The sequence below is a fragment of the Gymnoscopelus microlampas genome (assembly GCF_963454915.1).
Source record: "Gymnoscopelus microlampas genome assembly, chromosome: 8".
NCBI classification, from domain to species: domain Eukaryota; kingdom Metazoa; phylum Chordata; class Actinopteri; order Myctophiformes; family Myctophidae; genus Gymnoscopelus; species Gymnoscopelus microlampas.
Genome location: NC_139945.1, coordinates 20801427 through 20857015, shown reverse-complemented (window position 1 = coordinate 20857015; position 55589 = coordinate 20801427). Strand labels below are relative to the sequence as shown.

The 55589-nt window shown below is 40.4% G+C and overlaps 5 protein-coding genes across 6 annotated transcripts in view; 3 read left to right on the top strand and 2 right to left on the bottom strand.

The window, feature by feature from the left end:
- Nucleotides 1-6088, top strand: part of LOC311050511 (uncharacterized protein) — a gene marked incomplete at its 5' end in the record, with an annotated part of 16854 nt that extends 10766 nt beyond the window's left edge. Inside the window, 3 exons of the mRNA XM_084064596.1 lie at nt 271-398; nt 4963-5077; nt 5816-6088. Coding sequence (XP_083920722.1) covers nt 271-398; nt 4963-5077; nt 5816-5947 — 375 coding nt within the window. The 3' untranslated portion in view covers nt 5948-6088. The remainder of the gene's footprint in view (nt 1-270; nt 399-4962; nt 5078-5815) is intronic.
- Nucleotides 6089-14060: 7972 nt separating this feature from the next.
- kcnk6 (potassium channel, subfamily K, member 6) lies at nt 14061-35748 on the top strand. Its single transcript, XM_084063932.1, has 3 exons — nt 14061-14477; nt 27730-28122; nt 34094-35748. Exons 1-3 carry the CDS (start codon nt 14162-14164, stop codon nt 34345-34347), a joined length of 963 nt encoding a protein of 320 aa, XP_083920058.1. The 5' UTR covers nt 14061-14161; the 3' UTR covers nt 34348-35748.
- A 460-nt stretch (nt 35749-36208) lies between these two features.
- sertad3 (SERTA domain containing 3) lies at nt 36209-42613 on the bottom strand. 2 transcript variants are annotated; one of them, XM_084064275.1, is made up of 2 exons: nt 42436-42613; nt 36209-39449 (listed from the first exon to the last, which is right to left on the bottom strand). In XM_084064275.1, exon 2 carries the CDS (start codon nt 39440-39442, stop codon nt 38267-38269), a length of 1176 nt encoding a protein of 391 aa, XP_083920401.1. In that variant the 5' UTR covers nt 39443-39449; nt 42436-42613; the 3' UTR covers nt 36209-38266. The 2 variants fall into 2 exon arrangements, with proteins under 2 accessions (XP_083920401.1, XP_083920402.1); XM_084064276.1 differs by lacking the exon at nt 42436-42613 and adding an exon at nt 40522-40702.
- A 243-nt stretch (nt 42614-42856) lies between these two features.
- blvrb (biliverdin reductase B) lies at nt 42857-49723 on the bottom strand. The gene is made up of 5 exons (XM_084064351.1): nt 49536-49723; nt 46814-46975; nt 45043-45132; nt 44067-44198; nt 42857-43431 (listed from the first exon to the last, which is right to left on the bottom strand). The coding sequence occupies exons 1-5, from the start codon at nt 49618-49620 to the stop codon at nt 43277-43279; spliced, it is 624 nt and encodes a 207-aa protein (XP_083920477.1). The 5' UTR covers nt 49621-49723; the 3' UTR covers nt 42857-43276.
- Nucleotides 49724-52305: 2582 nt separating this feature from the next.
- The window catches only part of sptbn4b (spectrin, beta, non-erythrocytic 4b), a 166315-nt gene continuing 163031 nt past the window's right edge, over nt 52306-55589 (top strand). Inside the window, exon 1 of the mRNA XM_084065331.1 lies at nt 52306-52557. The gene's annotated coding sequence lies outside the window, so the exon portion shown is untranslated. The remainder of the gene's footprint in view (nt 52558-55589) is intronic.

Genomic DNA, 55589 nt, shown 5'->3' with positions numbered 1-55589 from the left:
GCTATATTTTGTTTTTGAGATTCTTTCATACAAACAGTTGGGACAAAGGAGCATGCCAGTGTGGTTGAAAAAAGTGGCCCTTTAATTACTCCGTTTGACTGCATTTGTGCCCATGTAATGATGTCCAGGTTCAATTCCGTGTTGTCCCAAAAATGAATATTTTCTTAGTGGCAGGTTGCGAAACATATACCACATGCAGAAACATACAGGCCACATCAAATGGATAATGAATCATGATAAGTAGCGAAAATCTCCTCTTCTCTTCTTTAGAGTGCTGTGTTTGCTGCGGCCTTCCCCTCCCTGCCTGTACCACACTCCTGTGACCCAGATGCTGTCCCCACACTGACCCAGCTCCTCAGGGGTGAACCAGACAGTACCGGGGCCACCCAGGACCAAGGGTAAGTATTTTAGTATAATTATATATTTGTAAGACATTTGGGACACTCTCGATGGCATCAATCTACTAGACTGGAGACAATTGCATCATGTAAACACAGTTTTACCATTAAGTTTTGAAATTACTCAAAAACAATGTTGCTTACACTAGGTCAGTGAGGAGCCAGGGCTGGAGAGCACACACAGCATGGGATTTCCAGCACCTGGTACAAAATAGTAGCAAGAAATGGCTTCAGTCATACGTCAAAATCACAAAAAAAATGAGAACATTTAATGATGAACGTCTGTAAAAGTTTAATGATGAATGTCTGTCAAAGTGTAAACCATTGCCTCAATAAGAGGAGCAGTTATAAACCGTAAGACCACCACCTAGTGGTTGATATTGAGAACTGCAAGTGAGAGCTACAAAGCCTCCCTTGTGCTAGTAGCTAGAGGGAAAGCACAGAAGACCATATGATTATTAGTTCAGCAAATGCAAAGGCCAGTAAAGAAGCCACAAGAGATGAGATGGAACCTTACTAGTTACTGTGTCCACAATCATATTGCATTAAATGCAATATTTTATATTAAACTCTTTATTTTCAGGTTTCAAAATTTTGTTAGACATGACATACAATTAAATAGTACAAAAAAAATCTGCAAGAAAAATAGCAGTAAAAATAAAACATACAGATAATCATACAAACAAACAAAAAGCAAAAACAAATAAAAAGAGGTCATGGGACATTCGGTACCAGTAATAGAAGCAAAAACATGTTTTTTCACCCAGCTCCTTTTGGAGCCTCAAAGAATAGGTCATCTGCTCTAGGAGATGCAATTGTCTCACAATACTGACAAATAGCCCCATAGTATGGCAATTTTTCTGCAACCAGTTCTTTGTGATAGATTTTTTGCTTGCTGCAAGTAGGATCTTAAGTAAATAAGAGTCATCCTGACTCAGTCCATCCGGGGTTTGTCCAAGAGATACAAATATTCAAATGTAGTATTGATACTGAAACCCAGAATTTTTTAGATAAGTGTTGCTACCTCCTTCCAGAAAGGTTGAATTGCAGGACAAGACCAAAAGACTTGTGCATGATCGACCATAGTATCTCCACATTCTCTCCAGCAGTCCAGCTGGTTCCCAGTTTGTTTAGACTTCTGTTTGGGAGTGATGAAGAAGCGGATTTGATTTTTTACAGCAAAAGTCTCTCCAGGTCAGGGAGTTAGTAGTCGTTGATTGTGTTTCCCATGAATCCGATCACACTTCATCACTTATGTCAATGTCAAGTTCTTTTTCCCATCGTTGTTTCACATATATTGTAGAATCCTTATTCAATGACATAATACCATTGTATAGCTTACTTATAAGACCTCTATTACTCCCTGAGTTATAAGCATCAACAAATACAGTAATTATAGTTGCTGTGATCCCCGGATTAGACCTTTTTATATTTTTCCCGAAAAAGTCCCTTAACTGCAGATATCTAAAAAAGTCCTGCCTAGCCAACCCATAAGTCTGACTCAAGTTTTCAAAACTGTCAATATCCCCTTTTTTAATCATTGTACGTATGGAGGTGGCACCAAGACGAATAGCCAGCTTAAGAGCTTAGCCTCCCTCTGGAGTTGGAAACGTTTAACCACTTCTAACCATATTTTAAATGTAAAATGTACCCATTGGCTCACTGTCTGAAATATTCCTTTCTCTCCCTCAGTGCAACCTAATAATGACTGTATTGGTTTATCCATTAAGGAGAGCTCTATGTTTTTCCATAGCAATTGTGTGTTTATCTGCCCGATCCGGTTGGGAGTATACTGTTTTAAAATATGTTTCAAATGCCTTCTGTATGCCATCCATATTGCTAGTGATCTTGTGTTTTCAGCTTGTTGCTTTTTGAGCCTCCAGGCTAGCAGTCTTGCTGCTTTGGGACCAGCCTCATAATACCTTTGTTTCATAAACCTTCACATTTTTTCCACTTCTTCACTAAGTATTTTGTCTATTTCCTGTTTAACATTTCTGATTTGGTTAACTATAGAAGGTTCCTTGTTCTTAACATGTGTTTGTTTCAACTCCCTCAGTTTTTCCTGTAGGTTTGACCATTTTTGGGCTTTTTTATCCTGGCTGTTTGGGCAATAATCTTCCCGTGAAGAACTGTCTCGCTGCATCCCATAAAATACCTGGATTTACATCTCCTCTATCATTGTCCTGTAAATATATAGTTAAATCTGACTCTATTGTTTCTCTAAATGCCGTGTCGTTCAAAAGGCTGGTATTCATTCTCCAAAGTGTTTTTTTTCTTCTACCATCTAAATGAAAGGTCAAATACACCCCTGAGCAGTGGTGGAAAGTAGTACTAAGTATGTTTTCTCAAGTACTGTACTTTTTTGTACAATTTTGAGGTATTTGTACTTTACTTGAGTATTTCCAATTTCCAATACTTTTACTTCTACTCCACTACATCTCAGAGGCAAAAATTTTACTTTTACTCCACTACAATTATTTGAAAACTTTAGTTACTAGTTACTTTTCAGATATAAATTAGGATATTATGAAACATACATTAACCACTTTAGCCCTATTTTATACCTAGGCTATCTGAAAATAGCCGATCTACAAGCTGTGAGCTTGTAGATCTGCTATTTTCAAACATTTAGTACTTTTACTTTTGGTACTTTAAGTACATTTTGATACCAATACTTTTGTACTTTTACTCAAGTACATTTTTAATTCCGGACTTTTACTTGTAACAGAGTACTTCTACATTGCAGTATTGATACTTTTACTTAAGTAAAACATTTGAGTACTTTTTCCACCACTGCCCCTGAGTGATCAGAAAGATCTCTCTGGCCCACCTTACACTCCCTTCATCTGTGCAGGTCTCCATTATATATAAATATGTAATCCAGTCTAGTGTGTACAGAGTGCACTGAGTGCACAGAGTGTCTTGCACTGAAGATGGTATATCCTGGGGTCGATCCATGCACAGCTCGCCATACATCGATCAGCCCCAGGTCCGCTAGTGCCTTATTTATTTATGTTTTTCTATAAAAGTATTTTCTTATTTGTTGACCTATGAAGTAGTAGCATTTATATCACCCGCAAAAATGAGACTACCATATGACTCTGATGCAATCAGATTCAATATTTTCCTGAAGAAAGACATAGTACTACCAGGGGGAGCATAAACATTAAACAGTGTGACCTCTTTTTGGTCTATTTTCCCCTTTACTAGAACATATCTACCCTCCTTATCAATCATTTCGGATATGAGTTCAAATCGGATTGAGTTAGAAATCAATATAGCAACCCCTCTCTTTTTACCATTTTTGTATGAGAAGGTATTTCTAAAGCCCTTTTTTTTTTTTTTTTTTTTTCATGTCCTGCACCAGATAGGTGTTTCCTGCCAAAAGGCAATATTAACCTTTTCCTTTTTTATTTTTGCTATCATTTTACTCCTCTTAATAGGAGTAAAATGTAACCCATTTAAAGATAGTAGCCTAGATTATAATCATATTGCATTTTGATCATTATAGAATGAACTTTATTGTCACATCACGTGATTAGGTGTAAAAGAGTGGGCAAAATTCTCTCAACATTCCAGTCACATGAAGTATTATATTAGGTAAGAGAAAATGGAGAAGAAGGCAACACAGCACACAGAATTAGTCAAATAACAGGAAGTGTCAGTCAGATAAAATATACAAAGTCCAATATGGTGCATGATTAAATATTAGCAATGATAGTTGGCACTACGCAAGGCATTGATGCTTCTTGTGCAGGTTGAAAACATTATCCAGCATATCAAATAGCAGCAGGTATCACAGTTTCATGTGCATGGTCAAAGTGACATGGTTAAAGAAATGAAAAGCATCAGGTATGAAATCACATCAAATCGCAGCAGATATGAAATCACCCTCCTAGACACCTAAAGAGGCTGAACTTGGACATTATAGAAGTTGCGGTGAATGTCTTTCTACTCTGAATGAAACTGTGTCTATGGCTAACCTCTACAGTCACACTGAAATTTCACACTGTTGAATGACATGTCGACATATCAGCAGGTCATGTGCATCACTTTGGTGTATATTGCGCGTATGTGTTTGTGTGTGTTTGTGTTTCCGTTAGCTTTGGTCAACTACATTCTTAACAGGCCGTTAAATATAAACAATGCCAGCCATCTTGAAACGGGGAGGAATAAATCCATCTATATATGCACAAAATCTGTGTGTGTGTGTGTCACGCATAACTTTTTGGCAAATGACACCCTTGTGTGACGGAGCATAAATGATGCTTTAGGAAACTATGATAATATGGCATAAACTCACGAACAGCGCAGTGCGTCTATGATTAAGTGGTTGAAAGAAGCGCTACAGGAATGACGTGTAGTGATCAGAGTATCCGCACGTGACGTCCATTAATTACACTATGGCCGGTAAATGTAACAATCGGCCGGTAAATTAGAATCTTATCAACCACGTTGCTCTGCCACAACAAAAAACGAACTAACGGAAAACCCGATCCATCTACTGTCTCTATTCATCCATCTCCCTTATCCAGTCATTCTCATGTTGTGTTTAACCTTGCAGGCTGTTAGACAGTTTCCATGACTTGAACAAAATGATTGACCAGAGATACAAGAGAGCCAGTGGGGTGTCTCGTGACCTTCTGCTGCAATGTCTTCATCAGGGCAACAGTTACACCGTGAGTAAAGATGATCGTGTCTCCTTGTAACAAAAAAGTTACATAAGAACACCCAACATGAGGTGACCAGACTACATTACTGAGTAATCACTTAGATCATTGGTTCTCAAAGTGGGGTCCGGGGACCCCCAGGGGTCCTTGGGGAGGTTTCAGAGGGTCCCCACATCACAATCATTTTAACCGCTATGCATTTACACGTTGGCTATTCAAAAATAGCAGATCTACAAGCTTGTACATCTGCTATTTTTGGGCGGTGCAACCGTCCCTATATGTGAGGTTTGGACATCGATCCAAATTGCACCCCCCCAACCCTGCGCTGTGATTGGCCACCAGTGTACCCCCCTAACCCTGCACCGTGATTGGCCACCATGACTATTCAGGACTGTGATTGGCACACATGACACATGTGCATAGCCCTATAAATAGGACTATGCAGTGATTCCTATAAATAGGAATCACTTCCATCACTGTGATGACCACTGTGACCACACCGCCCACTTCACACTGGGTGTGATTTTTGAAGAATCTTGAACATTTTAACACAAATCTTCTTTTCTGGGGTTCCCTGGCACAAAACATTTTCAGATGGGGGTCTGCAGCCAAATACATACTCAATTTGGGGGTCCAAAAAGTTTGAGAACCAGTGACTTAGATAACATTATAGATCGCAGTGTTTAGTAATCTGTCATTAGTTTTCTGTTGACCTATACCTGTGTTTTGTTTCTTTTGTCCTCCCAGGAAGATGTGACTAGTCCTTTGAAAGCCAATCATCGCCTCTCCCCTGGCCTCCCTTCAACCAATCAGCATGCTCAGACCACTTCTGCTAAGCGCCGGCTGTCATATGATCACAACAGAAACGTCATGGAGTAACTGAGGAATGCCTACCAGATGGACCGCTGCTTGTTGTTCAGAATCAGAGGATGGATGAATGCAGTCTTTTTTGACCCAGAAGGACAGAATGACAGTAAAAGCCTAATTTATAATTTGGTTGGCGTGTCAGTGTTGCGCACCAAAAAATAGCAGATCTTAAAGGAGTAGTTCACCCAAAAAATGACTTATTTCACTCAATTACACACCCCATGAAGCCTTGACAATACAAAAACAAATCCATGAATTCAAGGCTTCATGGGGTGTGCAATTCATAGAAAATAAGTCATTTTTTGGGTGAACTACTCCTTTAAGTTTGACTCATTCACTGATAAAGGACATAATAACCCCTGGAAAAGCTTGGGGCAACTCTTGCTAAGTAATATTCCAAACTGTCTCTCAACTTACAACTCCTGTTGGCATATCATGGTGAAATGCTTGTGCTTTCACATGTGCAACATTGCTCACATTTTCTTGGTTTTCATTTCTCCACTCCCTTAAAGATATTCTGTAGGAAGAGAGGCAGAGCAAGGCTTTGCCCTGTCTCTCTTTTTTTGCTTGGATGTGTGGTCAACTAGGTAATACTTTACTTCACAGTTTTTTATTCAATTGCATTCTACCTGTATATTCAGTTCAGACTCTGGAAAAGTATTTTAAGCACACAAAATAACAAAGGGTAAATAAATAACTCTTTAATGCATAATTTACAGTGCAAAATTATTTGAAAGGTAAAGACACTAATAGTCTGTAATTGTGTATCAACACTATTATTGTGTACTTACTATAATTTTCCATGAAGTATTACATCATCGCAGTCCATTCTGGCAAAACGTAGTATTATATATCCCCAACATTAGAATGATCATGACATGGACAGATCCCCCTGCTTTTAAGAACGTATTTGGAGGACATACCTGGAACTCACTTAAATAAGTCTTAAAATTATAACTAGAGTGTTCTCAAGCATAGCACTACATTAATTGTGGTTATGCTATTGACTTGACTTTGGTCTTAGTCTTCTTGACTAGGACCTGATTACTGGGATGGCACTTGCACAGGCCAGGCTTGAACTGTGCTTTCCAGCTCATGAGACCAGGAGAGATAAATCTCTTTCATCCTTTCCGCTACTGTACCTGAGAAGGATCCAGTTGGTAAACTGAGGGTGTTTCATCTTCAAGTCAGTGAATGTTTTTACACCAAAGTTGAGCCCAACCCATGCCAGATGTTTAGGTCCAAATGCTGATCCTGATGTTGGAGAGTCCTAGACGATTACTGATGTTTTCACCGATATTTGATCAACTAGCAAACAAGTAAATGTAAAATACACACATAAGCTGAACTTTATTTTATTTAACCCCTTAAGCCCTATTCAAAATGTAATTTAACTTCGGGACGCGAGACTGAAAGTGGTTAACAATTGGGACACATTGGTAATATATAAATTTGTCTCTACACACCAAAGGGGTTTCCATGCAATATCAGCCTTGTTGCAGAGGCTAAGTTCTGGTCTTGACTCTGACCAGAACTTAGGAAATGTGTTGATAAATGTGGATTACTGTATCACTGGGTCAGACCATAACCACAGATACTGTCCTCACAACAGACCACAGCGCCCTGTTTATGTTTCCCCCAGTAGAATTTATATTAATGGTGGCAAAGCATCATGAATGAACCTACCAATTCTGTTTCGTTCAAACGCAGAAAGTTTGTCTTCCAATGGATGCCAATAGGAACACCGATAAAAGTGCCAATTTTTACAAGCCTGTGTACGGTCAGTCAGTGACACAGACAGGCATTCGTGAGGAAATGTGTTGCTCTTGTCTCTCTCTCTCTCTCTCTCTCTCTCTCTCTCTCTCTCTCTCTCTCTCTCTCTCTCTCTCTCTCTCTCTCTCTCTCTCTCTCTCTCTCTCTCTCTCTCTCTCTCTCTCTCTCTCTCTCTCTCTCTCTCTCTCTCTCTCTCTCTCTCCCTCCCCCCCCCCCTCCTGTAATTTCTGTGATTCTGTCTGTCTGTCACTCCCTATGAATACACTGATTGAAATCACCAGTAACACCTCCCACTTTGTTGAGTCCAGCTGATGGCCAAAACTGTTATCTAGCTGTTGATCAGAACAATATTTTTTTGTGAGAATCATATCATTTCAGAGATAGCACTGTCATTGCACTGTACTTGTTGGCTTTAGCCCACGTTTGTATAATCTGCTGAAAATGTTTGTTTTGCTCCCCTTTGTTTCTTTTTTCAAGCCAATCATTCGTGATGAAATTGGAAAACAAGTATCTGCCATTTGTACAAACTACAGTTTCCTGCAGAAAAAAAAGATGAATATTTTCTGATCTGTTCAAACAAGGAAAAGGCATCATTTATTTGTTAATTGACATAATAAAATGTGACAGAGCTGCCAAACATTTAAGTGTATAGGATCAATTATGGTCATATAGATTTAAACTCCAGGGTTTGGCTATCAATTTAACTGAGTAGCATGATTAAGCAGTGTGCAGAAGAGGACAAAAAGTGCGGAGATGGTTGACCATTAGTCTCCTGGAAATGTGTTGTAGCCCTTTTGTTTATGTATTTTTTTTGCATTTGCAAAATCATGGACATACACAGTGAGGCAGAGAAAGAAAGAAGTGTATATGAAAAAAACTTTAAAAAAACATTTGTCGTTGTTCACAGACCAGATCAAATCACAGCATTTCTCCATAACTGTGAAATCTTCATGAAATGAACTGACACATTTGGGAACTTGGAGCTACAGTCATCATATCATACAGACTGTAATAGTAATGATATACATTTTACTTTGCATATCCTTCTGTGACAAATGTAGTTCATGTCCATATTTCATCATGGGTCTGAGGAAGATTCTAATGGTGATTCTATGAGGGACTAACTGGAAAAGAGGAATCCCATCAGCACTATCAGGGCTGTGACAGCAAGGGGATATATAAACACAAAAACCTCAGCAAAATGTAATTTATTTAAAACTCAATTGAGTAAATGGCAGAATTTAAGGTTATTGTGTATGGAAGTCAGTAAAGTCAGTGAAATGCACGACAGTGTGAACAGTATTATGTGGTGCAATATTGTCAAGTGTCAAAACCCAAACCAAACGGTCTGTTTGGAGGACATAGGGAGAAAGAGACTGATTAGTCAGAGGATTACTCAACATCGCAGGTATTCCCAGTTTAGTTCCTATACCTGCCTGCTCCAGCCAACACACAGGGAGACACTCTGGCAAAACAATGGGTGTGTGACACAGTGGCATAGAATGTGAAACTAATTATGCTAGGATAACTGGTGAGACATTTGAATGGTGTTAACCCATAGAGTTATAATATATAAACCTCGTTCCCAGTTGTAGCGCCATCTCAGGAGGAGATAAAGCCTGGGGGTGAGTACTGTTGTCCAGCCTAGACTCACTGGTATTCACTATTGGAAAGACAACACATAATGAAGCCTGTGTGTGTGTGTGTGTGTGTGTGTGTGTGTGTGTGTGTGTGTGTGTGTGTGTGTGTGTGTGTGTGTGTGTGTGTGTGTGTGTGTGTGTGTGGGTGGGTGGGTGGGTGGGTGGGTGGGTGTGGGCATGTGTGCGTGTTACAGTGCATTCAGTTTTATTATGCATACATGTTTATGTGGTGCAGTGAGTGCACATCTGCCTTTGTGATTTGCATGGAGATGACACAACTTAAGTGAAAAATATACTGACAAAATACAGCACTATTCGCAATGATATCGCATTGGAACGTTAATGAAACAGTTCAGCAGTCCCGGCTATTGCCAATACATTTGCTGAGTCAGAGCCGCTGCCTGTGTGCTGCTGCACCATGATAACGGAGCTTTGTACTGTGCAGTAAAAAATAGACACCCAGCCAGCCTGGTCTGGCCTCAGGCAGCACACCAGTCAGCCAGCAGTTTTCGTAAACTCACCAAAAGTCAAGTTTAATTGTAATTTCCATGTAGGCCTACCCCATTTTACAAGGACGCAACTACACCTTTGCTTGGATGTCAGCAGATAATTGGGAATCAGAATCCTGCCTGGTTATTGGGAATTATGAAATTCTTTAGAAAATTGATATTAGACTCAAATTTAGCTCATTCGCCAGGTACAGTTACATGAACTTGATGGGTTTCTGTAACATGACATAATACAGGCTTAACCAACATGATGCACATAGTAAGAAATACATATACGTAAATAGTTTAGACTAAAGTAGCCAAACATGTTGTTATAATATCAATGGGTTAATGGAATTAAGAGAAATGATCAGCCTACAGGCAGTGAAGCAGGCTTTTGTGTGGAGCCCACACTTTGGATGGGCAAAGAGAATGAACTCCTTTCATTCAGATAAATTACAGTCAAAGAGCAGGGTTTGTTTTTGCTTTCTTTTTATTTAGATTTGTCCATTATTTTATTTCCACTGCAAAATATACAGCTCATATGTCTCCCCATATGTCTTCATTTATGTTTAATTCCAATTCTCATTTTTACAGAACCCCAGTAGTTCTGATGGAGCTGTTCAATGGCCAACAGTACAAATTGTGGTTGTACTGGGCTTTTCACAGCTGGAATGACATTGAGTAACTGTGAATATAGTAGGGGCGGGGCCAAACAAAAAGAAAACATGCTCTGAAATATAGGTAGGCTACAGTGGTGGATGAAGTACTCAGATTTTGGACTTGAGTAAAAGTAGCAATATTGCATGTAAAAATACTTTGTTACAAGTCAAAGTACAAAAATATAGCATCAAAACAATAAAATGTCTTTGTTCAACAGCAGTTCTCTGTTCTACAGGTTAGAAAGTGCAAAGTGATCAAATCTATTCTCAGTTATAGCATGTGATTCTATCCCTCTTGTGATCACATGTTCTATATGCCCATACATGGTCAGATGTTCTGCGTGGTCAGAGTTCTGAAAGGGAAGATAAAGGTTCCCTTTTCAATTTCACACAGGAAACCTGTGTGTGAAACTGATCAGATTTCTGTAGAATCAACCAATAGCCCGGAGAGAGAGAGATGTGAAAACAAGACAGGGGTTGGTTTCAAACCCGCATCACAAAGGCTCCCAAAGGCTATACAGTTTGTGCACCAACTGACTGAGTCACCACCACACACCCCTTCACAAGGTCGTTTATCAGTGGAATTAATAGATATTTAAAGTTTAATGGGCTCTTGGGGGTGTTTGAAATGTGAACATAATGAAAACGAGAACCACCACAATGCAGATACCAACCACTGATCTGATGTAGGGTTGACAAGAGTCAGAAGAGCCAAAGGGCATTCTAATGGAAAATACGCTCTGCATCGAGAAGTTTGCTTTCATCAAATGAAAGTTACAAAAAAGGATGAGTGGGAGTGTATAAACCCGGTTTGATATTTAGTCATACGACTGTGTGGTGCGCCAGAAACCTACAAGCTCACAACCATGACTGACAAGGAGGAACAAGATCAGAAATTACTACATTAGAGCAGGATCTCAAACTGTTTTGGCTCCAGTACACCCTTTCTATCATTTCTAAAGCCAAGCACTCCCTTTACCGACCACATTTTCCTCAGAAAAACTGCAAGAGAAAATCATAGTATGATGGTTGAAAAAATGATAGCCCACCTTTTGAAGAATATGTAGTATAATAAGAAATTGAGTGAAAGAGTTGCGATTTATTTTAAACCGTGGCCATAAAATTCCAGTTAAGTACAGTTTTGATGATTCATTGTTTTTTCAACATAACAGTAAAATAAATGTTTGCCACTTTCTCTTACCTACCTGGCCTCCCTGTAGTACCTCTTCGAACCCCTAGGAGTACAGGTAGGCTACCCCCAATTGAGGAACACTGCATTAGAGCAGGGGTCTTCATGGTTTTCCAGGCCTTGAAGACTAGCTGAGAGAGCGATGAAGGAGGGACCCCCACAGCTGTATGTTTATACAACATATTGTATAAAATTACGTTAAAGATTTTTTTTATGATTTCATAGATATCTTCATGGACTTGTTTGACAGCACTATCATCAGTGTTGTTGTTTTTTTTTAATGTATGTTGGATTCATATCATGTGTATTACTATTTTCATTTAGTCACTTAAACCCTCAATACTTAGTGAACATGACCTTTCACTCTGTACTTGGTCTGCTCTTTTTTCCCTCTACTCACATACATACATCTTTGCCAAGGGTTATGGCTCATTCCACATACAGTAAGAGCATTTACATTTGGCAATTTTGGCACTGTAGTAGGCAGGCCTGGAATTTCATCTTTTTAGGGGCAAGGCCACTTGGCCTTTGGCCTTGTAAATGATTTGATGGCACAAAGGCCAAATACAAGGACACCAAGGCTATCAAATAAAACAGATATTAAGTCCACTGAAATAATATATTGTATTTAAGGGTTAAGAAAGAATTTGTATGAATTAAATATGAAGTATAACTATCAGTGAAATAAATACATTTTTGTACCAACTCCTGAAAAGGAGTTCAGAAGTTCATAGAGTCACTGGACTGGTTTGAAGATGGGGATGAGAACTGAGGAGGAGTTAAGAATTCAGAATCTTGACAGTGAAATAGAAATCCTGTACTCTGTCTGATGTCCTTACAGTATGTCCTGTAACTGTTGGCTCAAACAGCGTGTGTATTATTAGTGCATGTGAGTTTATGTTCTGCGTCTCAGAAGTCACGTATAGACTGTCTGAGTTTTCTTTGCAGCTGGCAGAGGACCTTGATGTAACATCTTTTTTGTCACCTTTTTTGGCAATCTACACTCTTGCAAGGGCCTAGTTCAGTTGCATATATCCTTCTCTGACCACAAACGCTCCATGTCCTGAACGGTTCATGTCTGTGAAGACTACTGTCTGGAAGGAAAGAGACAGAGGAGAAAACTGTTCAATCAGCTGGGGGACAGTGTGGATGGGGAATCAAGGCCACTGTGGCCTCAGGGCAGATCATTTTTTGAAGGGCAGCAGGCCAAACTGTGAGGCAATCGCGGCCATGGCCTTCATAGCCTCCCTGAAATTCCTGCCCTGGTAGTAGGCCTATATATAGGATATTGTTTTTTTAATACAGGCCTTACCCTAATTGTAATTTGTAACATTGTATTTCTACATTGTGACATTGCTACTTTAACTTGAGTAAAATCAGTTGTGGAAAAAGTGCTCGAATGTTTTACTTAAGTAAAAGTATCAATACTGCATTGCAAAAATACTCTGTTACAAGTAAAAGTCCGGTATTCAAAATTGACTTTGGCAACCAAAAGTAAATTATGCAGAATATCCCATTTCAAGTGTTCAAAATGAATACACATCTTTGGAAAATTGTAGCTCTACAGTGAGCTTGTAGATTGGCTATTTTCAAAAAGCTGAAGTACAGGGATAAAGTGTTTAATGCATGTTTTGTAATAATAATAAAAATCTACAAAGGAACTAGTAACTAAAGTGTTCAAATAATTGTAGTGGGGTAAAAGTATAATATTTGCCTCTGAGATGTGGTGGAGTAGAAGAAATAAGAAAATTGTAAATATTCCAGTAAAGTAAAAAATTACTAAAAAGTACAGTACTTGAGTATATATTCTTAGTCACTTTACACCACTGTTTTTACACAAGTACAATTTTGAATACAGGCCTTTTTTTTTACCCTATTGTAACAGAGCACTTCTACATTGTGACATTGCTACTTCTACTTGAGTAAAACATCCAATACAACCGCATCCATCCACCAGGGGCCAGTTGCACCACCTCACACTAAGTTCAAATTTAGCCTAGTTTAATCCCGGGACACATCTCTGTCATTTTAGATTTCTTTAGCTATTAAAAAATAGCAGATCTACAAGCTCATAGCGCGGCACCGAGTGCCACGCTATGAGCTTGTAGATCTGCTATTTTTCGAAAAATCGTGAAAATGTGTGCAAATCTTTGGACACATATATATATATTTAAATATATATATTTAAAGATTTGCACAAATGTTCACATTTTTTAAAAAAATAGCACCGGCCCCAGAAGTATAAATGGAGCATGGTGAGGCAGTCCACACCCCCTTTTGGCAGCCATCCAGCGGTGGGAGGAGGGAGGATGGAGGCCACTGAGGCCAGGAGGAACAGTTCCACCCCAAAAAAGTTCAGAGAGAAGACAACGGGAGTGGTGGTAGTAATAGAAGAGGAGGACGAGCGGGCCGCGGTAGTAAAGGCGATCGGTTGTCTGCCTGCTGATGTTATTTGCTCGCGTACAAAACAAGCCATGTCTTCCGTGAGCAAATCGTGGCTCTTGCTGACGGGTTTCGTGCTTTTCTACGTGATCTACTTGCTGCTGGGAGCGCTGGTGTTCTCCAGCATCGAGCGTCCGGTGGAGGACAAGCTGAGGAGCGAGCTGCAAGCCCTGAAGCAGGAGTTCCTCAACCAGAGCTGCGTCAACGAGACCCAGCTGGAGCTGTTCCTGATCAGAGCCTTGACAGCCAACAAGTACGGAGTGTCGGTCCTGTGGAACCACTCGGTCCACTCCAACTGGGACCTGGCGTCCTCGATGTTCTTCGCCAACACTCTGGTCACCACCGTGGGTGAGTTTGAGCGGTGATGGGAAAAAGTGCTGTAATGGTTTTACTTAAGTAAAAGTATCAATACTGCAAGAGTAGAACCAAAAAAAAAGTGCAAGTACTCTGTTACAAGTAAAAGTCCCGAATTCTAAATTTACTTGAGTAAAAGTACAAAAGTATTGGTATCAAAAATGTACTTGCAGTAACTAGTAACTAAAGTTTTCAAATAAGTGTAGTGGAGTAAAAGTACAATATTTGCCTCTGAGATGTAGTGGAGTAGAAGTAAAAGTATTGGAAATACTAAATGAAAGTACAAATACCTCCAAATGTTACTTAAGTACAGTTACTTTCCACCACTGGTGAGTTGAGAACAACGGAACTCCTCCTGTTTCTATCAGCGGTGGTGGAAATGTGGGGATGCTCTGTGTTACAAGTAAAAGTCCGGAATTCTAAATGCACTTGAGTAAAAGTACAAAAGTATTGGTATCGAAATGTACTTAAAGTACCAAAAGGACAAAGTAGGCTACTCATCATGCAGACTGTCTCTTTTTTCAGAAGTTTTCAAATGTATAAGAATCTTTTGAAAATAGCAGATCTATGCGCATTGTGAGCTTGTGGATTGGCTATTTTCAAATGGTTGAAATATAGGGATATAGTGGTTAATGTAGGTTTTGTAATATTACTCAAAATCTACAAAGTAACTAGTAACTGAAGTTGTCAAGTAAAGGTAGTGGAGTAAAAGCACAGTTTGTGTCTCAGATGTAGTGGAGTAGGTCGTGCAAGTACTGAAAAAAAAGTAAAGTAAAAATACCTCAAAATTGTACTTGGGTAAATGTACTTAGTTACTTGTCTTTACACCACTGGTTCCTATCAGTGTGGTTCCGTGTTTTTATCACTGGATTCGGATTACATTATCAAAAGACACAGCATTATGTTGCTATAACACTTGCCCCGTATTGTTTACAAGCAGGACTTTTCATTGAATTTGCCACGTGTCAACAAGTGATGACGCAGCTGTGTGGTATTTCCCCTTTTTAAATGTGGGTTTGGCTGCTTTGAAAAGATCAGTCAGATAAAATGTCATCTATCTTTGAGGAAGGAGGTTGATTGGGGCCAGGCAGACCTGTTTAGGGCATGTAAGGTGAAGTGACCAAAAAAAGATCTCAAATGCAGTGGTGGAAAAAGTACTGACATCTTTTCCTTAAATAAAAGTATCAATACCACAATGTAGAAGTACTGTTACAAGTAAAAGGCCTGTGTTCAAAATGTTTCTTGAGTAAAAGTACAAACATATTGGCATCAAAATATACTTAAAGTACAATATTTGTCTCTGAGATGTAGTGGAGTAGAAGTGAAAATATTGAAAATGGTAAATATTCCAGTAAAGTAAAACCTCCTCAAAAGTGTACTTAAGTACAGTACTTGAGTAAATGTGCTTAGTTACTTTACACCACTGCTCAAATATATCAAGTCACGTTCATAATTTCCTATTTGACAGTTTCAGTAATTATTACAGTCTTGACAACTTGGAAAATGAGCAACACAAGGAGATGGGGGTGGGGGAACCTAGCTATAGTATCCTTTGTTTTGTAAAAACGGAACACATTTTGCAAATGAGCTTATCATTTCTTTTTGGAGCTACACCCATTTCTTAAAGGCTGGCCACAGGTCAGATCTAACTGGTCCAGTGGGTTTGTTGAGCCCCTTTCGGAACCCTGTATACCTCTTTTTTTGGTATTTGGGATCACATCACTCACACATACAAAAAAGGTACAGGGTTCCGAACTTTCGGAAGGGGCTATGGATTTGTTATGCTTATCTTATATAAATGCACCCTTCATAATCGTGACTCTTAGTACAGTGCATCACTTTTAGAAAGATTTGTTGGTAAAGTACAAATTCACTCACCTCCCAAGTATGTAATTGAATCTTTTCTCATTGTTTTGGTTTGCCAATTAAGTATTGGCAGCATTTCATATTCAATGTTCAAAATGTTCAATGTGCATCCAAAATGCTCAGAGTGTAATCATACAGTAATGAACATTACAGCCATTTATGACTCATGCCACTGTTTCATATAGGCAAATTGTTTCCGCACGCACGCACACACACACACACACACACACACACACACACACACACACACACACACACACACACACACACACACACAATGTTGAGACATGTAAATTCTGACTGTTATTGCCATGTAAGAGGCCATTGTCTCTAGTTGAGGTTATATTTTCCTTATCAGCCAGGCAGTAGGCAGTAGTACACAATATTGAATTTCATTTTCTTAAACTACTATTGGTCTGGACTCAGAATAGTCAACAAGCATTTTCTTTTGACAGACTTTTGTCATCTAATGTTTTCTGTGTGACCATGGAGCATCTTGTGGCGCAGATCCTGATGGTTTTGCCCTCTTAAATTTAGATTTTTCATAAATACAATGAAGAAACAGAATGAATTTTAAGTGTCACTGGTTTTGTTGAGTCTTTTGGCCCAGTGTATTCTGTATTTGATTGTTTTTTAGTTGAAATGTGTCAAAATGTTTTTAGAACTTTGGACCTTGGGGTTGAGGGGTTGGTTTGCAGCAGCACATGTTAGCTTGACTCTCTCCTTTTTAAAGGTATATGCTTACCTTATATTTTTTCAGATTAGATATTGAGGATTCTTTCCTAGTGACACTGAGACATGGGTCTAATACTTTGTATCTTGCATACAGAGTAGATATTGAGGATTCTTTCCTAGTGACACTGAGGCATAGGTACTAATACTTCTTGCATACAGAATAGTGGAGGTGTTAGGACCAAAAAATAGGCTGTTGACTTCAAGTCATGATGCAAAGGTCCCCTTTGGTATGGAAGTACCTTAGGGCCATAGGAAAACATTTATCCAAAGAGACGAGTTAGATCACCCTTCAATTCTGAAATATACACGTTTTTAAAAATGGCCGCCACCATTTACAGCAATACAGCAGAACCGATATCTTTGCTTCTGTTAAAGCTATAATAATAATATTGGTGTCAAAGTGTACATTTTTGGGGTCAAGTAATCCAATTCAATAGGTTTCAAGGCAAAAAAAAATAATCATTTTCTCAATGCCATGAAAACAGGGCTAAAATATGCTAATTTCATTGGAAAATGTTGTTTTAACAGGGTAACTTTCCATTTTTCCCCACTCTAAAACCTTAATTTAGTTTCCTCTTTGGCATGGAAGTACCTTAGGGTCATAGGAAAACATTTATCCAAAGAGACGAGTTAGATCACCCTTCATTTCTGAAATATACACGTTTTAAAAAATGGCCGCCACCATTTACAGCAATACAGCAGAACCAATATCTTTGCTTCTGTTAAAGCTATAATACTATTATTGGTGTCAAAGTGTACATTTTTGGGGTCAAATAATCCAAATCAATAGGTTTCCAGGCAAAAAAAAACAATCATTTTCTTATTGCCATTGAAAACAGGGGTAAAATATGCACATTGTATTAGAAAAATACGTAAATAACGGGTAACTTTCCATTTATTTCCCCTCTAAAACTTTAATTTAGTTTTCCCTTTGGCATGGAAGTACCTTAGGGGAATAGGAAATAAATTATCCAAAGACACAAACTAGATAAGACGTCATTTCTAAAGTATTTGTGTTTAAAAAAATGCCCGCCACCATTTACAGCATTACAGCATAGCCCATATCTTTGCTTCTGTTAGGGCTATGATGATAATATTGGTGTCAAAGTGTACATTTCTGGAGCCAAGGAATACAATTACATAGGTTCCAAGACAAAAAAAAAACAATAGTTTTCTCATTACCCTCACAATGGGGGTAAAATATGCACACTTCATCAACAAAATAAGTGACATTAAAATGTTCCCCCTATAAAAAAAACTTAAAGAAGTACAACCTCTTATGCACATGCCATATGCTTTATGTGTGTCTGTCCAATCTAGGAACCCAGTCAAAAAAAGGAAAAAACAGCACCCTCTGCTATTTTTTCCTTAATATTTGACTCTGGGGGGGACCTCCCAATAGAATGTGGATAACAGGATGGTGGCCATTAGGTCCGCCCTCAGCCCTCCACTTCCGGTCTACGTGTCTTTGTTTACATTCCTAACATTCCTAACTATACACGTTGTATCAGGAGCTCCCGACAGATTCAGCTGCAGAGCTCTGAATCTGTCTTGAGAGATTAGTGTCTGTCTGACTGCAAGTGTATATGTCTGACTGCTATCACCTGAGAGTTACACCTGTTGCTGCCACAAAACATTAATTCTGCACAAGGGACTGCGACAATTTTATTAAATCAGAGGTGACAGAAAATCTGAGACACTTTGAGGTTCAATTTGAGGTTTGTATTACTTTCTCATTGAATACAGAATGTTTTTTATGTTAACTGTGCCATTATTGATCAAAAAGTGGACAGAGCAAGAAGAAGACATGAAGAGTCTGTGAGCCCAGTAAAAACACAGTGTATGAATGGTGGTGGCAAGTTCACTGCACAGGCTATACTCTCATGCTCATCATCATCCTCATGTGAATAAACCACACCGTGTTTCTTCTGTGGTGAAGTTGGCAACAGAAAGGAACTAAGGACGGCTTCCACCCTGGGATTGGATCGAAAAGTGAAATAATGTGCTCAGGTGCTGGGTGACAAGTGTCTGTTAGCTAAACAAGCTGCTGGTGACATGGTAGCAGATCTGTGCGACTAGATCGTGGCTGATGATGACCTGAAAGCTGTTGTTGGCATGAAAAGCAACACATTTACTGATGTCTCCATCATCTTCAAAGCAGCTAAAATCCTCCGGGAAGAATATCTTCCGATGAAACAATAATTTACAGGTTCCTTCACAGCCTCCTGATTCAATCCCTCCCCTGCTGCAATTTTCCTAAAGATGCTTCTGGATGGATAAGGTATTGACCAGCCAGCCCCTGAACCAGAGAAGTGCCAGGTTGCTACATCAATTGGGCAGCAAATCATTTACAACTCTGTGAAATGCAGATCCAAGAAATGTCCGTAGTGTTAGTTGTCACATAAGAGAAAGGGAACCACAGCTTCACTGTATCTGGCAATGAATCTGCACCTGCATACTGGCAGTAAACACCAGGTGGATACCATGCATAAGCGAGGTATGGTGTATCATGTGATCGCTTGAAAACATTGAGTACAGTGATCAATCAGTGGGAGCAGATTGGTGTGGTGGTCCCACCTCAGGCAGTTAAGGGTGTCTTCACTAATGGTGGTTTTGACAACATTGACCTCAACCCATCGTCAACAACAGCAAAATCAGCCCTCCACGGGACATGCATAAGCATTCAGCAGCACTTCCCGTCAGATGACCAACAAACAGCCAATCTCACTAACATCCTAGTTCCAGCTAAGATGGGGAAGAAGCATGTACAATCCTTTCCAGCTTTCTACACAACAATGGATCTGGATGTTTCACTCCAAACTGATGTTCCTGCCCTTAATACAAACAGTCATCCTCAGCCAGCCTCTTGTCATCTCAGCAACATACTTGAAGAAGGCTCCCAGTGGTTGGAGAGAGTCACCGACACCTTGTGGGGAAAGACAACCTTGAGGATGAAGAATGGATCTCATGGGGTGCATATTATGCAAGCATTGCAGAGATTTGTTCAGCCCCCCCATCCAGATCATACATACTGCCACTGTTCACAGAGTCTCCTACCAGTCCCACTATGGCTTGGCTTGGCATGCAATGAATGTCCTCCTTCAAGCAATCAACTACCTAAATCCAGGTCAGACACCAGTCATGTTAGCTGATCAACCCCTATTCACACTTGCCAAAAAAGATGCTCTGGAGTGTGTCTGGAGACTGGCTGGATGAATGGCAGTGGATGGACTACAGCTCTCACCAATAGTGGTAATTCAACTAGTGGCAAAGCTCAGTCTTTCATTGGTGTTGACCACATCTGCAGAACCTGGTACATGCATCAGGTGTCTGTAGCTGCTCTGTACCTGTGATGAAGGCTTATGAGCGATATTTGGAAAAGGCTGTAAATGATGAGTTGAGCCCCCTCTTCCTTTTGCCCTTTGATGAATGGCTTCAATTTCAATTATTTCAAGGGACTTGCCAGAACTGGTTATTTGCAAGTGCAAGACTCAAATTACCACAACAACCCCATTGTCATGGTAGTAAGAAAATTATTGGGGATTTGTTTTGCCTTGAAACCTAATTAATTGGATTCCTTGACCCTAAAAATGTTTACCATTATAGCTTTAACAGAAGTAAATATGGGTTCTGCTGTATCACTTCAAATGGTGGCGGCCATTTTTAAAAACGCATATATTTCAGAAATGAAGAGTGATCTTATTTGTCTCTTTGGATCATTTCTTTCTTAGTGCTCTAAGGTACTTCTATACCAAAGGGAAAAGTAAATCAAAGTTTTAGAGGAGGGGGGGTAAGTTACCCTGTTAAAACGTATTCTTCAAATGAAATTTACACATTTTACCCCCCGCTGTCATGGCAATTAGTAAAGCATTGGGTATTTTACATTGAAACCTATTTAATTGAATTCCTCAACCCCAAAAATGTACAATTTAACACCAATATTATTACTATAGCTCTAACAGAAGCAAAGATATGGGGTCTGGTATAATAGTGGTTAATTGTCGTCAGCCTTTTTTTAAAAACGCCTATATAAAGAAAATGAAGGGTGATCAAACTTGTCTCTTTGGATATTTTTTTTCCTATGGCCCTAAGGTACTTCCATGACAAAGGGAAAAGTAAATACAAGTTTTAGAGGGGGAGGGGTTAAGTTACCCTGTTAAAACGTATTTTTTTAATGAAGTTTGCATATTTTACCCACCGCTGTCATGGCAATGAATGAAGTATTCGTTTTTTTGCATTGAAACCTATTTAATTGAATTCCTTGACCCCAAAAATGTACACTTTGACACCAATATTATTATTATAGCTCTAACAGAAGCAAAGATATGGGGTCTGGTGTAATAGTGGTTAATTGTCGGCGGCCATTTTTAAAAACGCCTATGAAAAAAAAAGAAGGGTGATCTTACTTGTCTCTTTGGATATTGTTTTTTCCTATGGCCCTAAGGTACTTCCATGACAAAGGGACAAGTAAATACAAGTTTTAGAGGGGGAGGGGTTAAGTTACCCTGTTAAAACGTATTTTTTTAATGAAATTTGCATATTTTACCCCCCGCTGTCATGGCAATTAATGAAGTATTCGTTTTTTTGCATTGAAACCTATTTAATTGAATTCCTTGACCCCAAAAATGTACACTTTGACACCAATATTATTATTATAGCTCTAACAGAAGCAAAGATATGGGGTCTGGTGTAATAGTGGTTAATTGTCGGCGGCCATTTTTAAAAACGCCTATAAAAAAAAAAAGAAGGGTGATCTAACTCGTCTCTTTGGATAATTCTTTTCCTATGGCCCTAAGGTACTTCCATACCAAAGGGGACCTTTGCATCATGACTTGAAGTCAAATGTTGCTTAGCACCTCCACTAGAAAACAGATTGTGCCTGTTGTCGATCACTGACAATAATTCTCTTTTCTAAACAGTTGAAAGTGCACGGCTACTTTATGATATAACTGGAATGCTGAAACATTCAGTGTTCCACAAAATATAACTTTAACTCAAAACAAAAGGTTGATTATGATTCTAACTGTGTGTGTGTGTGTGTGTGTGTGTGTGTGTGTGTGTGTGTGTGTGTGTGTGTGTGTGTGTGTGTGTGTGTGTGTGTGTGTGTGTGTGTGTGTGTGTGTGTGTGTGTGTGTGTGTGTGCACACTCACTCTGTGTGTGTGTGTGTGTGTGTATATGTACAGTATACATATGTTTGTATTGTATGTACAGTATGACACACATTTCTGAGTGCACATGACACTGCACAAATGTTTTCAGTAAACATCTGACTGACTTTCTGTTCGTGGAACATAACCTTTTCTTAACCTTTCTCCTGTGTATTTCATTTTGCTTGGACTTTGCCATATCCTGTCAACAAGATGGGTAAAGACTAGCCTCGCGTCACCAGACAACTATTCCACAATCTCTGAATGCTATATAGAGTCTGGAACTCCACTTCCCGAAAGCTGTTTAACGGAAGTTGTTCAGACCGGAAAGACATTCGACTAATCACGACACGGTGCCCGCGGACCTGTAGTCCCAGTGGAAACAGAACCGAGGCGGAAGCATAGTCATAGGAGCGGTAGATTCATGTTATTTGTGCGAGGATTGTTTATCACAGAAAACTGAGAAAGGTATCATGGAATTAACGCCGAAAAAACAGTGAAAGAAGACACTAGTAGACATAAACGATGTTTATGAGATTCGTTGATTCCAGTCGGACTCCTTTGCGCCACTGCACAATGCTAAAACGGAAGTGGGTAGGGGAGGGGCATCCGCTTTCCCCTTACACATGATCAGAGCTGCCGAGTCCCAGACTGTATGCCGGAAACATTTGTAAATTGTGGGAGGCAACAGTCTGGTAACGCGAGACTAGGTAAGGACAGTAAGGTGTGAAAAACGGCAAACGCTTTTACACAGTGACAAATGACACATAAAGATACTGATTCATTTTAGCCTATAGTTAACAGCAGTAAGCGGCCACGATTCCTTTCTGAAATGTTTGCGTTGTTGCAATCAGGTCCTCTACTACAGCTAGTGTTTCCCAAGTCAAAGTGACTCATGTAATGTCATTTTTGTTTGGATATCTAGAGCCAGTCTGGTGTATTTCAGTTTATGCCATGACATCTGCGAAACATGATCTCACCACCACAAACATAAACAATCGGATGTCTGTGCTAGCTATCTATTACTTAAGGCCACAACTATTTGTGAATAGATGTGATGTGGACATATCAGTTACGAATATAAAGTTAACGTATTATTATTATTGTTGTTATTTATTTTCCATGAGGTGCGGGCTCAGCAGGGTTTTGACTAGATTCACATTTTCTTGTGCTAAAAGGGGCTACACCATGAATGTAAAACAAATATATTATATATAAATATTGCCCCTAATACGTATTAAACAGGTTGTAAGCCTAAAAAAATCCAGATATTTTTTCTCACAATCTGACTGTGTGTCATTCCAAGCTTTTTCAGCTGCAATACCAAAACGTCCTCTTTTGGGCAGAGGGGCGCTACTGAGCAATTCTGTCTGTCAATCATCACCTCCCCCGGCCCTCCCCCCGCCCTCCTCATCCCTTTTCCCCGCCTCCATTAGAATACGGCCCGCCCTTCGCCCAAAACAGGAAGGAAGTCCTTGTTGCCGTGCATTTAGCGGGGTGCGGGCGGGACAGAAATGTTGCTTACATAAGCAACATTGCCATTCTGAGATGGCCTGTTCAGACACGCCCATTCTGAAAATCTCTGAAATGAGAATTAATGACTGAATGTTAAAAACATATATTTTTTTGGGTACAAGAGACACTGGGGAGCCCAAAGAATGAATTCATCCACCAGTGCACTGGTGGATGAATGGTTGGTGTAGCACTAGCAGCCATATGGTTGTAACATCTATGGTTAGATTCCAGCTGGAGCCATGTATTGCATGTATTTCCCCCTCTCTTTCTGTCTCTCTACACTCTCCTATATAAATAAACGAAACCACCAAAAACATTCTTAAGCATTAACAAAGTAACTGTTGTTGACTGAATAAACTTAAGCAGTTTCCTTATTAACTTTGGATTTTGGAAACTCTGTGGAATTACCCATGTAAATACTGCCTAGTGTTTTTCTTTACTGTCCCAAGTTGTTAGGTGTGTCGTATACCAACTCAATTATGAGAGAGGATATTTCAGAAGGTTATCTATTGTAAGGTTTTGTATCCTGAGAAGCATTTTTTAAAGAATCAATGGGGTCTTTAACACATCGGGTGCCAGCATTTTTTCATAACTTACCGTGGGTGCCAGCATTCTCCCCATTGACTGCGCTTTGCTGTTTAAAGCTTCCGCGTGCGTTACAAGCAAATCCATGCAAAAAAAAGCATCGATTCATGTTGTGCCATGAGCCTGGGTACAGGCTGGAACCATAACATTTCCCTGCGAGTTACAACGGGGGGGGGGGTCGTGCATCGCGCATGACCGGTTTTCCCCACAGGAAACAGATTCGGAGATATAGGCGTTTCAAAGTAGGAAATAGACAGGAAGCGGATGATCTGGCATCGCGCATGACCGGTTTTCCCCACAGGAAACAGATTCGGAGATATAGGCGTTTCAAAGTAGGAAATAGACAGGAAGCGGATGCTCTAGCCCCGCCCGCGCGGAGAAAAACGAAAAAAACAAAAAGACTAAACTCACGGTTCAGACCGTGTTCGGCACCGAAGCAGCGGAAGCGCTACTATGTAAACACACGGTTCAGACCGTGTTCGGCACCCGATGTGTTACTAGAAACCAACTAATGTTTAACCCATTTAGACCTGAGGACGATTTTAAAAACGCCTTCTAAATCCTAACCTAAGTTTTCTGAAAAACATCTATTTTTGTATAAAAAAAACAACAAAATAAATAATGTTGCTATATACATGGCAACATCTAAAATTACACAGATGCTTTCCCGGTTTTAAAGGTATAACGTATAGATCAATTATTTGTTTACCAACATTGAGACTGGACGCACGCACAGGTGATTGTTTCATGCAATCAATTCCCAACATATTGTTTCGGGGTGCGCTGGTTTCAGTTCATTCAACCTCCTCTTGTGTGTTATTGGCTAGTGAGGCGCGTCCGACAGAATGGGTTTCATTTGGTTCCGGCCTGCGCACGCATACTGGTTCTTATCAGTGTGACGTCGTCTGTTAACCCATTTAGATCTGGAACGCATCTGTGTCACTTTTTCAGATCTACAAGCTCATAGCGCGGCACCGAGTGCCGTGCTACGACCTTGTATATCTGCTATTTTTGAAAAAATCCTGAAAATGTGTGCAAATCTCTGAATATATATTGTTTTAAAGCGAACATTTTTAACTCTATTCTTTGCTTCTGGCGGGTCCCTGGAACAAAACATTTTGAGATGGGGGGGGGGGGGGGGGGGGGTCCGCGGCCAAATACAGATCATTTTGGGGGTTTTGAACACCGCTGTACCAACATAATTTGTTTTCAGAAAACCGTTCGGATTTAGAACATTTCTTATTTTGAGAAGTGACTGGTCTGGCACAGGAGTTATTTTGAGAGTGTTAGTGGGTTTTGCATGCGTGTGACGGGAGCTGTATTCAGTTAATCAAATTATTAGTTAACCTCTTTCCTCCTGATCATTTGTTGTAATGATGGGTCACTCACAGATAGCTTTGTTCTGCAGGGTGGCGCTTCCTTTTCCAGGAGGTCACCTGAACCATTTCTTCACAGTAGCTTCATTTTATCAACAAAATGTTAGATGGCAAAGATATTGCTGTATCCTGTACTAAATGGATTGGGCACAGAAACATGTCGGCCGACTCATCATTCAAAGAAATAGGCCTACTGTTTTACTAGGATTGATCTGTCCATTGGCTTAGTTTGCTCACAACACGTCACGTTGTATATCTGCTATTTTCACCGATACAGTATGTTTGCCTGTTATGACATGTAATTAGGAACTAGGGTTCATGTGGTTGAACTCCAGCTTAGTCCCATTATGGTCAAGGATGTGTTTCATGGAGACCTGGCCAAGACGGCAGCAGTAGTTTCAATTTGGAGAATAGTTCTGTCTTCTATGGTTTGACCGATAAAGTCCAAGGCCCCTGATAAATGGATTGGATTGCTTGTAAGGGGGTAATACTTATAACAAAGTGCTGCTAAATATTGGCTTGGTATCGCAGTTTTTTCTGCATTTCAAACCAAGGTGTTGTGAATATGTAGAATCCCAGCCCAGAGAAAGATGCATAATATACTGACCATCCACACTTTCATTCTATCTTTGATGATTAAAAAAATATGGATCTGCTAACCGGTATATCCTGTTTATTTTCCATTTGCAATCTCCCATGTTCAACCCAAATAAGATAAACACAGTGAAAGTCCTGTTGCAGGTTGCACTCAGACAGTGCAGACAATGGCAAACAACAGTAGAAACACTGATTGTAAGAGCCATTTGAGCCATATATATGATTGCTTGTTAATTGATGATGTCACCGGAGGGCTTGGTCAAGGCCAAGTTGCCTACGTATTTAACAAGGTCTGTAATCATCCTCAGGTGTTGCCAGTGGTAGAGTTTTCAACTGTGTCTCATGAGAGCTGGAGATCTGTGTGCGTTTGAGTTGTAGTAATTGTATTCATTTATTGTAAGCTAAAGTGATTGGCATGACTAAGCTACTAAGAATAAATATCATTGTTTATGAATTCAACGGACATCAGTTTGTATGGAGCACACGTCAGAACTCCCTCGGCAACCAGTATAGTGGCAGAAGTATAGGACTTTGACACTACACTTAATAGTACCTCAAGTATAGGACTTGGGCGCTACACTGATTATCATCTGGATTGGTGCGATATTATCTGAGCGTCGTGCAATCCTGCATGCTAGAAAGAACCAACTTCCTCACGTTCAGTAGAAATGCTGTTCCTTTTATGTTAATTCCTCTTACGTCAGAGTAGCCTAATGAAGACATTAAAGGTGATGCATTGATGGAGAAATACTGCCGTCTTGTGCAGAGTTTCCCAGTAAATACAGACATAATACTGCACAAAGACAACAGGAGAGGACTAAATATGAGGATGATAGTCTGACGATTGCCCAGCGTGCCACTACCTTAACCCATTTAAAACCAGGAAAGCATCCGTGTCATTTTAGCGTTGGCTATTAACTCATTGAGTGCCCAAATTATTATTATCTATTTCTGGCCATTACAATTTTTATTTTTTTATTTTTCAAAGTTAAAAAAAAGTGCTTAGGAAGCAAGATACAGCCTTTTTAAGTTATAAGTTAAACAAGGAGTGGATGGAGCTGCAAATCTTCAGATGATGATATCTTGGATATCTTGGAAAAGAAATATTTTTTTTCTATTTTTTTCAAAAACATGTGAAACACGTTAATGGCACTCAACACCATAGCGCTAAAACACGTGAAACACGTTAATGGCACTCAATGAGTTAAAAAATTGCAGATATTCAAGCTCACAGCACGTCACTTCGTGCCGCACTGCGAGCTTGTACATCTGCTATTTTTGAACATTTTGGAAAAATCTTGTGTGAGAAATACTGGTTTAGAAGGTATTTGTAAAATCGGCCTCAGGTCTTTTTAATGGGTTCTCCTTTTGTTTTGTTTTCTTTCTCTAACTCGCTGTCTTATCTTATCTTCCTGCTCCTTCAGGCTATGGCCACACTACTCCTCTGTCTGATGCGGGGAAGGCCTTCTCCATTCTTTACGCCCTGATTGGAGTTCCCTTCACCATGTTGGTGCTGACCGCCTGTGTCCAGAGGCTCATGTATCCGCTGGTCTACGCTCCGATTGGACTGTTGCAGCATGCGGGTCTGGAGCTCAGGAAGGCTACCGCGGTCCAATTCGCCTTGCTGGTGACGCTGGTTGTACTTGCGTTCTTTGTGGCGCCGGCAGCCGTGTTCAGCGGCATCGAGGTGTCCTGGTCATTCCTGGATGCCGTCTACTTCTGTTTCATCTCACTGTTCACCATTGGACTGGGAGACTATGTGCCAGGAGAAGAACCAAACCAGAAGCATAAGGCCCTCTACAAGGTCTGCATTATGGGTGAGTTTGTAGTATAGAAGAACATGAAATAGGTGTGAAAGCACCATCTCAAAAAGCCAAATTTGAGCCAGAAATGGGTGCTGTACTTTGATTTTAGGATACCGGCAGTATGACAAGTTGGACCCTCCAGAAAAACGCGGGCAAAAATCCTTGATTATGCGGCCTAAAACTCTAGATTATGCAGGCTAAAATCCTTGATTGATTTTGATGAAATATGCGGTGAAATTGCGGGAAGTTGCAAAATATGCAGAAAGTTGTGAAATATGCGAAAAGTTGCGAAATATGTGGAAATATGCGATGAGCATATGATGCGATGTGATGCGATGCAGCCTTTTAGAAAAATATTACCCCTGCATAATTATGCGCCGTTTTGCTGATTAGGCAGTAAATTATGCGATTTAATAATCGCATTTTTCTGGAGGGTCTATAGCGAATTGACCATGAGCCGCGGTATACTTGAGATGACTGCCAATGCATGCCATAAACTGTAGTTTGTTTTATTTTCAAGTAACTATGTCATTCAGGGGTGCCGTGGATGAAAATTAAATTACAGGAGTGCCCTGAGCTCAACTAGTTTGAGAACCACTGCTTTACACACTGGATTTAATTTAATCAAATGGGTAAAATCCACTAGACTGAAAACTGAAACTTATTTTGTGTGTATTGCATAACGCATCTCAAAGCAAATTATATGTTTTTTTCCCATACTTTGTCTGTCCACATCCAAACCTATCTGTCATCTAAGTCGAGTCTGGTTTGAACAGACCAGATCAGAATCTATGGATATTTACACAAGCGTCCACTGTAAATATTTAGAACAAATCTGAATATATTTCTAATTCTCCATAACAATATCATAAGTCTCCTGTTCTGAAATTAGGTAAATGAATAATACAGTACTCCAATGAGACGCTGCCGGTGTTATGCGGGGGAAGAAAACTGTGGTTGTGGTGACGTCATGTTGATTTGGTAACATACAGTAGATCACACTCTTGACTAAACACATCCTGTTTGCTGGATTAGTCATAAAGAGTGTTTGATAAGAGGGTGTGTCTCATGAAGCGGCACAGTGACACTCCTTTCAGCGTTGGTGATCTGCATAATTATGCATCAAGGCAAGCCTGGTGGCAACTAAGAGGAACTGGTCACAGACACTCCCAGTTGTTCAGTTCATGCAGTAGAACTGGTTCAAGATATATCTAACATTGCTGCTATGTGTCATTGCCATGGTTAACAAAACAACAACAACAAGATGCAAAGAGCAACCCCTTCCCTTTTTTATTCAAAAAGGGACGCAAAATGGAACCAGGCAATTACCGTCCTCCTGTCTTCACTCTGTGTGCAGTATCCACAGTAATAAAAAAGGTTCTATACAAACAAATGGACAATTATGTCATCCCACAATCTGCTGTTTGGATTTCAAACTGGCTTCAGAAAATCTCATAACATAGATACCTGTCTGCTTTATTTACTCCAGGAAGAAAGTAGATCTGGGAAAGTACTGGTCATGCTTGATCTCCAGAAATCTTTTTATACCGTAAACGTAAACCACTATAATCTTTTAAGCAAGCTCAGGATTTGAGTGAGGTCTTACCTGGTGGACAGAGAACAAGTGGTGGTTGTTAATGGCACTCTGTCCTCACCTTAACCACTCATGTGGACAGACAACTCGCCATGACAAATCGGGTAGAAAATATACAGTTGTCTCTCCACCATGACAACAGAGGCGAGACTATTTAGAACAAATGCCACACTAAAGAAATCTCCTGGATTCAGAGTGGTAGTAGGTGACTCTGAAATTACAGCCAAGTATGCAATCACTTATTTAGGCTGCACATTAGACAATAAACTATCTGGTCTGGAGAGACTAACACTGAAAGTTATCTCGAAGGTAAATCAAAAAGTACAATTCCTTGCTAGAATATCGACTTTTGTGGATAGATGTTCTCGTGTAGTTCTCTTGTGTAATATTGGCAGGGGCACCAGTTCAATGTTATTCAAACTATGCCTGCATGTGTGGTTTCTCAGGATTGTCAACAATGAGGCACCCAATAAATTACCTAGTTAATTACTTCACAAAGGTTAGCGACCTTCAGCTATTCTACCAGAGGGAGCTCATTAGCTAAATAAACCTTGTACCTTGCGGATTCAAAAGCGGTTTATACTCCGCATTTGGAATGGGCTACCAAAAAGCCTTAAGTCTGCTGTCTCAATAGCTAACTTTAAATCTTCACTTAGAGTTGGCTGAAATGTAGCTGCTGGACCTAATCATAACCATGATCTATTTGCAGCAGTATTCAGGCTTTTATTATATTTTATATTCTAACGCTTGCATATACTGTTTTTTGTTGTAGTATTGTGAAAACATGCAACCAAATGTCATTGGTGAAAGTATAATTTACATCTGATATACAGTATGCAACTACACCCTTTTATTTCTATCGTTTCTCCCCAACTAACCCCCGCCCCTTCGTCACAATCAAGGGACCACAATGGAAATAAGAAAAAGGAAAAATCTAACTTGGAATTGGGTAGAATATTCCAATAAGTGCAGCTCTAAAAACAAAGATCAGAAACGATAAGTGCAGCTCTAAAAACAAAGATCAGAAACGATACATCCACAGCATGTGCATGATGTGACATTATTGTGTCAGTGCAACATAAACCGTAGGTGCCACATGCCTGGGGATCTGTGAAATAAAGCATGCCCTCTAGAATAACTGAAGCAGTGTGTGTGATATGCAGGTGAGAAATGCTCTCTCTAGCACCATGTTGAATTTCTCCACTTCTCTCCTCCCTCTTCTCCTTGTTTTCCTACTTTTCAAATTGGAATTTATAAGTTGGTTGTGGGAGAGCAGTGTCATGTTAGGAAAAGAGAAGATGCAGTGAATGGATCTTCTCCAACCCCACCAGTCCCCCCTCGAGCCCTGTCAGATCTGACATGTCTACTGACTGATTTCATATGTTAATTTTCTTTTACCAGTCCATGCTTCAAATTACTTAGGATAATGGTTGGACTTAACCATTACTTAACCACTATCCACCTGGCGTCCCTATTTTTGGGCAGGTCGACGGAAATGTTAAAAAAAATAACAGATCTACAAGTTGTATTATTATTATAAATAGCTGATCTACAAGTTCACATCAGACTTAAATAGCAATTGTCTTAGTACCCAGGTTAAAAAAGGTTAAAAGGCTAAAAACATTAAGCTGAGAGAGATTTGGTTTGAGTTAGGCGGGGAAAGCAAGTCTGAAAAGGTGGGTGAGGGAGCGGGAGGGTGCGTGGCATTGGAGGAGGTCAGAGAGGTAACCTGGTTATTGAGGGCCTTGTAGGTGGTGATGAGTATTTTGAAATCTATTCTGTGTTTTACTGGGAGCCAGTGAAGGTCGTGGAGAACTGGGGCTGGGGAGAACTGGCATTTGTGAAGTCGCACTTAATTTAAGGGCCCTTAAGTATAAAATGTAGACTTAAATGATTCATTTGGGATCCTTTTCCATCCTATTAATAAAACAAAATAATATCAGCATATTGGGTTAGTTCCAAGCAGACATGCTGCATATAGGGTGTTTTCACCCCTCTCTGGATGACTAGACTAATCTCTGTCTCGTTCATGTATGTGTGGGGGGGGCACTTGTTTCCCTTCCCTTGAGATTGTATTATATATTCATTATATAGGTCATTCTGGGGGCAGATTAACTTCATTGACCCTGTCCAGTCCTCCAGTTTAATGTGGATTAGCGAGTGATTGCTGGAAATCAAATCACTTGTTTTTATCACAGCATAAAGGCACCAGATTTTTTAACCAGTTTATCAGCCAACCAAGTTGGTAAGAGACAGAATGTCAAGTCAGTTTATATTTATGGCACTTAACCAGCAGGTTCAACACAAAATATACATACATACTGTACATGAATTATGAGAGAACCAGCACATAACTACTTTTTAAATGATTCTATAACCTGTTGGTGCATCTATATGGATCTGCCTGCATGCAAGTACATATAAAGATGTTTAATCCACCTTTCCTCAAATTCTCCAAGAACTGCCAAAAGTCACAGTGATCATTATGTCTGATTCTAATCCATAGACACGTAGTCTACTGACCTAAAGACCTACATAATGACATAATTTGTATTCATCCTACTTAACTCATGCTGCTGACACGTGTTTGTTTTCCCCATCATTATGTGTTGTGCTTGTTAAATTCAGTCCAGGTACATTGGATACTACATGCTCCTGCGGCACTGTATCACATTTGATGCTGGCCCACTTAAATGGTTGTTATTCCCCTATGCAAACGGAACCACACCCTCTGAATGGAAAACCAAAAGGCTGCTGTTGTACCCTAAACTACAGTGGCCCCTGGGTTTGCAGGTACTCTATAGCAGTTGTTCTCAACCTTTTTAAGGCCGCGACCCCCCCAAAATAATCATATTTGAACTGGGGACCCCCCACCCTGACAAGCACTTGAAATCGTAGGCGTTACATTTAGACATTGACTTGGTTCCACAGATAAATATTGTGAAAATAGCAGATTTACAAGCTCAGAAAGCCTCGCAACGTGACCTTGTAGATTGGCCTCTCTCTTATATAATTTGACAATTTGGCCAATGTTTCACAAATTTTTATTGTATAGTTATCAATAGTGATCAAGTTTGTTGATTACTGCAAGAGGAAAAAAACTCCTATTACAGTGAGGTTTGAGAGGTGGGGCCTCTGTAATCCTACACTGTTTTGAACAGTTCTGCCTACATGTACAGTGAGGTGCCATTGTGCATGACCAGATCTCCATGTTTATGTGGGACAGGGACAAGTAGAACATACATGTGACAATGAGCCCTCGAGGGGCAACCCGCTAGCCGAGTGGCTAGGGTGCGTACATCATGGGCTCAAATTCCTGACGGATCATTTGCAGCTTGTCACTCTCCTACTCTTTCTCTCTGCGTCCCGTGTCGCTCAATTATCTCTATCAAATAAAGGCTTAAAATACCCCCCAAAAAATAACGAACTAATTAAAAATGAATCATGTATCTGCAACAAACGGTGACATGTAGGATTTGTGTCCGCCACCCCCCCCCCCCTATCGGTCTAAAAAATTGGTGTAGCTCGGACAATGTGTTCATGATTTTTGTCATTCTTATGAATGGCAGTAAGGCACAATATGAAAACTCATATTTATCACATGATGACTCCTGTTTATCACACTACTCCAGAGATGTTTTTGTACCAACTGGAGTGAGTTTTGGACAAAATCTGTCAGGAGTAGTAGCAAAACGTCTGTGTTGAAAGTGCAAAATCGCAGAAAATCTTGTTTGGCTGAAATGGACGTGTCCTGTATGTGGAGTCGCATCACGATCCGAGGAATCCAGGGGGAAACATTTGATGTATGACCTACAGTTCAAGAGTTTATAGGCCAAAATGATTGGTCCAGTGGTGTCTGAGATAGGCTGCGCAAAACCAGACAGACACACACACACACACACACACACACACACACACACACACACACACACACACACACACGGACAGATGTGAAAACATAGTCTTCGCCTCCTGGCTTGCTGGAGAAGACTATAACATTGCATTGCCTTCTGGTCTTGTTGCACTTGCTCTGCTATTTGTAGTTGTACCCATATAACTTAACTTAAGATATATAATTATTAACTACCCTTATATCTTAACTTAAGATATATAACTTAAGACTTAAGCCCCATTTTATGTACATGTATACTTTGTCCTACAACTGTGTTGCACAAAAATAGCAGACTCACAGCAAGCTCGCAACGCAGTGCATTGTGTCCTTGTAGATCTGCAATTTTTCCACGTTTTTGAAAGCTAATAAGATATAAATGAATGACATAGTTGAAAAGTGGTTAATCTTAACGGTTCCCACCCTTTTATTATGTTCTATACTGTTCTTGTACAACAACCCTAAACGACTATACACCTGTGTTTGACCCCCCTCCCCAGTCTACCTGTTTGTGGGGCTGATGATGATGTACCTCCTGCTACGTGCCTTCCACAAGATGGCTGACCAGCACGGCCTGACAACCTTACTCCATCTGCCGCACTGCGACGAGACGGCCGAAGAAGACAGACCGATCGTGGACGAGGAGGAGATGCCCGACAACCAGGATCCTCCCGCCTACCTGGCAGAGAAAGCTGCCAGCAAGCCTCTGGACCCTGGATCTCAACCCTCTTACAACACTATCAACAAGGGCTGAGCTTTGGGTGATGACGGCTCTACCTCTACTGATCTCCCCTGACTTTGGAGAGCATGTCAAAGTACCACCACCACCCCACACACTCACACATGCACGCAAAATAACATCTCCTCCCCACCCACAACTGGTGGGCTGAATCATGAAACTTTATTAATCTTGTCCATTGTCCTGATGTGTCTTTGACTAAATACACCGGAAGAGATTATTAAAAACGCCATTGTAATATAAATTTTACTGTTTTGAGATGCAGACCGTTTAAAAATAAGAAGTATACTAGGTTGTTGTTCGACACAGAAGTGAGTTGTATCACTTGAGAGAGAGGGACATTTTGATTAAATATACACTTTATACAAAGCAACAGTGTCTAACCTCATTGTAAGACGGTAGGGCTTATAGAGGCCTGGTTGTTGTACTCACGTGGGGGTTTGTGATTGTGAGTGACAACTTGTAAAAGCAATGCATTATTTCAAACCAAACATGTATATTGGTGAAGCACAAACCAAATCCATCTCATTGTGTATTCTTGTCTTAGTTTTTGTGGCTTGAGTAAAGGCTGTTCCATCCCAGGCTGGACGACATGTAAATATAGCGCTCTCAAACTCTATATCGAATCTGTGTTGGTAGGTACCAATCATAATTGGTCCTGACTGGCCATTTGAGAGTTTGTCATTTATTAGTGGGCTAGTCTCTCCACACAGGAAAAGCTTAGTTCTGGACTGAGCATTTCTATCAGTTGGTCTGTCTCAAGTACTATATGAGATTAATTACTTATTTTATGTTACTGCCACCTAGTGTGCATCTGTCTGTACTACAACAATGTTGGAGTGCAGTTTGTTTTCTCCTGAATAAATTAATAGGATTAAAGGGCTTGAATAGAAGGACTGAATGAAAACTAACTGATAGAAAACTGTGGATAAATATAAGGTTTTCATGGTTTTAACTGAAGCCATTATACAGCTCAACAAGAATCTAAATGTCACTACCTGGTCTTTGTGTGTATCGCCTATGAATTGATGTTTGACTGTGTTCTCTGTAAACAAAACGGATGCCTCATGTCACCTGGAATTCCATGTTGTATCATAAATTAGACTAAAGCCTAATTTATACTTCGACCAACGATGGAATCGCTTGCTGTAAATGAACTCATTTCCAAGAGAGCCCTGTTGTGTGATGAAGCATATATTAGGCTTTAAAATAATGCACTTTAAAGAATTTCACGTTCTCTCTTCATTTGAATCACGACTCTCGGCGTATGAGGTCTAGTTTGAACAGCCTTTTATCCTGGTACTGTAATGCCTGTCAGACCACATTGGTATATGGGTAGTGGAGACAATTAAATATGAACTAGAATGTATTAACTTTAATGATTTATATAATAAAGGAAAAATATGCTGTTTTTGAAATTATGTTTTTGATATTCCACTTATTTATTAGCCACGGTACACCCATAAAAATTAGCAAACCTTTGGTCCATCCATAGTCATACAATAAATGTTAACACATTCTACATACAGAATGAATTATTACCTTAATATATCTCAAGCATGCTGAGCTCCCACATCCTCAAAGATTAAACCTTCTTAAAAGGCACATTCAATTACATTTTCAGTCAAAATTCACCCTAATAAACTAAGTTGGGTTCCATTTTCCAGGTCGCATCGCAATAGTTTTTCTACTATTACGCTAGTAATAGCTTGTGCTACTCCAGAGAGAGCAGGAAGATGGAGGACAGTCTCCATTATTATGACCAGACCGATATTTCAGCTTATGTGTTTTATAATCAGTTAATACATTACAAAGTGTACTGCGTAACAGAGCTGTAGTTTCTGTGGGTCAGATGTAACAAACTTCTTCTACAAACTTTATTTATTTATTTATTTATTACAAACACCCGTTTAAGGTGTCAACTGTCCAGGCATTAAGCACCAAATTTCTCAACTGAATATTCTTTAGTCATTCAAATAAAATAACGGGTACATTAATATAATAACAATTTAACAACACAACATTAGGACATTGTCAAATTGTTAAGTTACATCCTGTTAACAAATGGTATTTATAAATAGCTTGCAACTTCAGCTCAGTTCTACGTAGGGGACATGTGCATAGAAAGCGACTTTGACCCATGACATAAATATACAAAAACCTGGCAAATGTATCAGAAAATGCTTTCTCAAATAATTCACAACAGCTTCCTCTGATGTTATGTAGCAGTGGGTTCTCTCTTCCCAATTCAGTTATACTGCAGGTTTAATTTCTAGGAATTGTTTATACAGTCTTCAACCATTATAGATTTTGAGGTCAAATGGGCAAATTGTTTCCTTAATTTAATATTTTTCTTGGCAGTTGTACTCATTTGTTACTGTGGTGACACTGCTAAAACAGAGGAGACTATCTGATATGCACACACTGGAAACCAAACCATGCATATTAACAAAAGTGCAATAATTCAGATGTTAACCAGACAAAGCAGGCTATCCACACTGAAAACGGACAAAACGACCTTTGAGGTGACAAACATATTCACAGTATGCAGTTGGGTACATTTTTGACAGTGGCTGACAAGCTTGTCCACCAACCACATAGGGAGGTAACCTGCCATCGTCGCCATGATAACAGTTGGTGTACTCGTATTAACGTATTCACAGTTCACACTGTGACGACAAAAAGACAAAGGTCTACTGATAGCATGATTTAGAGAAGAATCAATGATTACAGGTCAGCTGTGTCATTAGAAAATGACACACTGTCCCGACAGTGGTTTAGATTATGTAGTAGTGGCTCAGTGTAATGTAAAATGCTGTGTAAAAAAATATGTTAACTAGGAAGTCAGTGGTGCAACTTATGATGCAAATACAATAGGTAGAGATCAGCGCCAACATTGCCATGTTTTAAGTGTTCCTTTCCTGGTTCAGGGGATAAAGGATTGCCAATGTTTAGGAATCTGTACAAAACTGTATGATGGTAATTCAAGGCACTTTAGATGAGAGTCCAGTCCACCAAAAGAAACGCATACATACATACTGTATACCACCGTTACGTAACTACACTCCACTTATTAGATTGTAAGTTTATTCATTAACATTGTCTACATATGGCAAAGTCTGGGGTATTTCAAAAAGGAGGCTCAGCCAGCCAGTTTGATTACCTAACATTACGTATGTCTTGTAGCCATTCACTCTCTTATTGTCGGTTACAATGCTACGGGACAATGTCCTGTAGCAATGGGGTTTCTTCACTCAAGATGTGACCTAATGATAGTGTTTTGTATTTCAACCTTATTTTAAAAGAACTACAACGTTTTTCTTTTCAGAAAGTGTGATGCAAACGTGCGGAAAACCAGAGGTTGGTATTGTGTATACGTAGGCCTTTTGTCACTGGGAACATGTAGCATCTATGCCTGCAACACACTAGACTAGATAATTATAATAATAGTCTTTATTAGACTAGATAACATTCTGGGAATCAATGAAGGGCAATATTGTACTATAAGTTTTCCTGGCCCTTTTATATTGTATAACAATACAATCTATTGCAGATTTTGCCCTATGGCACACTTAAATTCCTCTTACCAGGAATGTTGCACTGTCATGTTGCACATGAAGTTGCCAGGTGCATTACAACCACTAATCCTACTATAGTCTGTGCCTATGGAGGTTTTTGTGTCTCAAACATACAAAAAAACCTATACACCCATTCCTATTTAAAATATAAACCTACTAAACAAAAATTGTATACAAAGAGATATGCCTACGAGGGAAAATAAAATATGTAGGGTGTTCTCTGCGGGTCCAATCTGACCTGCATCTGTATAAAAGTGTTGCTGTATTAAAAGATGAACACTGCTGTATTAAAACGTTTTTCATTCCTTCAGACGAGGTCCGCCTCAGGTTCTTTTCCTCGTGGCATCTCCAGACCATCAGGACTCCACCAGCACCTCCATGACGTGCTCCAACTCGTGCACTTCTCTAACGTGACTCTGCCCAAAGAGGGCAGAAGAGGATGGAGGAGAGAGAGAACAAGAAGCAGAGGCAGATGGACTGAATGAGGAAAATGAGGGCAGGCATTTCAGACTCTGGCTGAGAGAAAAGGAGGGGTGTGAGGAAAAGGGAGTGGAGCAGGAGGACGACCATGAAAACGATGAAGACAGGCAGGAGGCAGAGGTCGACAGAGGAGGCAGGTACCTCAGCAGCTCGTCTCCGGCTAAGTGCCCCCCTCCACTGACTCTTACTCCCAGCGAGCCCATCTCTCTCTCCAGCAGGGACGTGTCTATATCCTGAAACAGATCGTCCACCGCCAAGTCGCCGAGGTAGCTGCACCTCATCACCTCCACGTTGTTCTCCATGACCCGGCACACCTCTTCCTGGTGCTCCCAGCCGCTCCAGTGACCTCGTGCCCCATGTTTTGCCCCCAACACCGCCGCCTCGCCCTCAGGATCCCCCGCGGAGCCCGCCAGGTTCTCCAAGGACCTCAGAGCCGTTCGCGGAGCTGTCTGAGGAACGGCGTTGCAGCCGGAGGTTCCGTCGATGGTGGAGTCGAGTGCGGTGAGGATGGAGGAGATGGCCGCCGAGAGGGAAAAGTCGTGGTCGGAGGACATCGACCCCCAATCGTCATCCACGTCTCCGACGTGCGACGTAACATTCGACGTAATTGAATGGCAGCTTGCTGGAGATCTAGTTGTACTACAGTGTGACACACCGGACTGGTTTGATGTCGACAAGAGGCATTTGGCTGCAGTTGACTGGCTGTTAGCCAATGTTAGCATTGAATAACGGTTTGGTGCTGCTATCCTAGGGAACATACCTTCCCTATCACTCTCCTGTAATGCGGATGCAGTGCTGGAGGGTTGACACACTTCCACATTGGCACATTTGGCAGAAGGAGCCTGGCTAGCTTGCGACGTGATCTGTCGGAGTGTGTTTGCTATAAGGACGGATCGCCGTAGACTGGGTTCAGGCAACTCCTGGCCTCGCTGGTACTTGTCCAGCGAAATGCAGAATACGGACTGCCGCTGCCTCTCCCAAACGGCACCATTCCTGTCCAAATCCTCAGTGTCTTCTGGCTGATGTTTACGCTTCTGTCCCTTCATGATCATCTTTGACCTGTGGAGCAGAGCAGAACTCTGTATTATTACCCAATACGCAATGTAGCCGTTTTAACAGAAATAATCTCAAGACACACAATATTGCCAGTATGTAAAACCTACCAGGTAATAACCAGTGTATAAAACCTGCAGGCAATATGAATTCAGAGACACTGACTTTGTTGCCGGTATGTGGAACTTACAGGCAATAAGAACTAAATGTACAATTTAGGCATCTAGCAGAAATTCTTACCCAGAGCAACAAGTGTTAGATCAGAGGAAGCATGAACTGTAGTCAACAAACACCATGTTAAATAGTCGCATAAGTGCAGAGAGAACAATGCACTGAATGCAGTGCCTCAAGGAAACTAGGATACCAGGTAAACAATGAACCTAGCCTCTGTCTAAACATGCAATCTAATCGATTGGCATTCTTAACATTTGTGGTAAAGAAAAAACAATCCAAGTAACAAAAACCTGAGAAGTGACTAATAAATCTAAGTATGGGGGGGCAGCAATCTTAATCTTGCTCGGGTGCAAAAACACCAGTGATGTTAAGTAACTAAGTACGTTTACTGAAGTACTGTACTTAAGTAAATATTGAGATATTTTTTACTTTGATGGAGTATTTCTAATTTTCTGTACTTTTTCTTCTACTCCACTACACCTCACAGGTAAATATTATACTTTAACTACACTACAATTATTTAAAAACTTGAGTTACTTTACAGATTTGGATTATCATTACAGAACATACATTAACCACTTCAGCTCTGTATACATACCGGCCATTTGAAAATAGCAGATCTACAAGCTCACAATGCCTCATGTGAGATTTTTTACACATTTAACACATTTGAAAACTTGTGAAATGCACATTCTGCATAATGAGTACTTTTACTTTTAGTACTTTAAGTGTATGATTTTGATACCAATACTTTTGTACTTTTATTAAAGTACATTTTTAATTCCGGATTGTTTTACTTGTAACAGAGTATTTCTACATCGCAGTATTGATACTTTTACTTTAGTAAAACAATTGAGTACTTTTTCCAACACTGGAGAGCAGAGACATTTGAAATCAAACCAACCTGTGGATTTACACTTCCCAACTCCTCAAGACGATGGTTTTGCTGTTCGCTATTTAAATGTTAATCCGAAGTCTTTCACAGAAGAATCAAGGCAACTAAAGATATAAGTCCTTGTATTGGATGTTTGCTGCCGGACAAGTTGTAAACGTTTAGTTTATTGTCCTCTAGCTCTATTCAGAACATACAGTGAGTGAGTACTACCGCTTCTCCCGCCCGTGATTTGAGTTTTACGCCAAAAAACTTACTGTGTTGCCAGATTTTGCGAGAGAAATAAGCAAACAGGTCTACGAAAACAAGCCCAAAAGAAGCGACTATGCTACATGACATGAGCACTTTAAAGTTAACCCTATTTGATCAGATCTACAAGCTCACAACGTGTCGCAAGCTTGTAGATCTACTATTTATTTATTTATCTATTTTATAAAAAACATTTTAACAACACAGATTTCATTACGCTATGGGCGTCCCTGGCATAATTACAAAATGTTTTCATATGGGGGTCTGCAGACAAATATATATTAATTTGGGCTAGAAAACGTTGGAGAACCACTGGTGTAAACAACATTATGAAACAAGCCAAATATAAATAAGCATCTACACTTTAGAAACAATCCCAATATTTACAAGCAACTTTACAGAAAAACAAGCCTAAACTTTAAGTCGCTTATAATAAACGGACATGGCAACACTGGCCAAAACTTTAAGTTTACGTTGACAACGGGGGGTTGACTGTGACCAGCAGGATTGTGGGTAATGCAGTTTTTGTTTTTACAACATGACTTTAGTACTGCGAATGAACACCACTTTTACCGGTAATGTTGTGGTTGCCGTAAGGAACTAAAACGTGCTATGAGAAATATATCGTTAGAATGTATATTGATTATTTAATTTGCATCGTTAAAATGTCCCAACGATCGTTGCCAGCATGCTTGTGTTATATAATTGGCGGCGTTACACTGATTGTTCCATGATTACATCACTGATAGAAAAACCCTTGAATGCACATGTAAAACTGAAAGCAATGCATGGCTACTGGCTAGTGTGTAGACATTTAACAAACCCCATGCAGACGATTGTCCGAAAGAAGAACCACTTTGAGGCGATCTTTGTGGTTCTGAAGTATAAGTTCGTTGTATTCGATTATGAAATGGTGAGGATCAATCAATCAACCTTTGTACCCTTTGTAGTCGAATGATTATTTGTTTCTGTAAAGTTACTGTAGTAAGCAATGCATAGACACGAACACGTCCACAGGCTGGTTTTAACCTCATTTATACAGTCTATGGTTTTAACGTAGCTCTGGTAGATTAGAATGACTTCTCCTTAACGCAGTGTTACTTTTTGCGTCCGCACACCCCCGGTAGAGCAGCGTCTCGTCTGTAGTAAAAAAAATAAAGATTACACTTTCGCTGCTCACCAAAAACAAAGACGGTTGTGAGATGTTGAAAGCCTACTTTCCTCAGTGGGAACACTCGGAGCCCCCCACCTCACGTCTAAAATACACTTTTTGGACAGAAAAGAAAACATTCCACCGGATGGGGAAATGTTTTAGTTGCTCCACTGCGCCCCCTACTATCGACAATGGAAACATTCCATTGACCAAATCTATAGGGGGCGCAGTGGAAAACACCTTTTTTTCCCTCTCCATCCGGTGGAATATTTTCTTTTCTGGCGAAAACGTGTATTTTAGACGTGAGGTGTAGGGCTCCGAGTGGTTCCACTAAGGAAAATAGGCTTTCAACATGTTAAAACCGTCTTTGTTTTGGTGAGTAATGAGTGTGTATTTTTTATTTTTACTACAGACGAGAGGCTGCGCAGCCTGCGCTACCGCGGGTGTGCGGGGAACGGCTGATAAGTAATATAGAACATAGTCTGCAAAAAGCATTATTATTTCAAAGTATTCGAAACGTTTACCTGACTCCGCAGCTGCAGTCTTAACGGCAGAAATCCCTCAACGGACACCACGTATAAAATCAGAACTAAAACACTGGTAGAATTTCCGTGAATCTGCTAAATTCCATGGATTGAGAGTCCGAAACTCCGAATAACGAGTCAGTCTACTTTGAAAACCAGTTTTGGCCCCTCCCCTGAATGTACATTGGTTGGTAGAGGAAGTTCCACACGTCGAACATACCATATTAAGCTCGTAGTAGTAGGACGGTGTCGCTTGACAAAAATAACTCATCAACAAAAATGTGGAATAAGGAGAAAATTATAAAGCCTATATAATGTGATCTTAAAAAAGAACACTAGGGATTTTAACAAAACGACTCTATTTGCATGATAGGCTATACTTTGTGTCATAAAATGTTCAAAACACACATTTGTACAATAACCTTTATTTCAAATGCTTTATTTGAAACTGAAAACATCACACATTTTAACTTAAGCAAATATAAAATTAGTATCAAAACTATCAAGACTGTTTTGTTGCATTTGTAAAGTGAAAGAAGCCTGCAGAAGTAAAATTTGTAGCCGCTGCTGATGACAAAAACGTTTAGGTTTGGCACGTCTTTATATTTAATTGTTCTCCAGACAAGCCAGCATGCTGGATTTAAAAATGATAACGCAAAGTTGCACATCCACAATCAAAGCAAGAGACTGATATAATGAGAAACGGTTGTTTCACCTAAGCAAGCGCAATACTTATTATTCAGAATAACACTTTCTCAGTAACAAAGCGAGGAATGACATTGCAGTGAATTCAACGGCACTGATTGAATTTCATTTTAGAAGTGTTGTGGTGTGTTCAGGATTAGCTGTATTCTCCATGCAGCCCGATAGCCTTGCCATCCCACTGCGATGTGGACAGACACTTGACAAAGAAATGTCCCAGGTCGTATTTAGATATGACTCTCCCCTTCACCGTGTTCTCTGTCACTTCATACTTCTCTGTCAGAGGCTTGTCACCTAAAGAAGGAGATGGGGTAAATTAATTGTAAGTAGTTTGAGAGTGAGAGATGAAGATACATGCGTCCAATCAAATGGTATCAATGATGTAGTTGCAGTGGTGGGAAAAGTACTGAAATGTTTTACTTAAGTAAAGTATCAATACCGCAATGTAGAAATACTCTGTTACAAGTAAAAGGCATGTGTTCAAAATGTTACTTGAGTAAAAGTACAAAAGTATTGTCATCAAAATATACTTAAATATAATATACTTAAAAGCGATGCGACACGTTGTGAGCTTGTAGATCGGCTATTTTCAAATAGCCTATGTATAAAATAGGGCTAAAGTGGTTAATGTGTGTTTTATAATATACTGTAATCATTTATATCTGCAAAGTAACTAGTAACTAAAGTTTTCAAATAATTGTAGTGGAGTAAACGTACAATATTTGCCTCTGAGATGTAGTGGAGTAGAAGTAAAAGTATATACAATTGGAAATACTCCAGTAAAGTAAAAGTACCTCAAAACTGTACTTAAGTGCAGTACTTGAGTAAATGTACTTAGTTACTTTACACCACTGGTCAATAGTATTGCATAATAGCTCCCAACAAAAAAAGTGGAAATTCAAACTGCATGAATTCTTCCTCCTACTAACCAGCAATATGTGGAGGCATGGTGGCCACGTAGTCCAAGCCAGAGTTTCTCAGAGCCGTGTACATCCTCTCGTGGTCCTCCGTCACTGCAGCCAAGCGGGGCGGCATTCTGGCTCGGTCCCAGAGTAGGAAGGCTGGGGAGGAGGAAGAGGTGCCATGGGAGGTCGATGATGGAGAGAGGCAGAGTGAGGAGAGAAGGGGGAATGAATAAAACACAAATTAAGGAGAAAGGAAGAGAGAGGATGGGGGGGGGGGGGGGGGGGGGGTAAATGAGTGTTAAAGATAAAGAGACAAAGTAAGTAGAGCAAGACAATGAAAATAAAGAAGAAAAGAAGGAACGGAAAATGAAAGACCAGAGAAAGAGAAATGAGAAGGGATAGGAGTGGAGATGAGAGGAAGGCAGGAAGGATGAAAATGTTTAAATGGGATTTACTTCTGGTTGCCTTGTTTTGTCAGATCTTGGTCAAGTAGTTAATATCTATTTACAATACAAGCTCACAACGCGCCGCGATGCAACGCGTTGTGAGCTTGTAGATCGGCTATTTGTAGCCTAGGTATAAAATAGGGCTAAAGTGGTTACTGTATGTTTTATAATATGATAATTTATATCTGCAAAGTAACAAGTAACTAAAGTTTTCAAATAATTCTAGTGGAGTAAAAGTACAATATTTGCCTCTGAGATGTAGTGGAGTAGAAGTAAAAGTACCGAAAATTGGAAATACTCCAGTAAAGTAAAAGTACCTCAAAATTGCACTTAAGTACAGTACTTAAGTAAATGTACTTAGTTACTTTCCACCACTGACAATAAGTGACAGTAAGTCACAGTTGAATAAGCTCGATTTCAAGTAAGAAGAGCATCTTTAAGTGCAACCAAAGATTAAGGAGTATGAGGGACCGGACAGAAAGTATTTCAAACAATTAGAATCAGTAAATTGTAACATGGCTACAAATCACTTGGACAGTTTTCTTTCCCCATACCTGACATGCAGCCAATGACCTTACGAATCCCACGAGCCTTCATGGCATCTATAATGTTCTGGGTCCCCTGAGACATCGCAGTGGTGGGGCCTGGTGGTGGATACAGACGGTACAGGACGAATGCACACTAAAGTAAGTGTTTACAATCATCTGCAATAAGTCACTTTTACACAAATGCCATTGCTGTCCCCTTTGCCATTGCTGTTACAAAATGTGTGTGTGTGTGTGTGTGTGTGTGTGTGTGTGTGTGTGTGTGTGTGTGTGTGTGTGTAAAAGTAAGTAACACAAGCTGTATTGTCCCAATATTGTGTTTGTACTGTATGTATGTACAGTAGTAGGCTGAGACATGCATTTTTAGCGGTGCCAACCGCTCTACGTTTGACTCTGTCCGTATGAGCGTCCGTATGTTATGTCCGTATGAGCACGGGATGAGCACGGCAAAGAAGCAACACATACAAACACACGCACACGCACGCACACACACACACACACACACGGACTTGGAGATTGCCTATGCCATCTCTCCTCTCATTGGCCACACGTGCCACTACGTATGTTATGTCCGTATGTTATGTCCGTATGAGCACGGGATGAGCACGGCAAAGAAGCAACACATACAAACACACGCACACACACACACACACACACACACACAGACTTGGAGATTGCCTATGCCATCTCTCCTCTCATTGGCCACACGTGCCACTGGTTATCAAAGAGGGGTCCAGGGACCCCCAGCGTATGTTATGTCCGTCAGCCCGTATGAGCACGGGATGAGCACGGGATTTTAAACAGCTATAACTCCAGTTTGCAGCATGCCACCAACTCCAAATTTGGTATGTGGACTTAGACCACCAATAGGGACGAGCATGAATTGCTGAAGCCCCGCCCCCTCTGGCCAGGGACCCCCAGCGCATGTTATGTCCGTCCGCCCGTATGAGCACGGGATGAGCACGGGATTCTAAACAGCTATAACTCCAGTTTGCAGCATGCCACCAAGTCCACATTTGGTATGTGGACTTAGACCACCAATAGGGACGAGCATGAATTGCTGAAGCCCCGCCCCCTCTGTCTTCCCATTGGCTGGCCTTTAAACAGCCATAACTCAAGTTCGCAGCATGCTACGGAGTACACATTTTGGACATGGACTAAAACCACCAATAGGGACAAACTGTAATTACTTAAGCCCCGCCCCCTCTGTCTGCCCATTGGCTGGGCTTTAAACAGCCATTATTCCAGTTTGCAGCATGCTACCAAGTACAAATTTGGTAAGTGGACTCAGACCACCAATAGGGACGAACTGAAATGAGTTAAGACCCGCCCCAAAGGCACGCTTCCTTCACACAGGGTGTGATTTTTTTGTCTCTGAATGTGTTCAAAAAAATTACTTATTTCCTATCAATTACACACCCCATGAAACATTGAATGAATGGACATTCTTTAAATTTTTGTCGCATTCCTAAGCCAATAATTTGATTACCGGCGGTCTATACGGTAGGAGACGCAAAGAGTCTCCTTTGTGTCTCCTACCGGATACATAAGCATCTTTATAATATCATCAAATTATTGGCTTAGGAATAGGACAAATACAAAAAAAAATCAATGCTTTATGGGGTGTGTAATTGATAGAAAATAAGTGATTATTTGGGTGAACTACTCCTTTAATTGTGCACACTTTTTTTACTGCTCACTTTTTGCACGTGTGCACAGCACATGTCTGTCTACGCGTGCGTTTGTTTTGTGTGTCTCCTTAAAGATGGGATCGCCTTACTGAGGTCATTCCTCGTTCCCAGTATGATGACGACAGCATCCTGGCCCTCCAGGGTCTTCTTCACGTCGTCTTTGTTCAGAACATCTCCCACCACCACCCTGGAGGCCTTATGATCAGCAGGGAGCCGGGCAGGGTCCCGAACCAGCACGGTCACATTGTAACCTAGGTGATTGGAGTGATGGGAGAGATCAATAACTACCCTCCAGACTTTGGTCCAATTCATGTTTTTGTAAATAAATGCAGTACGTACTTTAACCCTTTAAGACCGGGAACGCATCTGTGTAACCACTTTAACCATTATTTTTACACTTTGGCTATTCAAAAATAGCAGATCTACAAGCTCATAGCGTGGCACCGAGTGCCACGCTATGAGCTTGTAGATCTGCTATTTTTTTTTTTTAATCGTGAACATTTGTGCAAATCTTTTTTCTAAAGCGAACATTTTAACTCAAATCTTTGCGGGGGCCCTGGAACAACATATTTTGAGATTGATATGGAAAAGATATAGCAACAATGTTTTTTCAGAAAAAGTAAGACATTTGTTGAGACATTTGACATTTACAAGTGCTTTAAAAAAGTTGATATTCAAAGATTTGCAAAAAAAGTCTGATCTATAAGCTCATAGCGCGGCAATCAGTGCCGTGTTATGGGCTTGTATATCTGCTATTTTTGAAAAGCCAAACTATAAAATAATGGTTATAGCTCAAATCTAAAATGACACAGATAAGTCCCCGGTCTTAATGGGTTAATAGTTTTTGTAAATAAATGTGTAGTACTTTAAGGTGACGTAAGTGATAGTTTTGGCTATAAACAAAAAGTTATTGTTAAAAAGTGAAGCTCTGAATGATGATCATTGCTATAGAGTGTTTGTTCGATAACGGGGGTCTCCCTGTTTCTTTGGCCCTTTAGCATAAAATCCATTACAGTTTAATACAATTTTGTCTGCTCATTTATTTATTTAATCACTTCAAATTTCATTTGTTAATTTTGTATCCTGTAGGACTTCTCTCTCTTCAGCAGTGATTGCTACTGCATGGGAATATTAGAGCTGTTTAACACTTATTTGAATAACAACAACAACAACAAAAGAAGAAAATAAGAGCTAGATGTGGATCGAATTTAAAACCTTCTCAAAATTGCACCTGTGTTATGTCCTTTCAGCTTTTCATGATGTTCTTGATCAAAAGGAATTTTGTTCCACTACTGACACTGAAGGTGATCCACGTGCAATAGTATAGTTTCCAATGTAAAACATCAGGCCAGTGCAATGCATATATCAATCAGGAAACAAGCAGCCTTGTTTCAGGTGTTTGCAATTCATGTGGACTTTTTTAACAGCTTTGTGCTGTGGCTTTGTTCTAATGACATTTAAACTGGGAAGATAGAAGTCTATTCTAGAAGAAAGCGAAATCTAAGATCTAAGCGAGCCCACCCAACCTGCATTAGTGAGATAGTGAACACTGTTCCGCTATCAGCTCTCATAATCATGGTACCAGCACAACCATTAGTCAGCACTCTAGACCAAAACTTAACATGACTCGACAATTTTGTCTTGCCTCATGGTGACCAGACTAGGGCAAGGAAATTAAGTTTGCTGACAAATCAAATGACACATGAGTTTGCACATGATTTGTACAATGTATATGTGTGTCAATTATGTTAAAAGTAATTTTTGGAAGGAAACCAATTGTAAAATGATGGGTTGGTTGTCAGAATAATGTAGTTGTAGTATAAGTATTATAGAACCTAGTCCGGTTAAAATATAATTTTCAGGATATGCAGATAGATAGATAAATAGACTGGTTGTCTGAATAGAACTGTAAAAAATAACTAGATATTCTGAGAAAAATATTTTCACGACATGTTTACATATAAGTGTAAATCATATACACAATTATAAAATGGTTTATTCGGGAAATCAGCAGTAGATGTATAGATCAGGACCACTAGTTGATTAGACTTAGTGATGGCTGCAGCATTGTTCAAAGGTTATAATAACTGTTACATTAACACATTGTATAGTGAAGAAGCCTTAGCAACCTTAAAAAAGTTCACATTTTACAATCATTTCATTGTTTTAAATAGAAGGGGATCTTGTGAGTGAGCAGTCTATCACTGCAGTCCCGATTCTACTCATGTTCTCTTTTGTAATGTTCTATTCTATTCTGTTCTATTCTATTCTATTCAAGTCCACTCTATCCTTAAATCTATTCTATTCTCGTGTAGCAGTGGTGTAAAGTAACTAAGTACATTTACTCAAGTACTGTACTTAAGTACAATGTTTAACTTTACTGGAGTATTTCCAATGTTCAGTAGGCTACTTTTACTTCTACTGCACTACTCTCAGAGGCAAATATTGTACCTTTACTCCACTACAATTATTTGAAAACTTAAGTTACTACTAGTTACGTTTTACAAAACATACATTACCCACTTCATTCCAATATACATTTCGGCCATTTGAAAATAGCTTGTAGATCTGCTATTTTCAAAATAATTTTATATATTTAGCTTTTTCTAATGGGACATTCTGCATACGGAGTACTTTTGGTACTTTAAGTACAATTTGATACCAATACTTTTGCCCTTTTACTCAAGTAAATGTTGAATTCCAGACTTTTACTTGCAACAGAGTATTTCTGCATTGCAGTATTGATACTTTTACTTAAGTAAAAGAAATGTGAGTACTATTTCCACCACTGGTCTATTCGTGTGTCCTTACCTGCCGCTACAGCTTGTGGAAGTGTTGCCAACCCGGTCATGCCCGTGGCGCCAAATATTGCAACATTCTTTATGGAGTCGGACATAATTGCTGGGTACAGGTCGGTAAACTGATCGTGGAGACGTGGACCAAGTATGAACAGCTTCACACTGACTGATCGTCGCTACTAGCAAGTGACAATGACAGTCTGAGGGAGAAGCTGCTCAATGAAAACATCCCGTTTGACATTTGAAGAAACGCCCCCTTTAGATAACCCATAAAAAACACTTCCGGACGTACAGTAAAGCCAGGCCCCCAGAACCCAGAACCACCGAGGATTACTGAAGCTACTGAAGCCTGGTGGCCAAATCTGGTATTGCTAGATGTCAGCGTTTGAAATTCTACTGCGCATGCTTCAACCGTCTGGAACGCTAGTACGCCTGCTCTATTGGCTCCAACGTTGGAGCCAATCCAGGAAAAAGAGCGTACTTCTGGGTGCTTCATGCGCTTGTGAGCAACTTTCATTGAAATGAATAGGTGGGAGCGGGGCCGCCCGCTCTCTAGATATAATATAACTATGAGTAAAGCAAACAGCGAATTAAAGGAGCCGTGTACTAAATATTAGGCCATACAATTGGATATTGGTAGTGATATAGCCCTGAAACATGACTGTCATTCCATGACAAGCGTCATGTGAACCATGGCTAGTAGTGATAGTGATCTGTATCAAAACAATTTTAGCCTTCTTATTTTCTTTTAAAGTGTGTGTGTGTGTGTGTGTGTGTGTGTGTGTGTGTGTGTGTGTGTGTGTGTGTGTGTGTGTGTGTGTGTGTGTGTGTGTGTGTGTGTGTGTGTGTGTGTGTGTGTGTGTGTGTGTGTGTGTGTGTGTGTGTGTGTGTGTGTGTGTACTTAAGTACAATTTTGAGGTAGGCTACTTTTACTGGAGTATTTCCAATTTTGTATACTTTTACTTCTACTCTGCTACATGTCAGAGGCAAATATTGTACTTTTCACTCCACTACAATTATTTGACAGCTTTAGACAGTTACTAGTTACTTTGCAGATTGTGATTATTATCACAAAACATACATTAACCTAACCACTTCAGGCCTATATACAGTATATTTCGGCCATATGAAAATAGCCGATCTACACGCATTGTGAACTTGGCTATTTTCGAAAGATGTTTATTTTATTTTAGGCATTTAAGGTATATTTTGATGCCAACACTTTTGTACTTTTACTCAAGTACATTTTGAATATGGAACTTCTACTTGTAACAGAGTATATCTACATTGCAGTATTGATGCTTTCACTTAAGTTAAAAATGTGAGTACTTTGTGTGTGTGTGTGTGTGTGTGTGTGTGTGTGTGTGTGTGTGTGTGTGTGTGTGTGTGTCTGTGTCTGTGTCTGTCTGTGTGTGTGTGTGTGTGTGTGTGTGTGTGTGTGTGTGTGTGTGTGTGTGTGTGTGTGTGTGTGGTTGTGTGTGTGTGTGTGTGTGTGTGTGTGTGTGTGTGTGTGTGTGTGTGTGTGTGTGTGTGTGTGTGTGTGTGTGTGTGTGTGTGTATATACAGGCCTATATATATATAATAAGTATATATATAATATGTCAAATGTGTTAAATAGCTTATTCAAATATAGCAATCATTTCTATAGATACAATTTCATGGAGGTTCATCAGGAGTGAATATACCATATACAGAAGAGACATGAAATTAGAAGTGAATGAGATCAAAACGTGTAGGTCTCTCTCCTGGTCGCGGTAGGTCAGTATATCGCCTACTCGTCGCCTACTCGCCCATTCATTCATTCCATGGTCTGATAAAACGTGATAATCTCCCATTCAATGCATTGATAGCATTCGAAGCCGGTGTACCGATTAGAGAAAATTGGTCTGCATTCTGGCCTGAAATTGTATTTCAGGCCAGACAAACACTAAAGCAAGGATCAGGGCCACATCCTTAGCCCATGGGCCCCTGGGCCTCAAGGACCCCCCACCTGCACTGTATAGCAGTATATTGAAGAACTGACTGTTAGTTGTTAGCTGTTAGTGTTTTCACTACTTTATTATTTGTTATGGGCCCGTTTTTTAAACGTTTTTTTAACAGCTGTCAAACCTCAAACAGAATCTGACAGAACTTCAATTATAGGCAAGAAAAAAAACAAAAAATTCAATCATATGTGTTAGCTTGCATGCATGGGCCTTGCTCACATCTAAAGAACCTAAATTGCGTTTTCTTCCCTCATGGCCCACCCCCCTCCATTTTGGGATAGCCATAGCTACAGTTTGCTTTATGTGTGCTATTTATACAGTATATTGGCCAATGCAACGTGTTCTGTTAAGACCATATTGATGTCTGTTGGAGTGCCATTCACCCTTTCACTATAAATCCCCAATTCATTATTTTCCAAATAGTGAACTATATGGACAACTCTCTCTCTCTCTCTCTCTCTCTCTCTCTCTCTCTCGCCCTCTCTCTCTCTCTCTCTCTCGCTTCCTCTCTCTCCTACGTTAGTATACAGTTACAGAGTATAAAGCTATTGTCAACTATCGACCTCTCAACCCCCCCCCCCCCCGCTTCCCCTCCCCTTCCTCCGTCCTCGCCGCACTGATGCTGATTTCTCTCCCAACGACAGACTGGAGGAGGAGGGAGGGATCGAGCAGAGCGGCTGGCTGGTTGTGTGTGTCAGGTGGAACTGGACAGGAGTCTCTATGGATGCATCCACCTCCACCACCGGCTCGTGTGTTGTGTCATGAAACAGCATCTTCGGCCGGTTGCTGCTTCAACAACACAACACGTTGTATTTATATGATAAACGACCGCAGCCGTTTCAATAATTATCCAGATCATATCCTTCCCCTGGATCGTCATCGACAGTGATCGGGACAAACCGAAGACCCGTTGGCTCCTTGACTCAGCGATGGGAACGGAGGAATAGCTAAAAAAAATAATCGGTGATAACGGACCCTTCATCGATTAAATCAAACAGACGTCTGTTTTGGTGGGACACAACGAACCAACAATTTTGACTGAGGCTGAAGGTAAAAAGGTTTTCTCAAACGTCTTCTGATCGTTTATTGTCAGTTGAATGTAGTCATGATTCTTTGCAGCAGCAGTCAGTGCGAGGAGCTGTTTTTTCGTGTGTGTTTCGGGGACGCCGGTGATCGGCCTGCATTTGGGTGCAGGGTACCGCAATGATTCCGGGGGCCGGATTTTATCTCTGCACTGGCAAAGTATATAAAGGGTATGCTCTTGGATCCTTATAGGCTCGACTGTCAAGTGGACTGTCAAGTAGCCACAGTCGTTTCGGTGCAGCGAGACTGCATGCCAAATAGCCTATAGGCTGCAGGACAGAGAACAGAGGCCTGGGAGTTCACATTTACAGTCTCTGGTCCATAGCGTTAGAAGGAGTTCTCCTTAACGCTATGTTACTTTGGAGCCGTTCCCCGCGCAGGTAGCGCAGGCTGCGCAGCCTCTCGTCTTTAGTAAAAAATAAAAAATGCACTTTCGCTGCTCACCAAAACAAAGACTGTTTTAAGATGTTGAAAGCCTATTTTCCTTAGTGGGAACACTCGGGGCCCCCCACCTCACGTTTAAAATACACTTTTTGGCCAGAAAATAAAATGTTTCACTGGAAGGAAATGTGTTTTAGTTACTCTACTGCGCCCCCTACAGATCTTGTCGATATAACAAAATCCATTAACTAGATCTGTAGGGGGCGCAGTGGAGTAACTAAAATGATTTTCCTTCCGGTGAAATATTTTCTTTTCTGGCCAAAAAGTGTATTTTAGACGTAAGGTGGTGGGCTCCGCGTATTCCCACTAAGGAAAGTGTGCTTTCAACATCTTAAAACCGTCTTTGCTTTGGTGAGTAACGAAGGTGTATATATATTTGTTTACTACAGACGAGAGGCTGCGCAGCCTGCGCTACCGCGGGTGTGCGGGCACCGGCTAAGTAACATAGCGTTCAGGAGAACTCCTTCTAACGCTATGGACCAGAGCTAAGGATCGGGGGGAGGCTTGGTAGCTTGCGTATGAAATCTTGAGTTTTTCTACGCTATCTAATGAATCATATCCATATCTATATGACGTACTGGTTCTGCCTGCCTTTATCAGGCGATATGCGCCTAAAACGGTAGAAAAAACAACAGCACCATAACTTGCTTTAAGAGCATAGCCATTTTTTTTGCATCACAGGATGTGATTCACAGCTGCAGTAAAAAAAAAAAGTGACTACAGCTTTACCTTCACAGTAGCTGCTCTTGCCAAATGTTGACGTTGCACTATTAGGCTATAAGGAACCATTTGAATGTATTTAGGCCTACAACAACATGGGCTGTGGTGTTGTTTAGGTTATATTCGTCTCAAAGTAGTAGTAGTAGCTACTTTATTTGCTCTTCATTTGTTTTAAGTCAATGAGATGCTCACGCAGCGACATACCAGGAGGGGATAGATCAGTGGTTCTCTAAAAAGTGGGGTCCAGGGACCATCTGGGTTCCTTGAGGGGGTTCCAAATGGACCCTTACACAGGTCTGTAACTCTGAGAGTGTACAAATGGAACCAAATGGACCCTCACGGGTCCATTGGGTTTCATGTGTACACTCTCACTCAGAGTTATAGGGGTCCTTGAAATGAAAAGGTTTGAGAACCACTGTGAGTGATAGATGAACCACCTCGGAGAATACTAGAAACAAGCTGCAGAAGACAGACAGGTTCGTGTGTGTCATTTTAAGGTTAAAAGGCTCAACTCTCGACAGGTGCAGGCAGGCATCGATATCAAACAATGCTATCATGCAGTAGCGTGCGCATGCAAACTGCGTACAACTGCGTCGACTTGTGATGTAGTAAGGCTTGGCTATCGTCACCTTGTGTGTTGGCTCATGTCGGGACGATGGGATATCATAGTATTTCCTCTTAGTTGTTGGACAAGGGCTCTCTGCTGTGTTTATGGGACCATTAATAGTCATTAGTGTGCTGTCTTTCACTGTCACTGTAGTACTGGGCGTCGCCTGAGCTCGCTCACAGATGTTTAATGTTGTTGTTTCACTGAATGAAAGTGATAGCTGGAAGTCAGCGCAGTGTGTGTGTGTGTGTGTGTGTGTGTGTGTGTGCGCGCGCGCGTGCGTGCGGCGTGACGTCATGTCGCTACCTTTTGCTCTGTCCATGGCACCTGAAGGTTGTGGGGAAGAGCGTCATCATGACGGGGTTTGAACAGAAAAGCTCCAAGAGCATAATTTTGATAATCATCCCCCCTACCAGAGCACCCTTTTTTAATTTTATTTTTTGCCATTTTCTCCCCAATGCAGTTGTCATCATGCCAATTGATTCCTCCCCACACACATTGATGTGTTGTCACTGCTTTTTTTTTAACGTGCAGTGACAATTATCACCCTCTCCGCCCGGCTTCCCTCGCCCGAACACAGGCCAATTGTGTTTGTGTGTAGACGGTCGACAAAGCCGGATGCACCATGGTGGATTCGAACCCACAGCCTCCCGAGCGCCAGAGCATCTTAACATGAGCTTTTGTTGTAATATTGGTCAAATAATGTGTCATTTTCCATTTCCAGTTTAAATGTAGCTACTTTTGTAGGCTGTCCAATGAAACAGAACATGGATCACCAAGTTCTGTATTTAAAAGGTTCCCCATTAGCTGATGCCATGGCAAGTCAGCTAGTCTTCCTGTACTCTTCCTTGGGTCCATAGCTGACATAGGCCTAGCCTACACCCTACATAAGTTAACCCATTACACAATAAACCTAGTAATAAATAAACCCAGTTCGATCCCGGGCTCCCCCAGAGTTGTCAGAGTGTCGAAGTGTCCTTGAGCAAGACTCTGAACCCCTAATTGCTCCCGATGAGCAGGTTGGTGCCTTGCATGGTTTCCTCCGCCATCGGTGTATGAATGTGTGTGTGAATGGGTGAATGTAATGTAATGCACAATCTATGTAAAGCGCTTTGGATAAAAGCGCTATATAAATGCACCATTTACATTTAGTAGCATTAATATAGCCTAAATGAAATTACATACAATATTAATATAAAACAATTCACCAAGAGTAAGAGAGATAATTATA

Excerpts from the sequence above, each read along its gene's own strand:
- kcnk6 (XM_084063932.1), top strand. The coding sequence starts at position 14,162 with ATGTCTTCCGTGAGCAAATCGTGGCTCTTGCTGACGGGTTTCGTGCTT. Across the intron at positions 14,478-27,729 it reads CACTCTGGTCACCACCGTGG|GCTATGGCCACACTACTCCT; the intron begins GTGAGTTTGAGC and ends CTGCTCCTTCAG. Across the intron at positions 28,123-34,093 it reads CTACAAGGTCTGCATTATGG|TCTACCTGTTTGTGGGGCTG; the intron begins GTGAGTTTGTAG and ends CCCCCTCCCCAG.
- blvrb (XM_084064351.1), bottom strand. The coding sequence starts at position 49,620 with ATGTCCGACTCCATAAAGAATGTTGCAATATTTGGCGCCACGGGCATG. Across the intron at positions 46,976-49,535 it reads TCCACAAGCTGTAGCGGCAG|GTTACAATGTGACCGTGCTG; the intron begins GTAAGGACACAC and ends CCAATCACCTAG. Across the intron at positions 45,133-46,813 it reads GGGAACGAGGAATGACCTCA|GCCCCACCACTGCGATGTCT; the intron begins GTAAGGCGATCC and ends ATCCACCACCAG.
- sertad3 (XM_084064275.1), bottom strand. The coding sequence starts at position 39,442 with ATGATCATGAAGGGACAGAAGCGTAAACATCAGCCAGAAGACACTGAG.